This window comes from Petromyzon marinus, chromosome 23, assembly GCF_048934315.1.
Source record: "Petromyzon marinus isolate PM22_M1 ecotype Great Lakes invasive population chromosome 23, UKy_Petmar_22M1.pri1.0, whole genome shotgun sequence".
NCBI classification, from domain to species: domain Eukaryota; kingdom Metazoa; phylum Chordata; class Hyperoartia; order Petromyzontiformes; family Petromyzontidae; genus Petromyzon; species Petromyzon marinus.
This window is the reverse complement of record NC_133689.1, coordinates 30586294-30656438: the sequence shown is the minus strand read 5'-3', so window position 1 is coordinate 30656438 and position 70145 is coordinate 30586294. Positions and strand designations below refer to the sequence as shown.

The window sequence follows — 70145 nt, the reverse complement described above, 5'->3', positions numbered from 1 at the left end:
TCGCATTTACACTGACCTCTGCTGCTGTAACTTCTTCTAATGCGAAACGAATTCTTTTCAAAACTAGCTTAGCTCTTATCTCAGAGAAAATCAGACTTATACGCACCGAACTAGATCAGTTAGACAAGACACTCTACAAATCACACTTATCATTGACGGCAACAATGTCCAGGTGACCGTCCCTCCCGCCTCTACATGGTGTGTGCGTGCATTCGTGCGAGGGGGGCGCCGCGTCGGCGCCGTCACTCCCAAGTGGCGGCGTCACGGCGGTGGGCACGGCCCCGACGGAGAGGCTCCGCTGCGGCAGCACCACAACTGTGTAGAGGCTAAACAGCGGACGTCTGCGAGAGCACCGGCCTCGGGAGAGTGGCGGGAAATCCGAGGCACCGGTGGCGGCGTCACGGCGGTGGGTATGGCCCCGACGGAGTGGCTCAGCTGTGGCAGCACCACACAGCCCCCCGAGGTGTCAGTCCTCGTCCCGGGTTGACTGGAGCACCTCGCCTGGGTTGCCCCTACAAGGTAGCGCCGCGGGGTCCGCGGGACTCGTCCGGCTCTCGTGGCTGGCCTTGGCGGTGGTGGCTCCACCTCTCGGGGTTCCGGCGGCGGTCTCCTCCTCCACTCCAGTGGTTCTCACCGGTCCTGGGTACGTGCGAGCTGGAAGACAAACTCGGTAGCGGTAGGGTGCAGGGGCCATCGTACCCGTCTCTCCTGGCTCGGGTCGGGACCCCCTGGGGCCCGGGGCTCCGTGGGGCCCATACACTGTGCAAGGCCCCCGGGTATGGGGGGGGGGGGGGTGTGGGGACCCCGGGGTATCGGGGTCCTCGAACGGCGGGGTTCTCCCTCGCTGGGGCCGCCCTCCATGGTTTTATTCGCCGGACATTGACCACCATCTCCCGGCCTCTCTCCCCCCCTTGAATCAGTACCGTCCAGGGGGAGATCTGTCGCCCCACGGTCCAGGGTCCCCGCCAGTAGGTGGTTAGCTTCCCCATCTGTCCGGCCCCGACGCGAGGGGTGTGCAGCCACACCTTGGAGCCCGCCGAGTAGAAGGGGGCTCCATCCGGGGTCGGGCGCCCTGCTCCTGCCGCTGGTGTGCGGCCTCGCCTTGCAGGTAGGCCCGGACCCTAGCTCCGCATAGGGTCGAACTCACTACCCTGGTCAGTAATGACTCGTTCGGGGATCCCGTGCTTAAGTACGTAGTGTTCCACGAATGTTCGGGCCACTATGAGGGTTGTCTTATCGGGGATGGCCACCGCTATGGGATAGCGTGTGAAGTACAACACCGCTACAAGAATATATCGGTTGCCCCGGTGGGATCGCGGGAATGGCCCCTGCAGGTCGATCCCAACCAGCTGATTCGTCCGACTGACGCGGAACGGTCTCAGGGGGACCTGGTATCGCGCTGGTTTGGGCCCGCATTACTGACACGCGCGGCAGCCCTGCACCCAGGCGGCCACGTCTTGTGCTAACTTGGGCCAGAGATATTGGCGATGCAGGGTCTCCCCGTCGTGGCCCCCGAGCAGGTGGTCATGCACTAGTCTTAGCAGCTGGGGTCGCACCTGGGCGGGAACACAGATGCACCCAGGCTGGCCGGCTTCGGTGAGCTCCCGTACCACCCCGTTCTGCATGCACAACCGGGCGTACAAACCACGCCAGGGTCCTGGTAGGGTGTCCCTCTTCTCCCGTAGGGCCGCTTCCACCGCCGCCAGATCTGGATCCTCGCAGCTGGGTCCGTCTCAGCTACTCGTCGTCCAGGCCTGGGAAGGCGCAGCCGATGTTCTCCTGGATCCGATTGGGTGGGATTAAGCGACCCGTTGGGCCCCGGGGCGTGGGCTCCGCGTCCGCCGGGTGGTCCCCCGGTTCCCTGGTTCCCCCTGCCGGGGTTTCTGTGGCACATATTGCACTCTCCCCCGCGAGGGGGGGTTTTAGTTTCGGCGCGCCCTCGGTGGTCCGCTGTTTGCTGGCAGCGTCCCCCCGTGAAGCACGGGCAGACTTCCTCCGCCCTTGTCTCGGCGCACACCGCGGGTCGCCTCGACAAGGCGTCCGCGTTTGCATGTGTACGCCCAGCTCTGTACTCGATTTGCAATTTGTACTCATGCAACTCCGCTAACCATCGGGCCATCTGCCCCCGTGGTTCCTTGAACGTAAGGAGGAAATGCAGGGCATGATGGTCGGTGCGCACCCGACATTTCCTGCCATACATATACGGTCGGAACTGTTTACACGCGAAGATCACGGCATACAGTTCTTGACGGGTCACGCAATAATTCAGCTCGGCCCCACTCAGGGTCCGACTGGCATATGCGATGACCCGCTCCGTCCCACCCTGCACCTGCGACAGCACCGCGCTCAGCCCACTGCTGCAGGCATCGGTGTCTAAAATAAAATTAGTGGTGAAATTGGGGAAAGCTAGAGTGGGGGTGTGGGCGAGGTGGTCTTTGAGGGTGGTGAAGGCCGTCTGGCAGGCCTCCGTCCACTGATAGGGGTTCTTAGGGGAGGTGAGTTGGGTGAGGGGGCATGCAATCTCGCTGAATCCCTTTACAGATCGACGATAATAGGTGGCGAGCCCCAAGAATGATCTCCGTCAGGTTCCTTGGCCGTGGCCATTCCACTACGGCGCGTACCTTCTCCGGATCGGTGCACACCCCGCCTCGCTGACTCGGTGTCCGAGGTATGCCACCTCGCACTGCGCAATGTAGGACTTACGCGGCTTGAGCTTGAGATGGGCTGCTCGCAATCGCTGGAACACCTCTCGCAGCCTGGACCAGTGTTCCGACAGATCTACTGAACACTGTCACCTCGTCCAGGTAAATCAGGCACTGTTCCCACTGCAAGCCCCGCATCACCAACTCCATCAATCGCTGGAACGTTGCGGGCGCGTTAGTGAGTCCGAACGGAAGCACTCGAAACTCGAACAGTCCAATTGGGGTGGTGAATGCGGTTTTTGGCCGATCCTCCTCTGCCATCTCCACCTGCCAGTACCCGGACCCCAGATCGAGGGTGGAAAAATACTGTGCTATTGCGAGGCTGTCAGAGGTGTCGTCGATGCACGGTATGGGGAAGGCGTCGCCGAGGGTGACTGCGTTCAACTTTCGGTAATCAACACAGAATCGGGTCGACCCATCCTTTTTCGTCACTAGCACTACCTGGGAAGACCAGGGGCTCGCCGAGGGCTGGATTATGTTATCACGTAGCATATCCGCGACTGCCTCTTTGATCTGGGTCCGATCAGGCGCGCCCACTCGGTATGCGGGGAGTTTGATGGGTCGGGCTGCACCTGTGTTAATTTGGTGCTTAACAAGGTCTGTCCGGCCCATATCTGAATCGTGCTCACTAAACACGTTGGCGTGCTCCTGCAACAATCCGCACAGTTGATCGGCCTCCCCCTTAGGTAAATCTGCCCAAGGCACATGTAACGCATCATGCAAGGGAACGATCTCGGCTCGGGGGGTCGGGCCGACTCGCCAGGCCAGATCCTGGTTGTCCTCGGGGCAGCCAGGGTCTTCCGCCCAGAGTGCAAACACCGAGTCGTTAGAATGGCGCGCGTGCAGGGGGTGTATGGTGGCTACCGTGGTGCGTCGTCGTAGAATTTCCGGGGTACTGTGTGGGTTAAACACCCGCATAAACAGTCGGCCCTCATCTGCGTTTACCAGTGTGGCTGACCCCACAACTCCGTACGGGTCCGCCAGCTCCGGGTGAGGAGTTAGCATTACCTCGCCCGATGGTCGGTGTGTGGGGTCGGCGGAGGGTGTTGCTACGGGCACCAGCATCTCGGCAAGCGGGCCGATGGTGACGGCCGACACCAGGGTGGCGGCCATGGGTGTGAAGTGAGGGCGATTCCGTTCTTGTCCCAGGAGCGGGATCCTCTCCCCGCTGTCCTCCACGGTGGCGCATCGCTGGCCTGGCTAGTCGTTGAGCCCCAGTTTCTCCAGGAGGTCCGTACCCGCAATACACTCATGGCACAACACACTCGAGACATAGAATTCCTGTGTACACACCTGGTGTCCGAGACGGACCTCGAGGGAGATCCTTCCCAGCAACCCCATCCCGGCTCTGCTCGCTGTGTGCCTGCAGGTGGCTCACGTCAACCCCGAGCACGCTGCAGTGTGTGGCGCTCACGAGTGAAGCCACTGCCCCCGTGTCGAGTAGGATCCAGGTGCGCTGCCCGTTCACCTGTCCTACCAGTGATGTGGCCCCCGTGATCGCCGCCACCAGCTCCCATAGCCAGTCACCTGTCCTCACCGCGTCCTTGGGTGTTGTGGTCGGAATCTGTGCGGGGGTCACTCGCTCACCATTATTACTATCGTTGTTTTGTTTTGGGACCTCGTCGATTGCACCCTTAGGTGGTCCACTCTCTAGGGGGCGTTGGCGTTTAACCCTGGCGCCTGTCTAGTGCGGGCGATTTGAGGACAGTCTCTCACGAGGTTCCCGCGGCGGTCGCACAGGTAACACGCTCGGGGAAGGGCGGTGGCCCCGTAGGAGCTTCCCCGCACGCTCCCTCTTTCCCCTCCCGTACGCCGCTGCCCAGACTCTGCCTCTAGTCGGGCCACCCTCCCGGCTAGCCCCCCTACCGTGGAGCGCATTTCCCCCATTTCCGACTGAATGGTCTCCACTGTGGACTGTAGTTTGGTGATATGGCCACCAACTTGGGTCACCTGGCCGACTATATCACCCATGCCGGTCTGTAGCCCTGCTACCCATCCCGGGGTTGTCTCGCGGGCTACCGGGGGCTCCCTTTCCCGACCCCTTACCGTCGTGGCGAGCTCCTGTTCCTCCTCTTCCTACTCTAACGACAGGCTTGCGATGGTGCGCTCTCTTCCCAGCCCCCGGAGCTGCGCGCGTTCGCTGGAAATTCCTTCACATTTGCGCGCGCGCTCGACAAGGGCGTTAAAGGGGAGACGTGTATAGCTCATGTCTGGCTGCCACCACGACGTGCGAGTCAAGTATCGCTGGATCTTCTCAGCGGCAAGCTCCTCAATCATCTCTGTCGTGTATCCCAGGTGTGCGATCTTTGTTAGCTCGCGCACATCCTCGGCATAATCACGCAGGTCCTCGCCGGGTTGGCGGTAGCGTGCCTCTAAGGCTGCTTTTGCCTACTCCTCATCACGCGTACCGAAACGCAGATCAAGTCGGCGCATCAGTTCCTCTAGCTGTGTCTGCGCGCTTGTGGGTAGGGCTTCCACAAAATTGGCTGCCCGCCCATCCAGGTTCATAATAAGTTGGCGTAACGCCTGCGCGTCCGTCCACCCATTAATCTCTTTAGCCCCTATGACGTTGCGGGCGAATGCCTTCCACCAAGGAACCCCCCGGCTGGTAAATATATGCCATATTTTTGCGTGGGGTAACGCGGGGGTTCGTACCGCTTCTGACGCCAAACTGTGGGGGCTGCCGTCCCCCGCCATCACTGAATTGTCGGGGCCGTTGCCCCCTGACTCCCCCATTACATTTGTACTACTACCACCTGGCAGTTCTGTAGGGTTCGGGTTAGCGACCTCCAACTCCTCGCCCCCCGGGGCCCCTGACTTTGTTACCGACCGCGTTGGCATGGCTCAATTAGTGGGCTTGTACGCTTTACTCTTGCGGCGCGCTACGCGGGTTCAGTGGCGGCGTGCTGCGGTGAGCGCGCTCGCGAAGCAAGACTCTGTCCCGTACGTAAAAAAATGGGTACGGCGCACTGATGCGTGACTCACGTATGTAAACAAATGGGTACGGTGCGCCGACGCGTGATTTCAGTACGTAAACAAATGGGTACGGTATGCTGACACATGACTCCCTCACACACACGCTCTACGCGCCTAGGCAATAACAAACCCAACACCGATACCTGCCCAGCCCCATACACCAATCACACGCGAGGGAGTTGGGTTCGGGGGTGAGAGGGCAGGGGTGTCTGCCGTGCGCGCGCCGCTTATTGGAGGGAGTCACTCCGCTCTGATTTAAAAGGGCCGTTTAAACAGCCGCGCGTGTACGCGCACACCAGGCGCTTAGCTCTCTGCTTCGCTAGAAACAACCGCGCATGCACGCGACCGCAAGACACTCCCGTAAATAGTCGCCCAGGTATGCGAACGCTAAGCACTCCCGTAAACAGTCGCACAGGTACGCAAGCGCTAAGCACTCCCGTAAACAATCGCCCAGGTACGTGAACGCTAAGCGCTCCCGTAAACAGCCGCACGGGCACGCGAATGCTAAGCACTCCCGTAAACAGTCGCCCAGGTACGCGAACGATAAGCACTCCCGTAAACAGTCGCCCAGGCACGCGAACGCTAAGCACTCCCGTAAACAGTCGCCCAGGTACGCGAACGCTAAGCACTCCGGTAAACAGTCGCCCAGGTACGCAAACGCTAAGCACTCCCGTAAACAGTCGCCCAGGTACGCAAACGCTAAGCACTCCGGTAAACAGCCGCACGGGCACGCGAACGCTAAGCACTCCCGTAAACAGTCGCCCAGGTACGCAAACGCTAAGCACTCCGGTAAACAGCCGCACGGGCACGCGAATGCTAAGCACTCCGCCTTCCTCTTCACACTCACAAAGACCACACGACACAGTTTATCCCCCTACTAGCTATTTTATTCACCGCGAGTAACCCGCTAAACTACTCGTGATTGTGTGGGTCAGCAGACTTTAGCTTATCCCTCGGGGATCCTGGGCTGAACTTATCCTGCCTGCCTCTCCGCTTTCTTCCCTCTGATCAATTAGCCCGCACTCACCTTAGTCCCAATCTGATGCTGCAGAAGCTGTGGAACGGTGATGTTCCCGCACCCCGTGCCCCCCTGTCCAATCAGAGGTCTGGATTTTCCCGCCCTCGGATCACCGCTCTGGTGACGTCACCGCAGTGGTTTATTGGACGTCCGCTTTCCGTTCTTCCCGCTATCCGCCCACTGACTCGTGTTTGTGTGTGTGTGGTTCCACTCGCGGTGGCTAAACAGCCCCTGCCATGACCATGCCATTACAATCCCAGGTCACAGCACCGCGGTGCTCTTCAGCCTCGGGGGTAGGTCGCCCAATTTCCCGGCTGCAGGAAACCATGAAGCTTGATCTCATTAGGGGCTTCTGGATAAAAACCTGTTGGCCAGGTGACCTTCCCTCCCGGCTCTACGTGGGGTGTGTGTGCATTCGTGTGATGGGCGCGCCACGTCGGCGCCGTCACTCCCCGGTGGCTGCGTCACGGCGGTGGGCACGGCCCCGATGGAGCGGCTCCGCTGCCGCGGCACCACAACCTCTAGGTCACTGAGCCGCTTCCAAACACCCCCCATGTCAAATACATAAGCAGGAACCTGTATCGTGAGCAGCAGCATTATTTGAATACTCTGCCAAAACAATTTGAATTGTGGAGTGGTGGCACAATTCCGCAATAGCTTTATCATATCTCTGGTGATAGGAAGAATTTCTACAAGACCGAGTTCTAGAGAACCCCTTTACGCGATGTTTTGGTCTACTCTTCCACACTGGGCGGATGTTTCAGTAGAGGAAGGAGTACCCACAATTTAACGCACCGCATCCACGGCCCCTCTCCTAAGTGGGCATCCCCAGCCCGAATGCTCGCAGGAAGCCCTCCCAGCCTCCCTGCTCGACGAACCAGGCCCCGCACACGTTCACCAACAAGGCGGCCACCACGTCCGTCACGGCCGACTTCTCCGCGTCGCTCAGACGTACGCAGTCCACCAGCCTCTTCGCGAGGGAGGAGCGAGCAGAGCACCACCAGGACCACCACGCGGCCCCAGCTCGCAGAGCCATCGCGGATGACTTCCCAGGCCACGTCCATGAGCAGCCGGCGGTGCCCTCGGTGCTCCACCCACTCCGTGTGAGGAACAGGTCCCCCAGGCAGTTGACCACCTCCTGCACCAGCTGTGCTGGCTAAACCTTCTGCAGCTGCTGGACCTGCAGCTGCTCCTGCACCTGCAGCTACTCCGTCTGTGTCACCAGGTGAGCCATGTAGCCGACGATCAGATCCGCTGTCAAGACGGTCAGCAGCTGCAGCACCTCCTTTTCCTCCCCCTCATCTTCTTCCTCCTCCTGCCCGTGTCTCATTCCTCCTCCCCGTGTCCCACTCCCTCCCCCTGTCTCCCTCCACCTCCCTGTGTCTCCCTCCTACTGTAATGTTTTGCTTTTGCAAAACACGTACTAATTTGTCAGTTACTCCCGAGATATATGGTATTTTAATTGTTTTAACAATCTTATCGATTTCAGCATTGTTGCTTTGCCATCGTGATTTGGCATTCAATGCTCTGTTAATTTGAGCATTATTGTAGCCATTCTGTCGTAGTGCTTCTTTAACGTGTTTAATCTCTCTCACGAGACTTTCACCATCTGACACTGCTTTAGCCTGATATATCAGCGTCTTGATAAGAGAGGATGTCTGAGCTGGGTGATGATGTGATTCTGCATTCAAATAGCATCAGTGTGTGCGTTCGCTTTCTGTAAACGCTGTGTGCTATTTTACCATTTAGGCCATGTCCAAGCAAAATATCTAGGAACGGGAATGTGTTATTCACCTCCATTTCCATGGTGAACTGGATGGCCGGGTTTTGTGCATTGAGATGATTTAGAAAATCATTAAGTGTATCTTTACCATGTGGCCAGGCAACCAAAGTGTCATCCACATATCTAAACCAAAAACATGGTTTCAATGTGCTCGAGACAAGTGCTCTTGTTTCAGAGTTTTCCATGTGCATATTTGCTATAGCCGGAGATAAAGGAGAGCCCATTGCTGCTCCTTCCTTTTGTTTAAATAAATCACCTCCAAAAGAAGTAAGTGTTATTTAAACAATGATGAGCCAGTTTCAGAATATATTTTGGTAAACCTGTATTCTTTACTAGTGTATCAAGTAATTTAAGTGACTCGTTCACTGGAACCTTAGTGAATAGAGAAATCACATCAAAACTCACCAGAATATCATTAGGGTAAAGTTTAATATCTTTATTCACATTCACAAGATGTTCTGAATTTCTTATGTATGAAGATGTCCTCCCGATGTAGGGATGTAATTGTTTAGTTATATGTTTTGCTAATTTATATGTGGCAGAGCGAATTGTACTGACTATGGGTCGTAATGGGATGCCGATTTCATGAATCTTTGGTAGCCCATACAGTCTAGATGGTTTTGAGGCCCTTGGAATTATTCGGTATTGCTCATTCTTAGGGATTAATGAATTTGCAATTATTGCAGTAGTCTGACGTTCTAAAGTATTAATAGGATCTCGTTTAACTTTAATGTGGGTACTTTTCTCTAGTAAATCTTTAATTTTATTATCATAATTGGCTCGTGGCATCACCACAGTAGTGCGGCCTTCATCAGCTGCCAGGATTTTAAAATCTTTATTTAAATGAATCTCTCTTAAGGCTTTTGCTTCGTTCGAGCTAATATTTATTTTTGGTACTTTGCTATTTTCAATTATTTTTTCAACCTCGTGTCTAGTCATCTCTGCCTCATTATGTGGAAGGAGTCTAACTGCTGATTCTACCTCAGCAATTATCTCATCCACTGGAATTGTGTGTGGGGTAACGGCAAAGTTAAGGCCTTTAGAAAGGACAGAGATCATGTCACTGGTTAAAACAGTGTTAGTCAAGTTCATTACGGGTTTGTTTTTAAATTGTTCGTTTTTAGCGGGTATTTGTTTATTATGAAGTCTAGATAATTTATTCATTTGGCTAGTTTTGGTTAGATTAAACACATTATCAGCCGATTGTTGTGTTATGGTCTCGATTATATTCCAATAATGCATTGATCTACTTGCTTATATCTAAGTGCAACTGCCTTAGAGATTCTGAAATGTAAGATAATTCACTCCTGTTGTGCTGTATTCTCTCTATTAATAATCATTTGCTAGCTTTGTGTAGTATTTGGTTAGCTTTAGCAGACTTTGTGATGTGTTATTTTAACTGCGTTTGGTATTAACTTCGAATCTCTGCACCTTTTGAGGAACGTCAGTGAAGATATCAATTCCATCCGCTTGATGCGGAGCTTCTCCAACTTTCTGGTTTTAAGAAAAGTATCCTCCCCATAGAGGTTAGTCAGTTTAACACGTAGGCTTTCGCGACCAATATTATTCATAATAAACGTGTTTGGGTTAGATCGCGTTATTAATAAATGTGTCGTAACCCTCCACCACCCGACACGGCCAATCAGTAAAAAAGTGTCATGTTGACAAAAGACAAAATAGTTCACTACTTTAGCCCACTGGTGTGTTGAAGAGTGAATCCACAACATTTACAATTTTTTAGTATGACGTTTCGCTGGTAATTACATCCAGCATCATCGGGCAATTCGCCAGAATGGTGAAGCCCTCACTCACTCGCGGTCTTAAATAGAGCAGCAGGGTGACATCATTTAACTCATTCAGGTGCAGTGATTTGAGGCGGAGTGGGGGGTATTTTAATTATATAATAGATTAGTAATCAGTCAAATGTTATGATCAGTAATAAGTTGTAGATTAGTAATTAGGTGTAATGTGTATTATTGTAATTATATACTACGTTAGTAATCAGTTAATTAGTATGTTTCCCCACAACGAGGGTATACAGCTGCTCTGACATGGGACGACCCTGTCGTACACCTCTTCTGAAGCTGACAGGGGCAGTGAGCGTACCGTTGACTTTGATTAGACACTGGACTTCAGTGTAGAGCAGGCGGTTCAGTCCCAGGAAGCTGGTCCCAAAACCAAACGCCCTCGGTGGTCCCATTAGGTACCCGTGGTCAAACGCCTTCTCTTGGTCGAGGGAGAGAAGCGCGAGTGGGAGCCCCCTTTCTCTCGAAGAGGGTGCTGAGGTCTCTGACGAGGAAGACGCCATCATGAATTGTTCTCACTGGGACCGTGTGGGCCTGGTCACTGCCCACCACCTGAGCCAATACAGTCTTCATCTTGGAGAATAGCGCTTTGGCCAGAATTCTTCTCTCCTTATAAACGTCTATGCCTCCCCAAGATGAAATCTGGAGAGACCTACCGCGCAGTCAGGGCCGCAGTCGCGACAGCAGCTCCCTGCGTCCCGGGAGCCGGTGCGGGTTGCCGGACCGCGTCACCGGCGCCGTTCGGAGCGCCGCGGGCGCTGTGTCGGGCGGAGTGGCGCAGCGCGTGCCCGTGGTGCCGTCGCCGGGCATTGCGCGCAAGCAGCATCACGTGTCGTGCAGTCAGGGCGGCATGGGTCGGTGGGTGGGTGTGTGGGTCGGTTTGGGTGGGTGGGTCGGTTTGGGTGGGTGGGTCGGTTTGGGTCAGTGGGTGGATGGGTGGGTCGGTGTGGGTGGGTGGGTTGGTTTGGGTCGGTGGGTGGGTTGGTCGGTCGGTGTGTGGGTCGGTGGGTGGGTGGGTCGGTCGATGGGTGGGTGGCCACTCACATTGATTGACAAACATAGAAGCTGCAACCAATATCGGTGACTCTCATGTGGCCGGCCTGAGAGAGCATCACGTTGTCCTGGACGCACACGGGGAGGCAAGGGGAGGTCACGCTCAGAGGCTGCCCTGTGAGCGGTCAGCCAGCAGTGGATCGACCCACGAACAACGACAATTACAAAGGTCCCCTCGTGTAGCCGCTAGCAGGCTGTAGGGCCAAGTGCTGTTAGAAGTAGCTAGTAGCAGCACTGCCTATGCAAGCTGACAACGTGGCACACACAGAGGGAGTGGGTGGCCAGTACCACGGCCGGCCGCCTTTGTCTCCCCCATTGGGCGATGTTTACTACACACCACCGCTACAACAGGAGCGAGCGCGAGTGCGTCGTGGGGAGCGTGCGCGCCCCCAGAGTGCCCTCCGCTATCACCGGCTTTGATGACCGCGTGGACGATGCCGCGGGACTTGGTCTGGGCCAGGAAGCGGACGATTCCACTGGTGTATGACCTCAACGCGGCGTCGTTGATGCGCCAGATCACCGCTCGCTTGCTCAAGTCGTAGAGGCAATCCCGGCGGCGGCAGCAGCAGCAACGACGACGATAGCGATGATGACGGTAATGAAGATGATGATGACGATGATGATAATGACGATAATGATGACAATGACGATGGTGATAATCACGATGACGATGGTGATGATGACTATAGTGATAATGACGATAATGATGACGATAATAACAATGGTGATGATGCGTACTTCAACAGCTGCAGCACGAGGCAGTTGTGTCCGCGGAAGTGGAACGAGTGCAGGACGCGGATGACGCCGTGCAGCTCAGCACTGCCCTCCCCTGCAGCTCCGTGATCACCTTCAGCTCCATCCTCTGCATCTCCATCTTGGTAGGGCTGCGTGCACACAGCAAGTCTGTGGGTCTCTGGGTCTCTGTGGGTCTCTGTGGGTTTCTACGTGTGTCTATGGATCTCTATGGGTGTTTGGGGGTCATAGTAGTTTTACGGAGGTTATTATTATTATTTTTTACTATTTTACTCATTATTTTGTAACCATGTATTTACTTCCATTATCTATTATTTTCTTCATTTATAATTATTACGACTGCGGCCGCTTTGTTAAGACCACCACCACCCACACCATTTCCAACCACACCAAAACACCACCACCCACCCACACCACCATCCCCATCACCCCCGCAACAACCCACTTGATGGGCAGTGCCAGCATCTTCACAGCCACCAGGAATCCCATCTTGTGGTCCACACACCGCAGCACTACTCCCTGCCCTTCCTCGCCAAATTATTCTCTCGCACCTCGAAGTGGTATTGGAGCTGCTCCTGGGGAATATAAAATGGAGCAGATGAGGCAGCAGCGCCGCCACAAGCCAGTCAGTCACAATCACGATGTGAATGTTTAACGCTTAGTGGTAGGAGCAGCAGTGGTAGTAGTGGTTAGTAGTAGCAGTAGTGTGTGTGTGTCTGTATGTGCGAGTCTCACAGGGATATAGTTGTGGGTCTCTGTGGGTGTCTCTGTGTCTGTGCGTCTCACTGGGATGTAGCTGTGGGTCTCTATTGGTGCCTCTTTGAGTCTCAATGGGTATCTGTAGATCTCTATGGGTGTCTGTGAGTCTCACAGGGATGTAGTTGTGGGTCGTTATGGGTGTATCTATGGGTGTCTCAATGGGTGTCTCAATGAGTGTGTCTATGAGTGTCTGTCTTTGTGAGCCTCACAGGGATATATTTGTGTTCTTGGTTGTCGTAGCCATCGTTGTTGATGCAACCGCGGGATTTGCCCTCGTCCATAGAGACAAAACAAACTTGACAGACGTCGGCCAGCTCCTCCTGTCGCTCGGTCAGGCGAGGCAGGAAGAGTGCCAGGATCACTGCACACCTGACAACAACTATGGTTTTTTTTTCTTTACCGACAGAACCAGAGTGTTTCTTACACACCAATAAGCCCAGTAAATTGGCACAGTAGGGGGCACAGGTGGTGCATCAGCCACTCGTCTCAGTCGGTCGACCCGTGGCACCTGTTGGGTCTGCCCCGTGACCTCCTGCCAGCGGGAGTTCGACACTTCACTTGGCTTAAAAGTGCACATAGCCTGGCACAAGCGTCGTTATGATGTCACCGCCACTTAGTGGCGAATGGCGGTTGTTGTGTGTGTGTGTATATTCAATCAGGCCAAGAATGTGTGCACCACAGAGTGAATCTCACTGCGGTACAGTGGACAGGCCATGCCGCGCCGCTGCAACTCGAAGATGCAGCGGCGGCACGTGGCAAGGTGGCCGCCGTCGCCGTGAACCAACGTGCAGCTACGCGGCTCACACTGGCACACCACGCACCCACCCACAACACCACCACTACCCACACCACAACCACCACCCACAACACCACCACCACCCACAACACCACGCACCCACCCACAAGACCACCACCATCAGCCACACCAACACCACCCACACCACCAACACCACCAACCACACTTCCAGCACCACCACCCATGCCACCACCACCTATACCAACACCCGCACCAAAACCACCCACACCACCAGCACCACCCACAACAACACCACCACCCACAACACCACCACCACCCACACCACCACCCACACCAACGCCACCCGCACCACCAACACCACCAACCACACTACCAGCAGCACTACCCAGGCCACAACCACCCATGCCACCACTACTTACATCACCACCACCCACACCACCACCACCAACCACACCACCACCACCACCCACACCACGCACCCACCCACAACACCACCACCCACACCATCACCACCACCCACACCACCACCGCTACCGGCTGGAGTGTAAGAAGGAGAGGCAGTGGTGGAGGTGGTGTTGACGCTGGCACCTGCTCGCCTGTTGTCGGCTGTCACTACGGAGAATATCTTCATGAGCAGCGCTAATACTGAGTGTCTGAGATCTCTGAGTGAGAATCCCTCCACACCAAACACCTCTCCCAGGGGGTCCCCCGCCACACCTCACCAGGTACTGCCTCTCTTCATCGTAAAGTCGCCTCCGCTTGATGTACTGTTCCACGTAGTGGAACACCTGCTCCACAGTGAATGTGTCGCCCTCGGCACCGACCGACTGCAGCAGTGGAAGCATCCGAGGCACCGGCTTCAGGAGTGTTCCTCCGAGCTTGTCAGAGACATGGACAATTCCATGCACTGTATGTGTTCTGTATTTGTACGTGGATAGTAACGACAGTGGATGTACATTCACTCCGAGTCTTTACTGGGTCGTTAAACAGCATGGGGTACACAATGACGTGAAACTTCACATCTACCCTACCTCCGTGCTCCATGCCGAAAAGCCACTGCAGTGGTAATAAAACTGCAACGTATTTTATTCATCAACCTGCATTTTCTTATTTTTCCCAAATTTTAACCCGGGTTGGGCTGTCGCCATCCTGCCCTGGAACCAATTATTCATTCGTGTCTCTAGCAGACCATTGCAAGCCTTGTGTTAGAGAATGGCTCACTGAAGCTGATATCACAGAGCTACTTCTGAGTACCCTTCAAGTGCCCTCTGGTCCACAGTAAAGAGCAGCACCCTCCCACCTGTCCTTTAAGTAGGAGTAACGTTGGTCATAACAATGTTCTTTTCGTTGAAATTTATCCAAATTAAGTGCAGAACCACATTGCAGCAATGTGATGGTTTATTTTGTGCTGTCAATGACGACAAGGCTGAGATCATTTACTCGCTAGACTTGAGAACCCGTTTTAATCACTTGCGGGTGCCTGTATTCAAACCCAAGTACTCCGTGGTGCCAGTTCCGTGCTATGACCTCTTGGCCACTGGGCCGCCTCTAAACACCCCCCATGTCAAATACATAAGCAGCAACCTGTACCGTGAGCAGCAGCATTCTTTGAATACTCTGCCAAAATAATTTTTATCGTGGAGTGCTGACACAATTCCTCTCCTCAGTGGGCGTCCCCAGCCGAAATGCTCGCAGGAAGCGCCCCCAGCCTCCCTGCTCGACGAGCCAGTTCCCGCACGCGTTCACCAGCAGGGCGGCCACCGCGTCCGTCACGGCCGACGTCTCCTCCGCGTTGCTCAGACGTACGCATTCCACCAGCCTCTTCGCGAGGGAGGAGCGAGCAGACCACCACCAGGACCACCACGCGGCCCCAGCTCGCGGAGCCATCGCGGAGGACCTCCCAGGCCACGTCCACGAGCAGCCGGCGGGGCCCTCGGTGCTCCACCCGCTCCTCCGTGTAGCTCACCAAGTCCAGAACGGAGTCTCTGAACCGCGCGAGGGACAGGTCTCCCAGGCAGTTGACCACCTCCTGCACCAGCTGCGTTGGCTGAACCTCCTGCAGCTGCTGAACCTTCTGCACCTTCTGCAGCTGCTCCTGCACCTGCAGCCACTCCGTCTGTGTCGCTAGGTGAGCCATGAAGCCGGCGACCAGATTCGCTGGCAAGACGGTCAGCAGCTGCAGCGCCTCCTTCTCTTCCTCCCCCTCGTCTTCCTCCTCCACCTCATCATCTTCCTCCTCCCCCTCCTTAGACTCCTTCTCCTCTGTCTCCCTCTAACTCCCTGTGTGACCCTCCTCCCCCGGTCTCCTTCCTCGTCCCCGTGCGTCCCTCCTCCTTCCCCCGTCTCCCTCTTCCCTGTGTCTCCCTCTTTTTTCTTTTTGCTGATGAAGTTTTTTTTTTTATTTCCACAAGGTGTAAACGCCGTATCCCTTATTTTGTAATTGTAATTCTGGGCCAAAGAGGTCCCACAAACGTAAACGTTTTGTATTTAAAATATAACACAACAACAATGAATGGCTTAGTGGGTAAAGTAAGACGCACGCCAAAACGGGTGAGTTAAATAAATCCAATCTCTCCTAACGGATTATAGGACGCAAACCAAACTTTGTTGTAACAAGAACATAAAAAAACTGATTCTCTTAATCAGGTGAATACGGTAAAGGGGCTGAGTCTGTGGTTGCCGGTGTGGTGAGTCTGTGGGTCTCTGTGTGGTGACGATGTCTATGGGTCTCTGTGGTGATGGCAATGTCGGGTGGTGGCGGGTTTAACCACACAACATTTATATATTCACGCGATCTAACCCAAACAAAACCTGTACTACGGAGTCAACAACAACGACGTGAGGGCTCTCCGACGCGCGTCTCGGTTGGGGTGAGGGTGCTTTCTGTTGTACATGTAGGTTATGAAAATTTGATGTAAATAATAAAAATTAAATGAAATTTGCATAATAATCCGACATTATGCTAATTGATGTAAGTGCATAGACTATGCTAATTCGAGAGATAATCGTATTAATTTATGCTAGTGTATGTGTGATTATGCTACTGCGAGCCGTTATGATAATTAGGCCCCGCCTCGTTGACGAGGGTCGTTTATCAATCTGGATAATGCAATTAATCGTATGCAGTTATGCAGGTACTGTGAGCATGTCACATTAAACTCGGCTGTGTTGTTTAACTTCGTATTATCGATGGGTATAATACAATTATTCTCGCTTTAACATTTACTGAGTATGTGTTAGTGTGTTCAGCCAGGTCTCCAAGTTCAGATCTCAGCACAGAATACAGTTCTTATGCATAAATTTCAGGAAAGAACACACAACACTTCCGTGTTAATCAATTTTAATGACGATAGTGATAATGACGATAATGATGACGATGGTGATAATGATGACGATGGTGATAATGATGACGATAATAACAATGGTGATGATGCGTACTTCAACAGCTCCAGCACGAGACAGTTGTGTCCGCGGAAGTGGAACGAGTACAGGACGCGGATGACGCCGTGCAGCTCAGCACTGCCCTCCCCCTGCAGCTCCGTGATCACCTTCAGCTCCATCCTCTGCATCTCCATCTTGGTAGGGCTGCGTGCACACAGCAATTCTTTGGGTCAGTTTAACACGTAGGCTTTCGCGACCAATATCATTCATAATAAAGGTTTTTGGGTTAGATCGCGTTTATTTATAAATGTGTCGCAACCCTCCACCACCCGACACGGCCAATCAGCAAAAAAGTGTCACGTTGACAAAAGACAAACAATTCACTACTTCAGCCCACCGGTGTGTTGAAGAGTCAATCCACATTTACAGTTTGAGTACGACGTTTCGCTGGTAAATACATCCAGCATCATCAATTGCTTGATGATGGTAAATACATCCAGCATCATCAATTGCTTGATGATGCTGGATGTATTTACCAGCGAAACGTCGTACTCAAACTGTAAATGTGGATTGACTCTTCAACACACCGGTGGGCTGAAGTAGTGAATTGTTTGTCTTTTGTCAACGTGACACTTTTTTGCTGATTGGCCGTGTCGGGTGGTGGAGGGTTGCGACACATTTATAAATAAACGCGATCTAACCCAAACACCTTTATTATGAATTATTTGGGTCTCTGTGGGTCTCTATGAGTGTCTAAGGGTGTCTATGGATCTCTATGGTTGTCTCTAGTTTATAGTAGTCTTAAGAGGGTTATTATTTTAGTGAGATAGTTTCAGTTTATATTTAGAGAGTTTTACGGAGGTTATTATCATTGCTGTTTACTATTATACTAATTATTTTGTAACCATGTTGTATTTACTACCATTTATGATCTATTATTATTTTATTCATGTATAATTATTACGACTGCTCCCACTGTGTTAAGACCACCACCACCCACACCATTTCCAACCACGCCACATCACCACTACCCACCCACCCCCCCACCAACCCCATCACCCCTGCCCCAACCCACTTTCCGTGCAGTACCAGCATCTTGACAGCCACCAGGAATCCCATCTTGTGGTCCACGCACTGCAGCACCACACCCTGCCCTCTCTAGCCAATCTTCTCTTGCACCTCGAAGCCCTATTGGTGCTGATCCTGGGGTATCTAAAAAGCAGCCGAAGCAGCAGCAGCGCCGCCACAGCCAGTCAGAGTCACAATCACGATGGGAATATTTAACGCTTAGTGGTAGGAGCAGCAGTGGTCGTAGTGGTTAGTAGTTAGTAGTAGCAGTAGTGCCTGTGTGTCTGTGTGCCTTTGTGTGTGTGCCTGTGTTTGTGTGTCTGTCTGTGCGAGTCTCACAGGGATATAGTTGTGGGTCTCTGTGGGTATCTCTGTGTCTGTGCATCTCACTGATATATAGCTGTGGGTCTCGATTGGTGCCTCTGTGAGTCTCTATGAGTGTCTCTGAGGATCTCTATGGGTGTCTGAATGGGCTCTGTGGGTGTCTCTGTGAGCCTCACAGGGATGTAGTTGTGGGTCGTTATGGGTGTTATCTATGGGTCTCTATAGGTGTCTCAATGGGTGTATCTATGGATGTCTGGGTCTCTGTGAGCCTCACAGGGATGTATTTGTTTTCTTGGTCGTCGTAGCCATCGTTGTAGATGCCACCGCGGGATTTGCCCTCGTCCATAGAGAAAAACCAAACTTGACAGACGTCGGCCAGCTCCTCCTCCTGGCGCTCGGTCAGGCGAGGCTCGAAGAGAGCCAGGATCGCTGCAGACGTGACAACAACAACTTAAATCATTAACTATGTTTTTTTTTATTTACCGAAACAACCAAAGAGTGTTTTTACACACACCAAAAAGCCCAGCAAGTTGGCGGTTGTTGTGTGTCTGTGTGTGTGTCTGTGTGTGTGTTCTGTAGCGGTTAGCGCGCTGCGCTATGAACCTGGCGACCCGGGTTTGATTCCCGCTCACGGCCAACACCAGTGACGATTTTCTGAACCGGTCCCGGGCTTCCCCTAGGTCGACTCAGCCTCAAATGAGTACCTGGTGCGGTGTGTAAACATTGCCACTGGGGAGACAAAGGCGGTCGGGCGTGGTGCTGGCCACCCACCCCCTCGTGTACCGTTCCGGCCTTCATAGGTGCTCGCTAACAGCACTTGCCCCTACAGTCTGTTAAGGCTATATGGGGGATCTTTATCTCTGTGTTCTGTCAGACCAGGAATGTGTGCACCACAGAGTGAATCTCCCTGCGGCACAGGGGACAGGCCATGCCGCGCCGCTGCAACTCGAAGACGCAGTGGCGGCATGTGGCAAGGTTTTCGCTGTCGCCGTGAACCAACGTGCAGCTACGTGGCTCACACCGGCACACCACGCACCCACCCACAACATCACCACCACCCACAACACCACCCACAACACCACCAGCACCACCACCCATGCCACCACTACCTACACCACCACCAACCACACCACCCACACCATCACCATCCACCACCGCTACCGGCTGGAGTGTAAGAAGGAGAGGCAGTGGTGGAGGTGGTGTTGACGCTGGCACCGGCTCGCCTGTTGTCGGCCGTCACTACGGAGAATAACTTAATGAGCAGCGCTGCCACCGAGTGTCTGAGATCTCTGAGTGAGAATCCCTCCAGACAAAACACCTCCTCCAGGGGGTCCCTGCCACACCTCACCAGGTACTGCCTCTCTTCATCGTAAAGTCGCCTCCGCTTGATGTACTGTTCCACGTAGTGGAACACCTGTACCACCGTGAATGTGTCGCCCTAGGCACCGACCGAATGCAGCAGAGGAATCATCCGAGGCACCGGCTTCAGGAGAATGTTCCTGCGAGCTTGTCAGAGACATGGACAATTCCATGCACTGTATGTGTTCTGTATTTGTACGTGGATAGTAACGAGAGTGGATGTGCATTCACTCCGAGTCTTTACTGTGTCGTTAAACAGCATGGGTTACACAATGACGTGAAACTTTACATCTACCCTACCTCTGTGCTCCATGCCGAAAAGCCACTGCAGTGGTAATAAAACTGCAACGCATTTTATTCATCAACCTGCATTTTCTTATTTTTCCCAAATTTTAACCTGGGTTGGGCTGTCGCCATCCTGCCCTGGAACCAATTATTAATTCGTGTCTCTAGCAGACCATTGCAGGCCTTGTGTTAGAGAATGGCTCACTGAAGCTGATATCACAGAGCTACTTCTAATTACCCTTCAAACGCCCTCTGGTCCACAGTAAAGAGCAGCACCCTCCCACCTGTCCTTTAAGTAGGAGTAACGTTGGTCATAACAACGTTCTTTTCGATGAAATTTATCCAAATTAAGTGCAGAACCACATTGCAGCCATGTAATGGTTTATTTTGTGCTGTCAATGACGACTGGGCTGAGATCATTAGCTCGCTAGAATTGAGAACCTGCTTTGATCACAGGCGGTGTGGATTCAAACCCAAGTACTCCGTGGTGCCTGGTCAGTGCTATGACCTCTGGGTCACTTAGCCGCCTCCAAACACCCCCCATGTCAAATACATAAGCAGCAACCTGTATCGTGGGCAGCAGCATTCTTTGAATACTCTGTCAAAAAATGTTTATTGTGGAGTGGTGGCACAATTCCGCAATTGCTTTCTCATACCTCTGGTGACAGGAAGAATTTCTACAAGACGGAGTTCTAGAGAACCCCTTTACTCGATGTTTTGGTCTACTCTTCCACACTGGGCAGATGAAGAGGAAGTAGTACCTACACTTTAACACACCGCATCCGCAGCCCCTCTCCTAAGTGGGCGTCCCCAGCCCGAATGCTCGCAGGAAGCCCTCCTAGCCTCCCTGCTCGACGAGCCAGGCCCCGCACGCGTTCACCAGCAGGGCGTCCACCGCGTCCATCACGGCCGCCGTCTTCTCCACGTCGCGCAGACGTATGCAGTCGACCAGCCTCTTTGCGAGGGAGGAGCGAGCAGAGCACCACCAGGACCACCACGCGGCTCCGGCTCGCAGAGCCGTCGTGGAGGACTTCCCAGGCCACGTCCACGAGCAGCCGGCGGGGCCCTCGGTGCTCCACCCGCTCCTCCGCGTGGCTCACCAGAACGGAGTTTCTGAACCGCGCGAGGAACAGGTCTCCCAGGCAGTTGACCACCTCCTGCGCCAGCTGTGCTGGCTGAACCTTCTGCAGCTGCTGGAGCTGCAGCTGCTCCTGCACCTGCAGCTACTCCTGCACCTACATCTACTCCGTCTGTGTCGCCATGTGAGCCATGTAGCCGGCGATCAGATTCGCTATCAAGACGCTCAACAGCTGCAGCGCCTCCTTCTTTTCCTCACCTTCCTCCTCCCCCTCGTTTTCCTCCTCCCCCTCCTCCTCCTCCTCCCCCTCCTCCTCCACTTTCAAAACAAAGAGTGAGGACATAATATCAATAACCCGGGAATTTTATAGTGACCTCTTCTTTCCTGATAAAACGTCTATGCCTGCCCAGAATTTCCTAAAGAGCTCGGTGAAAGTACTGTCCTCCAGCAGGGCGTTGTTGAAGTGCCAGTAGGCCTCACCACTTGGTGTTCCACGCAGCCTGAGGTCCAGCAGGATCAGGCTGTGGTCTGTTAGTGATGCAGCCCCTGATGTCAGCAGTCAGAATGCTCGAGACAAGACTTCTGGAGATGTAGAAACGGTCGATCCTGGACTGTGTAGCTGGTTCATTGCCCCGTGTCCGCGTGAAGGTGAAGCTTCGCCGCCTAGGGTGGTGCAGCCGCCACACGTCCACCAGATCGGAGGCGTCCAGAAGGGCTTGGAGCTCTCCCCGGAGATTGGCGTTGCAGTGCCCCTTCCCTGTGTGGTCGAGAGCATCCAGCGTGCAGTTGTAGTCACCTCCCGTGACCACAAACTCGTCCCCTGGAATGCCACCGAGGTGGTTCCGCAGAAGTTGCAGGAACCCGGGTCTCTCACTGTCAGTGGTGGGAGCGTACACGTTGACGAGGTGGATGGCGGTGACGCCGACCTGCACCGTGAGGTCCAGGATCCTCCCCTTGATCACCTCCACCTGGCTGACGGTGTCGGGGGAAAAGTTTGGTGACAGCACGGTTGCTACTCCTGAGGAGGTGTTGCTGAAGTGGCTGATGAAGGGCTTCGCTCTCCACTCCGTCCTCCAGGCAACGTCATTGTCCATGGCGAGATGGGTCTCCTGCACGAACAGCACGGAGACCTTATGCTGCTTTGCAAGGTATCCTACGTAGTATATTCTCAGCGCCCCTCTGCACCCATTCATGTTCAGGGAGGCGTTGCGCAACGTCATTGTGAGTGAGTCGCCCGCCTGTTCCAATGAGTCACCTTGCTGAGGAGGCTCCTTACCCTGGACGTCTCCAGGTCTCTCGATTGTTTTCCTTCCTGCTGGAGCTCTGTGAGGATGCGTCAGAGGGAGACCTCTATGGCGTCTGGCTCGCCATCTTGTCAAGGCCTCCATCACCTTGTTTGGTTTCCTGGGGGTCTCTTTGAAGAATCTCCACAGGTCTTCCTGGCAGAAGATGGGTGCCCGCGAAGATGACCTCTTTGAGACCTGGTTGGTTTCGCTACCCACACGGAGGTCATCATCCGAGTCCCCCTTCTTGCTTCCATGCCCTGCATGTGGGGGCCAAGAGTCGGGGGCCCATGGTTGGCTCCATGTGGCCTCCCCCAGGGGCCGTGGCAGGTGGAATGCTACCGCACGCCTCTTCCACATTAGCAGGGCACTCTGCGAGGCTTGCAGGGTGTCCTTATTCTGTCTTTTTAATTCTGGGCCAAAGAGGTCCCATAAACGTAAACGTGTTGTATTTAAAATATAACACAAACAACAGCAATGAATGGCTTAGTGGGTAAAGTAAGACGCACCCCAAAACCGGTGAGTTAAATAAATCTGATCTTTCCTATTACCGGATTATAGGACGCAAACCAAACTTTGTTGTAACAAGAACATAGAAAAAACTGAGTCTCTTAATCAGGTGAATACGGTAAAGGGGCTGAGTCTGTGGGTGTCAGTGTGGTGAGTCTGTGGGTCTCTGTGTGGTGAGTCTGTGGGTCTCTGTGTGGTGATGGCCATGTCGGGTGGTGGCGGGTTTAACGACACAAAATTAATATATTCACGCGATCTAACCCAAACAAAGCCTGTACTACGGATTCAACAACAATGACATGAGGGTTCTCCGACGCGCGTCTCGGTTGGGGTGAGGGTGCGGTCGCGCCGTCTCCTCTGTACGGATTGTTTCTTCCTTTCCCAACTGCGATGTTCTCGCTCTCTCCTCTCTTTTTGTCTCCACCGTCGCCAACCGTCGGAGCTCGGCATCCGCGGCCCCTCTCCTAGGTGGGCGTCCCCAGCCCGAATTCTCGCAGGAAGCCCTCCCAGCCTCCCTGCTCGACGAACCAGGCCCAGCACGCGTTCACCAGCAGGGCGGCCACCACGTCCGTCACTGCCGCCGTCTTCTCCGCGTCACTCAGACGTACGCAGTCCACCAGCCTCTTCGCGAGGGAGGAGCGAGCAGAGCACCACCAGGACCACCACGCGGCCCCAGCTCGCGAAGACGTCACGGAGGACCTCCCAGGCCACGTCCACGAGCAGCCGGCGGGGCCCTCGGTGCTCCACGCGCTCCTCCGCGTGGCTCACCAGAACAGAGTCTCTGAACCGCGCGAGGAACAGGTCCCCAGGCAGTTGACCACCTCCTGCACCAGCTGTGCTGGCTGAACCTTCTGCAGCTGCTGGACCTGCAGCTGCTCCTGCACCTGCAGCTACTCTGTCTGTTTCGCTAGGTGAGCCATGAAGCCCGCGATCAGATTCGCTGTCAAGACAGTCAACAGCTGCAGCGCCTCCTTTTTCTTCCTCCCCCTCACCTTCTTCTTCCTCCTCCTCCACTCATAAAACAAAGAGTGAGGACATAATATCAATAACCTGGGAATTTTATAGTGACCTCTTCTCTCCTGATAAAACGTCTATGCCTGCCCAGAATTTCCTAAAGAGGTCGGTGAACGTACTGTCCTCCAGCAGGGCGTTGTTGAAGTGTCAGTAGGCCGCAGCACTTGGTGTTCCACGCAGCCTAAGGTCCAGCAGGATCAGGCTGTGGTCTGTTAGTGGTGCAGCCCTGATGTCAGCAGGCAGAATGCTCGAGACAAGACTTCTGGAGATATAGAAGCGGTCGATCCTGGACTGGGTAGCTGGTTCATTGCCCCTTGTCCTCGTGTAGGTGAAGCTTCGCCGCCTCGGGTGGTGAAGCTGCCACACGTCCACCAGATCGGAGGGGTCCAGAAGGGCTTGGAGCTCTCCCCAGAGCTTGGCGTTGCAGTGACCCTTCCCTGTACGGTCGAGAGCATCCAGCGTGCAGTTGTAGTCACCTCCCATGACCACAAACTCGTCCTCTGGAATGCCACCGAGGTGGTTCCGCAGAAGTTGCAGGAACCCGGGCCTCTCACTGTCAGTGGTGGGAGCGTACACGTTGACGAGGTGGATGGCGGTGTTGCCGACCTGCGCCCGGACGTCCAGGACCCTCCCCTTGATCACCTCCACCTGGCTGACGGTGTCAGGAGTGAAGTTTGGTGACAGCACGGTTGCTACTCCTGAGGAGGTGTTGCTGAAGTGGCTGAAAAAAGGCTCCCATTTTCCACTCCGTCCTCCAGGCAACCTCATCGTCCATGTCGAGATGGGTCTCCTGCACGAACAGCACAGAGACATTATGCTGCTTTGCAAGGGACGCTGCGTAGTATCTTCTCAGCGCCTCTCGGCACCCATTCATGTTCAGGGAGGCGATGCGCAGTGTCATTGTGAGCGAGTGGCCCGCCTGTTCCAATCAGTCACCTTGCTGAGACGGCTCCTTACCCTGGACCTCTCCAGGTCTCTCGATTGTTGTCCTTCCTGCTGGAGCTCCCCTAGGATGCGTCTGAGGGAGACTTCTATGGCGTCTGGCTCGCCATCCTGACAAGGCCTCCATCACTTTGTTTGGTTTCCTGTGGGTCTCTTCGAAGAATCTCCACAGGTCTTCCTGGCAGAAGATGGTGCCCGCGAAGATGACCTCTTTGAGACCTGGCTGGTTTCGCTACCCACACGGAGGTCATAATCCGAGTCCCCCTTCTTGCTTCCATGCCCTGCATGTGGGGGCCAAGAGTCGGGTGCCCATGGTTGGCTCCATGTGGCCTCTGTTGTATATGTGGGTGTGTGAAAATTGATGAAAAATAATTAAAATTAAATGAAATTCGAAATTTGCATAATTAATCCGAAATTATGCTAATTTGTGTACTTATGCGTGTAACTATGCTAATTAGAGAGGTAATCGTATTAATTTATACGAGTGGGTGTGGCTGTGTTAATGATAGCTTTATGATAATCAGGCCCCGCCTCGTTGACGAGGTTGGGTTATCAATCAGGATAACGCAATCAATCGTGTGCTGTTACGCTAGTGTCAATTCGGCCTCGTTGTCTAACTTCGTATTATTGATCAGCATAATACAATGATTCTCGCTTTAACACTCCCCGAGTGTTCATATTTTAGGTCCCATGTTCACATCGTTCGTTTTAGTTTAATGAGTGTGGATTGGTGTGTTTATAGTTTAGGTTCCCGAGTTCATATCTCGTCGCAGGATACAGATCTTATGCAAAAACTTCAGGAAAGAATCACACGACCACTTCTGTATTAATCAATTTATTTTCTAATTAAACCTTAACTATAATATGTATGTGACTCTCAATCTCGGAACTTCAAAACGGTATCCACAAGGTATCAAGACAGTATCATCAACGACTGTACGATTTCACTTTGATAACACATGGACCCCGCATAAAGCGATTGCTGTTAGTGAGAGAGAGAGTCAGAACATGCAAATGCTATGTTACACAAAAGCTTATACATTATAATATGAACGATCATTATGCTTGAAATGGTCAGCACATTATCACAGGCGACTGATTAACATGCAACGGTATTCATATAAAAAGACAATCAAACAGTTATTATTTCCAAAGGCATAAATGTAACAACAGATCCACCGGACAGACTATAAGATTACCGAAATGGCTTAGTGTGAGGGTATGCGGCGGAACGTGTTATCTCACGGGAGATTAATTAATTAATTAATTCGTGAATAAGAATGTATGATCAGAAAATCGGTTTAGCACGATTCCTCCCCGGGACCGTAGCTCCGTGGCGAAGGTGCCAAGGGTTAATTCGTATTGATAGATCGGTTGGTAACTTATGCGATTAGAAGTACAGTCCAAAACAAAATATTAAAGAGGGAAATTATGAATATACTTATAAATGACGGACTGTTATCACACGATCGATGCTTCCACAGCCAGATGGTTCACGGACTTGAGTGTTCGCTTCTGGTTAAGGACCTGTGTATGTTTGAGTGATATGAATTGTTTTGAATAGTCAGTGTTTGGAATTAATTATTTGCGTTGCCATATGCTGAAGTTGGCATCGCTTGTAGGAGAAGTAGCCTCGCTCCCTTTAGAGCGGTGAGGTGTGTGGGAGTGCATCATACGAATCGCCGCCCTCCTCCACGCAGCAGCCAGCCTCTGTCCACGGGGGAGAGTTGCTTGATCGCTCTCAGTTCTGCTCAGTGGACACCTCTCTCCACTGCTGGATGAGCTGCGCGATCACGCTCGTGCTGGTTCGCTGACAGCAGTTTCTCTCCGCTGTTGGATGAGCTGCATCGGCACGCTCCCTCTCTCTGGGTGGTGAACTCGAACGTGCTCGTTGCTGGTTTGCTGAAAGCAGGTTTTTCTCCACTGCTGGATGACTCAAGTCGCACGTGCTCTTGCTCTGGTTTGCAGAAGCTCTTGCTTGGTGCGTCGGTCGCTCTGCAGCTGGACTCAATGTAGAATAATCTTTCAGCAATACTCTGTCTTTCAGCTCTTGGAAATCACACTAGGTGACGCCTCACTACCTTGCGAGTCTTGCCAACGTCAGTGGGTAGCGACGGGGCCACTTTGGCTTCTGCTCGCCGCCCCCTGCTCTGCAGCTCGCCGGCTGGCGACCTGTTGCTCTCGTTCCCGATTGGAACTGCTCCTGAGCCGGCCCACTGGTCGAACTCCCCGCGTTCCGACCTCCTCCGATTCGAACTCCCCGAGTTCCGACCCCCCTGGTAGAACTCCCCGAGTTCCGACCCCTCCGAGTCGAACTGTCTCCCGAGAGTCGACCCCCCCCGGTCGAACTCTGGTGAGCCGACCCCCCCCGGGTCGAACTCTTCCGAGTTGCTCCTCCGAGTCGAACTGTCTCCCGAGAGTCGACCCCCCGGTCGAACTCTGGTGAGCCGACCCCCCCCCCCCAAGTCGAACTGAGGTTTCAATGCTCAGGATCCTCTTTTTATGCCCAAAAATCCCTTCACTCGGATCCTGCCCACAAGGCGAGGTTTCTTTCGATTTTTGCTGTGTAAGGATTTGTCCGTATGTATCTGCGTCCGTGTGTGTGTGTCCGTACATGTGTCAGTGTGTGTCCTTGTGTAGATCACCCACGGTATATTCCGTTGTCATACTCCTACCATAAAACCCACAAGTAAAACAATCAAATGTTATAAATTGTCTCGAAGGCGCCTCTCTGTCTGGGTGCACAACCTGGAGGGAGGGGTGATATTCCCTCCGACTTTCACCGACGCACAAAGAAATGGTTAAAAAGTTTTAAGTTAACATTTCATTTCATCAGAGTTCCATAGTTATGATTCTGTATTAATCCAAGGTCTGAGTCAGCTTCTCGTTGTGGTGTTTGACTCGTGTTTCCCCAAGCGTATACACACTCCTACCCCGCGCTGCAGGGATACAAAGACGGCCGGGATTTCCCTTTCTCTCCGACCCTGGGTTTAACATCGCCCTTTGCTTACGTTGCAGTTTTGCTGTGCGCTTGCATTTCTTTTCCTCTCTACTCTTACTTTAACCCTGCTTATTATTTGCGTATGGGTGGAGGCTAGAGCATTTATGTTGACTTAGGAAAACCTGATTGTTATAGGCTTCGGGTCAAGTCGTATAGACATTATTAAAATATGGAAATACATTTCATATTAAATTAATAGACGGGTGATGGTTACATTGACGTAGCTTGTGGCAGGGTTCAATTGAAGTGGGTGTGAAGATCAATAACTTTAGCCTACCCTGTCGTTAAATTCCGACTTTAAGTTGCTTTAATAGTAATGCAGCACCAATTAGCTTTTTTGACTTAACTAGATCTAGGCTAACGCAACCTCCCAGTGACCCTGGCTTTGTGTTTACGTCAGCCCCTTGCAATCCGCTGCGCTCGGCTCTCTATCTGCTCCCTCTGACCCTGGGAGGGCTCTGAACGTCAAAATCGTGTTAGTGGGTCAAGGTAAATATGACCTCCACATGCCATGCTGAGGCCTGGTTTGGTGTTTTTATTCATTATTAAAATTAAAAGAAACAATAGAAATATGTATCTATATGTATTGAAAAATTACTTGTTAATATTAAGATGGAAAGGGGGGCATATACAACAGGTGTGGCGGGGGGTGGAGGGTGGTGTGGTGGGGTGGAGGGTGGTGAGGCGGGGTGGGGTGGAGGGTGGTGTGGCAGGGTCGGGTGGAGGGTGGTGTGGCGAAGTGGGGTGGAGGGTGGTGTGGCGGGGTGGAGGGTGGTGTGGTGGAGGGTGGTGGGGTGGAGGGTGGAGGGGTGGAGGGTGGTGGGGTGGAGGGGTGGAGGGTGGTGGGGTGGAGGGTGGTGTGGTGGTGGGTGGTGGGGTGGTGGGTGGTGGGGTGGAGGGTGGTGGGGTGGAGGGTGGTGGGGTGGTGGGGTGGTGGGGTGGAGGGTGGTGGGGAGTGGGGCACATCGTAATGGTGTGGGGTGAGGAGGATCGTGTTGGTTGAGGATGAGGAGTATAGTGATGGTGGAGAGTTATGCGGATAGTGATGGTGTTTCAAGTTTCAAGTTTCATTTATTTAGGTATAGCCCTGTGAGCCATGCGGCTCTTAAGTCGGGTGCAACCGCAACCAACAAAATATGAATACAGAACATCCCAAAGCGACGACGCGCAACAGAAACATCCTGGAATAAACCAGGACATATTCCACACACAAAAAAAACGTATTAAAACGCTGTGTGCAAAAATCACAATGTGGTGCAAGCCAACAACAACAACTATAAGACAAATTTTGATTTTGATTGTTTATATATATTTTATTATTTTGTTGTTTCCCTTCAACGTGACTTTACCGAAAGAGCTAAGAATATGAACTATAAGACAATTTAGATTAACCATATGTTTTTAAATCACCAAAAAAAGCTATAAAAAACAATGTAACAACAGTAATCTTAGGAACTGTAATTTTAAATTTAACAATAAACGATATACATAACACTGACGACAAAAACCTGCAGCCATAACTGGCAGCACGACACTCCCAGTGTATGATGTGTGAGTGAGTCAGCAGCAGCGTGAGTGAGTGTATGATGTGCGAGTCACTGTATGATGGTTGAGTCCGTATTAGGTTGAGTGAGTGTATGATGTGTGAGTCAGCGTACGATGTGTTAGTCAGCACATGATGAGTGAGTCAGTGTATGATGTGCGAGTCAGTGTATGATGTGTGAGTGAGTCAGCAGCAGCGTGAGTGTATGATGTGTGAGTCAGCGCACAATGTGTTAGTCAGCGCATGATGAGTGAGTCAGTGTATGATGTGTGAGTGAGTCAGTGGCAGTGTGAGTGAGTGAATAATGTGCTAGTGAGCCAGCACACGATGAGTGAACCTGTGTATGATGAGTGAATGGGTCAGTGGTTGTGCGAGTGTATGATGTGTGAGTGAGTAAGCGCATGATGAGCGAGTCAGTGCATGATGTGTGAGGGAGTCAGTGTATGATGTATGAGAAAGTCAGTGTCGGCTCCCTCTGCTCGCGCGTTGCCCCCCCCCTCCGGCTCCGTCGCCCCCCTCCCCCAGCTCCATCGGCCCTCCCTTGGCTCCGTCGCCCCCCCCTGGCTCCGTCGCCCCCCCCCGGCTCCGTCGCCCCCCCCGGCTCCGTCGCCCCCCCCCCCCCGGCTCCTTCGCCCCCCCCCCGGCTCCGTCGCCCCCCCCCGGCTCCGTCGCCCCCCCCGGCTCCGTCGCCCCCCCCCCGGCTCCGTCGCCCCCCCCCCGGCTCCGTCGCCCCCCCCCCGGCTCCGTCGCCCCCCCCCGGCTCCGTCGCCCCCCCCCCGCCCCCGTCGCCCCCCCCCCCGGCCCCCTCGGCTCCATCGGATCCTTCTGTCGGCTCCCTCGGCCCCTCACAAACGGCCCCACCAGCCCCTGCTCGGAGTGCGGCCCGGGAACGCCCCGGGAGCGCACGCGCGCCTCAGGCGGCCATCTTGGATTCGTCTTCTTGGTCTTTGTCGAGGATGGGTTGGATAGTGATGGTAAGGGGTGGGGCGAAAAGCGATTGTTGTGGGTGGGGAAGATAGTGATGGTGGGGGGGATGGGCATATAGTAATATTTGGGCGTGTGGCGGATCGTGATGGTGCAGGTTCAGGTGGATAGTGATGGTGAGGGGTGGGTGGATTGTGATGGGGGAGATTGAGGAGGGTAGTGATGGTGAAGGGTGAGGCGGATAGGAATGGTAAGGGGTGGGGTTAATAGTGATTGTGGTGGGTGGGGCAGATCGTGATGGCGGTGGGATGGGCGTATAGTAATGACGGTGGGTGGGGCAGATTGTGATGTTGGGGGGTTGGGTGGATCGTGATGTTGCGGCGTTTGTTGGATAGTGATTGTGGGGTTTGGGGCGGATTGTGATGGTAGTGGCTGGGTTGGATAGTGATGGTGAGGGGTGGGTGGATTGTGATGGGGGAGATTGAGGAGGGTAGTGATGGTGAAGGGTGAGGCGGATAGGAATGGTAAGGGGTGGGGTTAATAGTGATTGTGGTGGGTGGGGCAGATCGTGATGGCGGTGGGATGGGCGTATAGTAATGACGGTGGGTGGGGCAGATTGTGATGTTGGGGGGTTGGGTGGATCGTGATGTTGCGGCGTTTGTTGGATAGTGATTGTGGGGTTTGGGGCGGATTGTGATGGTAGTGGCTGGGTTGGATAGTGATGGTGAGGGGTGGTGAATAGTGATGTTAGGGGGGGGGGGGCGGATAGTGATGGTGAGGAGTGAGGCGGATCGTGATGGGGAAGGGTGAGGCGGATTGTATTGGTAAGGGGTGGGGCTAATAGTGATTGTAGTTGGTCGGGCAGATCGTGATGGTGGGGGGATGGGTGTATAGTAATGGTGGTGGGGGGGGATAGTGGGGATGAGGCGTTCGTTGATGGTGGTGGATGGGGCAGATTGTGATGGTGGGGGATGGGTGGATAGTGATGTTGCGGGGCTGGTTGGATGGTGATTGTGGGGTTTGGGGCGGATAGTGATGGTGGAGGGCACACCGAATAGTGATGATGGGGGTTGGGGCTTACTGTGAAGGTGGGGGGTGAGTGGATGGTGATGGTGGAGGGTGGTTTGGAGAGTGATGGTGGGGGGTGAGATGGTCGGGCAGGATGGAGGGGAGGCGGGGAGAAGATTTTCAGACGAAAATCTTCTCCCCGTGGCAGCGCCTCTTCTTGCTGAGTGAAGGCCTCCCGCAAAAGTCATTATAATATGAGAGGTTGACTCTCAGGTGGCCTCCCACTTCGTAGCCCTGCTCCTCGGCCACGAAGGAGGGGCAAGTCCTCTGGGCCCGCGTCATCACCCCCACCGGAGCTCGGGGACGCTTTGTGGGACGAGCCAAGCAGCTGCTGCTGTTGGGTCCAGCTGCTTTTTTCTGCCGGCGTCGTTGAGGTGACTTCTTGGCTGCTTCCATCTCGAGCCAGATGTCCTTAACAGCCGCCGCCTCCCAGAACCCGACTGTAGGAACTGGCGCAGGGTCGACCTGAGATAACTGAGGCCCGCACAGGCCCAGGCAGCAACAGCAGCTGCACAGCTGTTCATATCCCAGCAGGGGATTCTCGGCTGTCAGGAGGCAGGCGTCGTGGAGGAGGTGGTGGTACTCTGTTGACTCCGCTCCTTCACAGGATTCTGGGGGATGAGTGAGACCTAGGGCACAGTAGGGGGATGTCATCAGCACTGGGCAGTACCTGGACCGTACCCTTAATTATCATCATGCAAGTACTCACATTCGTCATTCAGTCATCCACGTCAACATTCTATGATCATTGTACTTAAACGTCGGCTGCACCCTTAGAATTGCATGGAAAGCTTGTGGGAGGAGCACACGGACCTTGGAATATGTACGTCCCAAATACATTATTGCGAGGGTGACCTTGGCTAGGCAACGCATCTAGACGGCCATGTCATCAATGTTTTTATTGTAATTATATACTAATTATATTTTATATCAAAGTAATTGTAGTGTAAATTTTGATTTAAAGCTTTCGTGACTGCAGTAATTCATATTCTTAGCACTTTCGGTAAAGTCACATTGAAGGGAACATAACACAAACGGTCGAAACGTCGTGAGAATTTTTATTGTTTTATATATATTTTATTATTTTATTGTTTCCCTTCAACGTGACTTTACCGAAAGAGCTAAGATTATAATTGTAGTGTTCTACGATGGGGGCGGAGCCTGCAGAAGACGGGGGCGGGGCCACATAGGCCGTGGCAGTGACGTCACCAGAGGGCGGGGCTCGAGGCCTGGACCGTTGGCGACAGTTGGAGCGGGGAGGCCGTTGCCATGGCTACCCGGGTTTGTTGTTGCCCACCGACATCGCTATAATAAAGACTTTACTTGTTTACTTAGCGCTCGTTTATCATTGATTTACTTATTTATCGTTACCGAGACTATCCTTATGACTTAATTACTTGTTAAATAGATAGCAACTCGTCACGTTCTTTAGAAGGAAAACCAAAGAGGCAAATTTACACATAAGTGCTTCTGGCAGATGTGGCCACAGGCCAAAGAGACACGCACATTGATGTACTCATCGTCGGTATTAAATTATTGTTTACTATCGATCAAGGACGGGCACGTTAAAGCTATTTGAGGAAAGTGAGTGGTGGTGCTGATTGGTACTTGCTATGAGCACCTGCCCCTAGTCAGAATCAGAATCTCAATCTATATTCATACTGGAGGAATACGATGAACTATACAGCTCGTTTTCAAAGATGTTCAGTACCTTGGTTCGCCTCGTAGTCTGCGACCACTTCGGCCCAAGCGGCTGTGGAGGGGGACTTCGCAGGCTTCTCAGAATCCGGAGTCGAAAGGGAGGGAACGGGGGGGAGGCGGAGGAAGAAAATCGTGAAGCGTGCCGCTAAGCATGCTCCTCATATACAGCTACAGAGACGAAGATCCCCCTGGCAGCCTTGGACCAGTGCTGTGCTGAAGAGCAGCACGGCACACCACGCCTGGCCACCTTTGTCTCCCCTATGCTGATGTTTTCAACGGGGGCTCTTTACATAGGTGATGTTTTAACACGTTGAATCAGATACTGTAATCGTTTTGAGTCTGAGTAGACAAAGAGGAGGCCCATGACTTTTTCACTAAATACCAACCACCGTGGAATATAAATTCGCGCTACTCCTCTAGCGACACAACAGCCCTGCCTACTCCCCACACAGGAATCTACACACACACACAGCAACACTCGCTCCACTCACCATGTCAATATCTTTTCGTGCAATATTCTCGTATGAGGTCATCATTTGGAAATCTTGAGCAACGCAAGAACGCAGCTCTCTGCTCAACGCCTCTGCTCAATATGGCAGTTAGGACCACGTGACATCGGTTAGGGCCTCGTGACGGCGCGTCGGACAACTCGTTGCGAGGCAACTGGCGATTTGGGTGACGCCACGGCGAGTCACGTGCTCCTTGGTACACGAATCAGAGAGGAACCCAGCACACGAACCACTCACACGCGCCTCGCGCACCCTTCTGAACAGACTGTTGGTAGAAGGTGCACACACACACCCCAACAAATACACTTCGTATAACAACGCGTGAATACGAATGTAAATAGATGTTCCATTGTCCGAATATTTATTTAAGATACCTACGTACAAATTAATTAGAATATGTATTTATACTGGAGAAATCCAATCAATAACTCACAAACCACCCACCCACCCTCTCAAGTTCTCAAGCATACAATAACCCATTCGCCAAGCCGTGCTGGCCTTCACAGGTGCTTGCTCACAGCACCTGCCCTAATAATCTGTTAGGGCTGTTGGGGGGTAGGTGCTGCGGGATCTGTGTCTTTGTGTGAGCTGGTGAATGTGGGGAGCGGTAGTGTTGTGATTAACGCACTTCGCCACGAAGCCGGCCAATCAGTTCGATTCCCGCTCACGGCAAAGACAAGTGACGATTGTCTGAATCGGTTATTGGCCTCGCTAATTCAGCCTGAAATCAACACGTTGTGTAAACATCACGACTAGGGAGACAAATGCGGCCGGGGATGGTGTTGGTCACTTATGCCCTCGTGTACCGTGCCGTTCTTCATAGGTAGTCGCTAACAGTACCTGCCCCAACATTCTGTTAAGGCTACACGGGGGATCTTTGTCTTTGTTTGTGAAAGTGTGGGGAGCGGTGGTGCAACGGTTAGCGCGCTGCGAACCTGGAGATCAGAGATCTCTGGCGCAGAGCGCGCTCTCATTGGTCCGTGGAGTCGTGACGTGATGCTAAGGGAGCGTGTTGATTGGGGTCGTCAGCTTGCAAAGGACTCGATGGGGAAGCCGTTTTCATAACAAACTCGACGCTCGTGGTTTGTATCATTGTAGAATGCCGCATCAAAGTCAAGTGGCTATGAGCTGCTTTGGTGTCCTTAAGCGCTGCTCCTTTCTCAAGAAAATACCCTTCCAAAAAAAGATACTCGATTAAAACCACGAGAGACCGTGCAGTGGTTGTTTAGGCACCATTCAGTATACATCATCTAAATAAGATGTTAATCTTTGAAACTGCACATTTTTTAAGATGTAATAACGAGGTCATAACAAGTGTCAGATGTAAAACCTCTTTCCATTGTTTGGATTTCACTTCCCCATAATTCGGGTGAAAATTATCGCAACATTCAAATATCGTGTATAGAATATGCTCTTTGTTGAGACCACCACGAATGAAATAGATTTTACTGCATGGTTGTTCAAAACCATGACTCTGAAATCGTTTTGGTACACAACTATGCACTGCGAAAACCTACCGACAGAAAACATGTTTTTGTAACCAAACGCTCAATGCTGAGAGCGTTTGGTTATGAAAATATTCGTGCGAGTGTGCTGCACGGGACTTTGCCTTGGCTCGAGATTAACCACCGGTCTTGCCACGTCCAGACATGGTGAGGACGACGAGGACACATTGAAAAGGAGACTCGGGCTGGTGTACTTCAACTTATTTATTTCGTTGTCACCGCTCGTACATTACAGCAACACTCATCATCAAACCAACCCAGTTCCACGTTTTTCAGTCACTTTTAAACCTCTTCTCCACCAATTACCTTTCTCCCACTTCTCGCTCTTTCCCGATCCGCTCTCCGCACCAATCCGATCCGAGTGTCAACCACTCACTCATCGGATTGCGTTTCGTGCACGTCGTGCTCACACCCCGATCTCTCTTCCCCGCCCGAGCGTGCCGCGTGCGTGACGTGGTGATCCCTGACCTCCGACCCTTGATGCGTTAGGCATGCGTGATGTCGAGTGCGGAAGGTATGCGTGCTGTTTGTGTTGTGCGAGTGTGTGAGGATGGGTGACACATCCTCTATATCACCGCTTTCTCGGTTGAGACAGAGCCCTCCTCGGCTACTTCAGCTGCTGCAGTAGCAGCAGACAGCGCCTCACGCAACCGCGCGTCGCTCGCGACTCCCGAGCAGAGCGCGTGGCTGCGATTCTACGAGAATAAGAGCCCGGTCCACTCTCACGAGGAACTGGCGCGCAACATCAAAACACGTTTCGGGCAATTACCCTTCCCAAAGCACTCTATAATCAGATCGGCACAGCCGCAGAGAACGCAGGAGGGACGCGATATTGTGAGGGACGTGGGCCCCTGGCTCCCCCTCCGGGGGAGGGTTGATCTCGGGAGAGCTGCAGGTTCCGGACTCCTCGCTCATGTGAGAGCCACCGCTATCCAACTGCTCACTCGTGGGGAGATGGCTACTGCTCCCCAGCTCCTCTCCTCGCGCCGGAGCCCCTCGGGTCCGCAGGTTCTGTTTGGGGGGCATAGCTCGGGGCTGGCGCATGGCTGCCTGGAATCAATCTGTCGCTTCTCAGCCACTCAAACGCGACGTATCCGTTCACACAACCCCACGCACCACTCTCACGCGCTGAACCGGGGGTCAGAGGGCAATGACGTCCTTCGCACACGCGTTGCCACCGAGGGCGGGCAATGGAGATTGTTTAAAGGGCTGTAGGGATAATCCCACGTGTACCCAGGCGAGTCCACCGTCGCTCACCGCGGGCACAGGCTAAACAAAGGCAGTATGGATAATTTTGCGTGTACGCCGCCTGTCTACCTGACGCACACGTTAAACACAAGGGCGGATGAGTAACCTCACGTGCCCCTGTACGAGTCCGCCGCCGCTCGCCACACACACACGCTAATCACGAGCTACGCGCAGGGGCGAGCGCAAACACGTGGGTAAATACACACTCGCGCACAAACACAGGGTACGACGCAGGAACCCCGGTCGGGCCCGCACACAATGGCCGCCTCAACAGAGTTACCCACGTGCAAATCCCCGTACCACGACGAGCGGACTCACACCACCATGTGCCCGTTCCACACTCGCAGAAACCACACAAGGTTTGTTGATCACTGACGATTTATTCCTGGCGTGTCTGTGGGCTACTATTACCCAAGTCAGTCCGGGTCAGCAGGGCAGGTTTAACCTATCTCTCGATGGTCTAAACCTGATCTACCTCGTCCCCTTGGAGTGAAACTCCCCACTCTCGCTTTCGTACTCACATTTCGCCTCCGATGCGTGGGCCGTCGCGGAGAGACGAGGCTGCACGAGGTTCTTGCGGGGAGCGGGGCCTGGCTTCGCTGATACTCGTCCCACGGACGACCCAGTGGCCGGCAAGCTGACTGCTCCGATCGCTCATTTGAGGAGAACGCGAACCCCCATCGTCGCTCTCCTCTCCCATTTTATCCCTCTCTACATCAAAGGTCTGCCCGGCTAACCCGCGATACCCCACCGCCATTGGTGCGCCCACCTCGGTGCCTTCACAGACGTCCGCTTCCCTCTCTACCCATCAACAGGGGCCGCCGTTGGGCCGTTGCCATTGGCCACGGCGTGCAAGCGTACTTTGCCGGCCAATCGGATGCTTCCCCTGGTGCTCGTGTGGACCTAACCGCGGTGACTGAGTAGCCTTGTCGTGAGCATGCAATTGCACGTCAATTCACGGCTCTGTGGTGTAATTCAACCTGGGGGAAGTCGGACAATTCCCTGGCCCCAGGAAACCGTGAGGGATGTCCCTACGAAGAAGGCCCCTGGGTGAAAACCTGGAGGCCAGGTGACTTCCCCACGAGGTCCTACGTGGGGGGTGTGTGTGTTGTGTGTGCTCATTTTGGGGATGGTGAGGGAGAAGCAGCTTCGGCCTGCACGCTCTCCCGTGGTGGCGTTGCAGGCATGGCTCCGACGGAGTGGCTTCGCTGCTATGGCACCACATAGCCCGCCGAGGTGCCAGTCTCCGTCCCGGGTTGACTGGAGCATCTCGCCTGGGTTGCCCCCACGAGGTAGCGCCGCGGGGTCCGCGGGACTCGCCCGGCCCTCGTGGCTGGCCTCGGGGGTGGTGGCTCCGTCTTTTGGGCTTTTAGCGGCGGTCTCTTCCTCCATTCCAATGGCTCCTCTCGTCCCTCGGCACCTGTGGGCTGGGGAACAAACTCAGAGGCAGCAGGGTTTAGGTGCCATCGTCCCCGCCCCCCCCGGCCTGGGCCGTGACCCCTCGGGGCCGAGCATGGAGGGTGTTGGGACCCCGGGATTTCGGGGTACCCAAACTGCGGGGTTCTCCCTTGCTGGGGCTGCCTTCCATGGTTTTAATTGGCGGACGTTGACCACCATCTCTCGGCCCCTGTCTCCGCCCTGAATCAGCACCGTCCAGGGGGAGATCTGCCGCCCCACGGTCCAGGGTCCGCGCCAGTAGGTGGTCAGTTTCCCCAGCTGTCCAGCCCCGACACGAGGGGTGTATAGCCACACGTTAGAGCCCGCCGAGTAGAAGGGGGGCTCCATAAGGGGCCGGGCGCCCTGCTCTTGGTGCCGATGCGCGGCCTCTCCTTGTGGGTAGGCCCGGCCCCGGGCCCCTCGCAGAGTCTCCATCAGGTGCTCCACGGGGCGGCTCCCCTCATCCCGTTGCAGTGGGGGAACGCCGAACAGCAGATCTGCAGGTAGACGAGACTCACGGCCACACATCATTAGGAACAGGGTCTGTCCCGTAGACGTGTGTACTGTGGTGGCGTAGGAGAACAGGGCATAGGGGAGGTGTTCGTCCCAGTCCTGCTGAGTTGCGGCCACCATGCATTTGAGCTTCCCAGCTAAGGTCTGGTTCATACGCTCCACCATACCGTTCACCTGGGGGTGGTACGCCGTGGTTCGGTCCTTCTGGATTCCGAACTCGCGGCACAGCACCTGAAACAGCTCTGCCTCGAACTCACTACCTTGCTCGGTAATGACCCATTCGGAGATCCCGTGCTTAAGTACGTAGTGCTCCACGAATGCCCAGGCCACCACAAGGGCCGTCTTATCGGGGATGGCCACCGCCACGGGATAGCGTGCGAAATACTCCACCGGTGGGATCGCGGAAATGGCCCCTGTAGGTCGATCCCAACCAGCTGGTTTGTCCGACTGACGCGGAACGGCCTCAGGGGTACCTGATATTGCGCCGCTTTCGGCCCACATTGCTGACACGCGCGGCAGCCCTGTACCCAGGCGGCCACGTCTTGCGCCAATTTGGGCCAGAGATATTGGCGACGCAGGGTCTCCCTAGTGCGCCGTTCCCCATCATGGCCCCCGAGCAGGTGGTCGTGCACCAGCCATAGCAGCTGGGGTCGCACCTGGGCGGGAACACAGATGCACCCTCTTACCACCCCGTTCTGCACACACAACCGGGCATACAAACCACTCCAGGGTCCTGGTAGGGTGCTCTTCTTTTCCCGCAGGGCCGCTTCCACTGCCGCCAGATCCGGGTCCCGTTGCTGGGTCTGTCTCAACTGCTCGTCGTCCAGGCCCAGGAAGGCGCAGCTGACGTCCTCTTGGATCCGCCCGGTCAGGGTGGGGCAGTCCGTCGGCTCCTTCTGTAGGGGTCTCCGCGGCGCATACTGCACTCTCTCTCGTGAGAGGGGGGTCTCAGTGCGCTCCCGGGGGGGCGTTGCCTGTTGGCAGCGTCCCCCATGAAGCATGGGCAGGCCTCCTCCGCCCTCGTCTCGGCGCACACCATGGGCTGCCTCGACAAGGTGTCCACATTTTCGTGCATCCGCCCAGCCCGGTACTCGATCTGCAGGTTGTATTCCTGCAGCTGCGCCAGCCATCGGGTCATCTGCCCCCGCGGTTTCTTGAATGTGAGATGGAGCTGCAGAGCATAATGGTCACTCCGCACCCGACATTTTCTGCCATACAAATACGGCCAGAACTGTTTACATGTGAAGATCACGGCATACAGTTCCTGACGGGTCACGCAATAGTTCAGCTCGGCCCTGCTCAGGGTCCAGCTGGCGTATGCGATGGCCCGCTCCATCCCATCCTGCACCTGTGACAACACCGCGCCCAGCTCATAGCTGCAGGCGTCGGTGTCCAAAATCAAATCGGTGGAAAAATCCAGGAAAGCCAGGGTGGGGGTATGGGTGAGGTGGTCTTTGAGGGTGGTGAAGGCCGTCAGGCGGCCTCCGTCCACTGATAAGGGTTCTTAGGGGAAGTGAGTTGGGTGAGGGGGCGTGCAATCTCGCTGAATCCCTTTACAAATCGATGATAATAGGTGGCGAGCCCCAAGAATGACCTGATCTCCGTCAGGTTCCTTGGCCATGGCCATTCCACTATGGCGCGTACCTTCTCCGGATCGGTGCGCAACCCTGCCTCGCTGATTCGGTGTCCAAGGTACCCCACCTTGTGCTGCGCAACATAACACTTACGTGGCTTGAGTTTGAGATGGGCGGCTCGCAGTCGCTGGAACACCTCTCATAACCTGGACCAGTCCTCAGACAGAGATATACTGAACACTATCACGTCATCCAGGTAAATTAGGCACTGTTCCCACTGCAAGCCCCGCATCACCAGCTCCATCAACCACTGGAACGTCGCAGGCACATTAGTGAGTCCGAACGGGAGTATCCGAAACTCAAACAGTCCCATCGGTTTGGTAAATGCAGTCATTGGCCGATCCTCCTCCGCCATATCCACCTGCCAGTACCCGGATGCTAGATCGAGGGTGGAAAAATACCGCGCCACCGTGAGGCTGTCAAAGGTGTCATCGATGCGGGGGATGGGGAAGGCATCGCCGAGGGTGACTGCGTTCAACTTTCGGTAATCAACACAAAACCGGGTCGACCCATCCTTTTTCATCACCAGTACCACCGGGGCAGACCAGGGGCTAGCTGAGGGCTGGATTATGTTATCTCGGAGCATTTCCACGATGGCATCTTTAATCTGGGCCCGTTCAGGCGCGCCCACTCGGTATGTGGGGAGTTTAATTGGTTGGGCGGCACCGGTGCCAATTTGGTGCTTAAGAAGGTCAGTCCGGCCCACATCCGAATCGTGCTCACTGAACACGTCGGCGTCATCGCTCATGAAAACGTTTATTCTGAGCTCCTGGTTTAGCCCCGAATGAGTAGCATCAAACAGTATTTTACAATAAAATATTGATCCCAATGCAGTACACCATATCGACGTGAAATTGGCAGGTGCACTCACTGGATGAGTCGAAGTGTAAAAAGCGACCCATCCAGATACAACAATGCAAAAGCCTACAACACCTGGTATTCCCAGGCAGTCTCCCATCCAAGTACTAACCAGGCTCGACTCTGCTTAGCTTCCGAGATTAGACGAGATCGGGCGCATTCAGGGTGATATGGTCATAGGCCATGCTTGGAAAGACCTGTCGCACATTCAGATGTATAAAACAATCAACATTCAACTATACTTCTGGAGGTCATCGCTCATAAAACCTTTATTCTGAGCTCCTGGTTGAGCCCCGAAAGAGTGGCATCAAACATTATTTTACGATAAAATATTGATCCCAATGCAGTACACCATATCGACGTGAAATTGGCACGTGCACTCACTGGATGAGTCGAAGTGTAAAAAGCGACCCATCCAGATCCAAAAATACAAAATCCTACAACACCTGGTGTTCCTAGGCAGTCTGCCATCCAAGTACTCACCATGCTCGACCCTGCTTAGCTTCCGAGATCAGACAAGATTGGGCGCATTCAGGGTGATATGGTCGTAGGCCATGCTTGCACACACCTGTCGCACATTCAGATGTATGAAACAATTAAAGTTCAACTATATTTCTGGAAATCATCGTTCATGAATACTTATATTCTGAGCTCCTGGTTGAGCCCCGAAAGAGTGGCATCAAACAGTCTGGATGAGTCGAAGTGTAAAAAGCGACCCATCCAGATATAACAATGCAAAAGCCTACAACACCAGGTATTCCCAGGCAGTCTCGCATCCAAGTACTAACCAGGCTCGACCCTGCTTAGCTTCCGAGATCAGACGAGTTCGGGCGCATTCAGGGTGATATGGACGTAGGCCGTGCTTGCAGAGACCTGTCGAACACTCATATGTATAAAACAATCAACATTCAACTATACTACTGGAGGTTATCGCTCATGAAAACGTTTATTCTGAGCTCCTGGTTTAGCCTCGAAAGAGTGGTATCAAACAGTATTTTACGAGAAAATATTGATCCCAATGCAGTACACCATATCGATGTGAAATTGGCAGGTGCACTCACTGGATGAGTGGAAGTGTAAAAAGCGACCCATCCAGATCCAAATATACAAAAGCCTACAACACCTGGTATTCCCAGGCAGTCTCCCATCCAAGTACTAACCAGACTCGACCGTGCTTAGCTTCCGAGATCAGACGAGATCGGGCGCATTCAGGGTGATATGGTCGTAGGCCATGCTTGGAAAGACCTGTCGCACATTCAGATGTATAAAACAATCAACATTCAACTTTACTTCTGGAGGTCATCGCTCAAAAAACCTTTATACTGGTAGGAACGAAGTTGTAAACTGAGTGTACCAGCCTGCAATAGATTAATGTGTCCGTACGTCCGTCCGTCCCCTTTCAATACTTTAACGAAGTGAAATCTCGTGCTGTTGGGTGTATAAAATCAGTAATAGACAGCGCAGAGACTTGTCCTACCAGCCCACCCTGCAGGGACCTGTTTCTGAGCTCCTGGTTGAGCCCCAAAAGAGTGGCATCAAACATTATTTTACAAGAAAATATTGATCCCAATGCAGTACACCATATCGACGTGAAATTGGCAGGTGCACTCACTGGATGAGTCGAAGTGTAAAAAGCGAGCCATCCAGATCCAAGTAAACAAAAGCATACAACACCTGCTATTCCCAGGCAGTCTCCCATCCAAGTACTAACCAGACTCGACCCTGCTTAGTTTCCGAGATCAGACGAGATCGGGCGCATTCAGGGTGATATGGTCGTAGGCCATGCTTGGAAAGACCTGTCGCACATTCAGATGTATAAAACAATCAACATTCAACTATACTTTTGGAGGTCATCGCTCATAAAACCTTTATTCTGTGCTCCTGGTTGATCCCCAAAAGAGTGGCATCAAACAGTCTGGATGACTTGATTCGAAGCTTTCGTGACTGCAAGAATTACTCTTTGTTTTTTTCGGTAAAGTCACGTATAAATAAAAAATAATAAAATAACAATAGCGTACGACGTTTCGGTTGCAACACAAGCAGTCATCATCAGGTACAGAAGAGCTAAATTTACGAGAGAGAGGAAACACATAACCCCAGATGTATATACAGACACCCAAGAAGGGGGCGTGGATGGAGTGGGGTGTGAGAGTGGATGGTGTCGCGGTGAGAGTGGATGGTGTCGGGGTGAGTATGGATGTTGGAGAGGTGAGAGTGGCTGGTGTAGGAGTGAGCGTGGATGGTGTAGGGGTGAGCGTGGCTGGTGTAGGGGTGAGCGTGGATATTGTAGGGGCGAGAGTGGATGTTGCAGGAGTGAGCGAAGATGGTGTAGGGGGTGAGCGTGTAGGTTGTAAAGGCGAGCGTGGAGGTTGTAAAGGTGAGCGTGGATGGTGTAGGAGTGAGCGTGGATGGTGTCGCGGTGAGAGTGGATGGTGTCGGGGTGAGTATGGATGTTGGAGAGGTGAGCATGGATGGTGTAGGAGTGAGCGTGGATGTTGCAGGAGTGAGCGTGGATGTTGTAGGGGTGAGCGTGGATGGTGTAGGGTTGAGAGTGGATGTTGTAAAGGTGAGCGTGGATGGTGTAGGGGTGAGAGTGGATGTTGTATGAGTGAGCATGGACAGTGTAGATGTGAGTGTGGATGGTATAGGGGAAAGCGTGGATGGCGTAGTGGTGAGCGTGGATGGTGTAGGGGTGAGCGTGGATGTTGTAGAGGTGAGCGTGGATGGTGTAAGGGTGAGCGTGGCTATTGTAGGGGTGAGCGTGGATGTTGTAGGGGTGAGTGTGGATGGTGTAGGGGTGAGCGTGGATGTTGCCGGAGTGAGCGTGGGTGTTGTAGGAGTAAACGTGGATGGTGTAGGAGTGAGCGTGGATGGTGTAGGGATGAGCGTGGATGGTGTAGGGATGAGCGTGGATGGTGTAGGGGTGAGCGTGGATGTTGTAGGGATGAGAATGGATGGGGTTGGGTGTGGCGTGGATGGTGTTGGGGTGAGAGTGGATGGTGTCGGGGTGAGAGTGGATGATGTCGGGGTGAGAGTGGATGGTGTCGGGGTGAGTATGGATGTTGGAGAAGTGATCGTGGATGGTGTAGGGGTGAGCGTGGATGTTGCAGGAGTGAGCTTGGATGTTGTAGGGGTGAGCGTGGATGGTGTAGGGGTGAGAGTGGAAGTTGTCAAGGTGAGCGTGGATGGTGTAGGGGTGAGAGTGGATGTTGTGGGGTGAGGGTGGATGGTGTAGGGGTGAGCGTGGATGTTGTAGAAGTGAGAGTAGATGGTGTAGGAGTGAGGTTGGATGTTGTAGCGGTGAGCGTGGATGGTGTTGGGGTGATGGTGGATGTGGTAGGGGTGAGCGTGGATGTTGTAGGGGTGAGAGTTGATGGGGTTGGGGTGGGCGTGGATGGTGTTGGGGTGAGAATGGATGGTGTCGGGGTGAGAATGGATGTTGGAGAGGTGAGCGTGGATGTTGCAGGAGTGAGCGTGGATGTTGTAGGGGTGAGAGTGGATGGTGTAGGGGTGAGAGTGGATGTTGTAAAGGTGAGCGTGGATGGTGTAGGGGTGAGAGTGGATGTTGTATGAGTGAGCATGGACGGTGTAGATGTGTGGATGGTATAGAGGAAAGCGTGGATGGTGTAGAGGTGAGCGTGAATGGTGTAGGGGTGAGCGTGGCTATTGTAGGGGTGAGCGTGGATGGTGTTGGGGTGAGCGTGGAAGTTGCAGGAGTGAGCGTGGATTTTGTATGAGAGAGCGTGGATGTTGAAGGGGTGAGGTAGGATGGTGTAGGGGTGAGCGTGGATGTTGCAGGAGTGAGCGTGGGTGTTGTAGGAGAAAACGTGGATGGTGTAGGGGTGAGCGTGGATGGTGTAGGGGTGAGCATGGACGTTGTAAAAGTGAGCATGGATGATGTAGGAGTGAGTGTAGATGGTGTAGGGGGTGAGCGTGGAGGTTGTAAAGGTGAGCATGGATGGTGTAGGAGTGAGCGTGGATGTTGTAGGGGTGAGAGTGAATGGGGTTGGGGTGGGCGTGGATGGTGTTAGGGTGAGTGTGGATGTTGGCGAGGTGAGCGTTGATGTTGCAGGGGTGAGCGTGAATGTTGCAGGAGTGAGCGTGAATGTTGTAGGGGTGAGCGTGGATGGTGTAGGGGTGAGAGTGGATGTTGTAAAGGTGAGCGTGGATGGTGTAGTGGTGAGAGTGGATGTTGTATGAGTGAGCATGCACGGTGTAGAGGTGAGTGTGCATGGTATAGGGGAAAGCATGGATGGTGTAGTGGTGAGCGTGGATGGTGTAGGGGTGAGAGTGGATGTGGTGGGGGTGAGCGTGGATGTGGTAGGGGTGAGCGTGGATGGTGTAGGGGTGAGCGTGGATGGTGTAGGAGTGAGCGTGGATGGTGTAGGGGTGAGCGTGGATGGTGTAGGGATGAGCGTGGATGGTGTAGGGATGAGCGTGGATGGTGTAGGGGTGAGCGTGGATGTTGTAGGGATGAGAATGGATGGGGTTGGGTGTGGCGTGGATGTTGTTGGGGTGAGAGTGGATGGTGTCGGGGTGAGAGTGGATGATGTCGGGGTGAGAGTGGATGGTGTCGGGGTGAGTATGGATGTTGGAGAAGTGATCGTGGATGGTGTAGGGGTGAGCGTGGATGTTGCAGGAGTGAGCTTGGATGTTGTAGGGGTGAGCGTGGATGGTGTAGGGGTGAGAGTGGAAGTTGTCAAGGTGAGCGTGGATGGTGTAGGGGTGAGAGTGGATGTTGTGGGGTGAGGGTGGATGGTGTAGGGGTGAGCGTGGATGTTGTAGAAGTGAGAGTAGATGGTGTAGGAGTGAGGTTGGATGTTGTAGCGGTGAGCGTGGATGGTGTTGGGGTGATGGTGGATGGTGTTGGGGTGATGGTGGATGTGGTAGGGGTGAGCGTGGATGTTGTAGGGGTGAGAGTTGATGGGGTTGGGGTGGGCGTGGATGGTGTTGGGGTGAGAATGGATGTTGGAGAGGTGAGCGTGGATGTTGCAGGAGTGAGCGTGGATGGTGTAGGGGTGAGAGTGGATGTTGTAAAGGTGAGCGTGGATGGTGTAGGGGTGAGAGTGGATGTTGTATGAGTGAGCATGGACGGTGTAGATGTGTGGATGGTATAGAGGAAAGCGTGGATGGTGTAGAGGTGAGCGTGAATGGTGTAGGGGTGAGCGTGGCTATTGTAGGGGTGAGCGTGGATGGTGTTGGGGTGAGCGTGGAAGTTGCAGGAGTGAGCGTGGATTTTGTATGAGAGAGCGTGGATGTTGAAGGGGTGAGGTAGGATGGTGTAGGGGTGAGCGTGGATGTTGCAGGAGTGAGCGTGGGTGTTGTAGGAGAAAACGTGGATGGTGTAGGGGTGAGCGTGGATGGTGTAGGGGTGAGCATGGACGTTGTAAAAGTGAGCATGGATGATGTAGGAGTGAGTGTAGATGGTGTAGGGGGTGAGCGTGGAGGTTGTAAAGGTGAGCATGGATGGTGTAGGAGTGAGCGTGGATGTTGTAGGGGTGAGAGTGAATGGGGTTGGGGTGGGCGTGGATGGTGTTAGGGTGAGTGTGGATGTTGGCGAGGTGAGCGTTGATGTTGCAGGGGTGAGCGTGAATGTTGCAGGAGTGAGCGTGAATGTTGTAGGGGTGAGCGTGGATGGTGTAGGGGTGAGAGTGGATGTTGTAAAGGTGAGCGTGGATGGTGTAGTGGTGAGAGTGGATGTTGTATGAGTGAGCATGCACGGTGTAGAGGTGAGTGTGCATGGTATAGGGGAAAGCATGGATGGTGTAGTGGTGAGCGTGGATGGTGTAGGGGTGAGAGTGGATGTGGTGGGGGTGAGCGTGGATGTGGTAGGGGTGAGCGTGGATGGTGTAGGGGTGAGCGTGGATGGTGTAGGAGTGAGCGTGGATGGTGTAGGGGTGAGCGTGGATGGTGTAGGGATGAGCGTGGATGGTGTAGGGATGAGCGTGGATGGTGTAGGGGTGAGCGTGGATGTTGTAGGGATGAGAATGGATGGGGTTGGGTGTGGCGTGGATGGTGTTGGGGTGAGAGTGGATGGTGTCGGGGTGAGAGTGGATGATGTCGGGGTGAGAGTGGATGGTGTCGGGGTGAGTATGGATGTTGGAGAAGTGATCGTGGATGGTGTAGGGGTGAGCGTGGATGTTGCAGGAGTGAGCTTGGATGTTGTAGGGGTGAGCGTGGATGGTGTAGGGGTGAGAGTGGAAGTTGTCAAGGTGAGCGTGGATGGTGTAGGGGTGAGAGTGGATGTTGTGGGGTGAGGGTGGATGGTGTAGGGGTGAGCGTGGATGTTGTAGAAGTGAGAGTAGATGGTGTAGGAGTGAGGTTGGATGTTGTAGCGGTGAGCGTGGATGGTGTTGGGGTGATGGTGGATGGTGTTGGGGTGATGGTGGATGTGGTAGGGGTGAGCGTGGATGTTGTAGGGGTGAGAGTTGATGGGGTTGGGGTGGGCGTGGATGGTGTTGGGGTGAGAATGGATGTTGGAGAGGTGAGCGTGGATGTTGCAGGAGTGAGCGTGGATGGTGTAGGGGTGAGAGTGGATGTTGTAAAGGTGAGCGTGGATGGTGTAGGGGTGAGAGTGGATGTTGTATGAGTGAGCATGGACGGTGTAGATGTGTGGATGGTATAGAGGAAAGCGTGGATGGTGTAGAGGTGAGCGTGAATGGTGTAGGGGTGAGCGTGGCTATTGTAGGGGTGAGCGTGGATGGTGTTGGGGTGAGCGTGGAAGTTGCAGGAGTGAGCGTGGATTTTGTATGAGAGAGCGTGGATGTTGAAGGGGTGAGGTAGGATGGTGTAGGGGTGAGCGTGGATGTTGCAGGAGTGAGCGTGGGTGTTGTAGGAGAAAACGTGGATGGTGTAGGGGTGAGCGTGGATGGTGTAGGGGTGAGCATGGACGTTGTAAAAGTGAGCATGGATGATGTAGGAGTGAGTGTAGATGGTGTAGGGGGTGAGCGTGGAGGTTGTAAAGGTGAGCATGGATGGTGTAGGAGTGAGCGTGGATGTTGTAGGGGTGAGAGTGAATGGGGTTGGGGTGGGCGTGGATGGTGTTAGGGTGAGTGTGGATGTTGGCGAGGTGAGCGTTGATGTTGCAGGGGTGAGCGTGAATGTTGCAGGAGTGAGCGTGAATGTTGTAGGGGTGAGCGTGGATGGTGTAGGGGTGAGAGTGGATGTTGTAAAGGTGAGCGTGGATGGTGTAGTGGTGAGAGTGGATGTTGTATGAGTGAGCATGCACGGTGTAGAGGTGAGTGTGCATGGTATAGGGGAAAGCATGGATGGTGTAGTGGTGAGCGTGGATGGTGTAGGGGTGAGAGTGGATGTGGTGGGGGTGAGCGTGGATGTGGTAGGGGTGAGCGTGGATGGTGTAGGAGTGAGCGTGGATGTTGTAGAAGTGAGAGTAGATGGTGTAGGAGTGAGGTTGGATGTTGTAGCGGTGAGCGTGGATGGTGTTGGGGTGATGGTGGATGTGGTAGGGGTGAGCGTGGATGTTGTAGGGGTGAGAGTTGATGGGGTTGGGGTGGGCGTGGATGGTGTTGGGGTGAGAATGGATGGTGTCGGGGTGAGAATGGATGTTGGAGAGGTGAGCGTGGATGTTGCAGGAGTGAGCGTGGATGTTGTAGGGGTGAGAGTGGATGGTGTAGGGGTGAGAGTGGATGTTGTAAAGGTGAGCGTGGATGGTGTAGGGGTGAGAGTGGATGTTGTATGAGTGAGCATGGACGGTGTAGATGTGTGGATGGTATAGGGGAAAGCGTGGATGGTGTAGAGGTGAGCGTGAATGGTGTAGGGGTGAGCGTGGCTATTGTAGGGGTGAGCGTGGATGGTGTTGGGGTGAGCGTGGAAGTTGCAGGAGTGAGCGTGGATTTTGTATGAGAGAGCGTGGATGTTGAAGGGGTGAGGGTGGATGGTGTAGGGGTGAGCGTGGATGTTGCAGGAGTGAGCGTGGGTGTTGTAGGAGAAAACGTGGATGGTGTAGGGGTGAGCGTGGATGGTGTAGGGGTGAGCATGGACGTTGTAAAAGTGAGCATGGATGATGTAGGAGTGAGTGTAGATGGTGTAGGGGGTGAGCGTGGAGGTTGTAAAGGTGAGCATGGATGGTGTAGGAGTGAGCGTGGATGTTGTAGGGGTGAGAGTGAATGGGGTTGGGGTGGGCGTGGATGGTGTTAGGGTGAGTGTGGATGTTGGCGAGGTGAGCGTTGATGTTGCAGGGGTGAGCGTGAATGTTGCAGGAGTGAGCGTGAATGTTGTAGGGGTGAGCGTGGATGGTGTAGGGGTGAGAGTGGATGTTGTAAAGGTGAGCGTGGATGGTGTAGTGGTGAGAGTGGATGTTGTATGAGTGAGCATGCACGGTGTAGAGGTGAGTGTGCATGGTATAGGGGAAAGCATGGATGGTGTAGTGGTGAGCGTGGATGGTGTAGGGGTGAGAGTGGATGTGGTGGGGGTGAGCGTGGATGTGGTAGGGGTGAGCGTGAATGGTGTAGGGGTGAGCGTGGATGGTGTAGGAGTGAGCGTGGATGGTGTAGGGGTGAGCGTGGATGGTGTAGGCGTGAGCTTGGATGGTATAGGAGTGAGAGTGGACATTGTAAAGGTGAGCGTGGATGGTGTTGGGGTGAGCGTGGATGTTGCAGGAGTGAGCGTGGATGTTGTAGGGGTGAGCGTGGATGGTGTAGGGGTGAGAGTGGATGTTATAAAGGTGAGCGTGGATGGTGTAGGGGTGAGAGTGGATGTTGTGGGGTGAGGGTGGATGGTGTAGGGGTGAGCGTGGATGTTGTAGAAGTGAGAGTAGATGGTGTAGGAGTGAGGTTGGATGTTGTAGCGGTGAGCGTGGATGGTGTTGGGGTGATGGTGGATGTGGTAGGGGTGAGCGTGGATGTTGTAGGGGTGAGAGTGGATGGGGTTGGGGTGGGCGTGGATGGTGTTGGGTTGAGAGTGGATGGTGTCGGGGTGAGAATGGATGTTGGAGAGGTGAGCGTGGATGTTGCAGGAGTGAGCGTGGATGTTGTAGGGGTGAGAGTGGATGGTGTAGGGGTGAGAGTGGATGTTGTAAAGGTGAGCGTGGATGGTGTAGGGGTGAGAGTGGATGTGGTATGAGTGAGCATGGACGGTGTAGATGTGTGGATGGTATAGGGGAAAGCGTGGATGGTGTAGTGGTGAGCGTGGATTGTGTAGGGGTGAGCGTGGATGTTGTAGAGGTGAGCGTGAATGGTGTAGGGGTGAGCGTGGCTATTGTAGGGGTGAGCGTGGATGGTGTAGGGGTGAGCGTGGCTATTGTAGGGGTGAGCGTGGATGGTGTAGGGGTGAGCTTGGATGGTGTAGGAGTGAGCGTGGATGGTGTAGGGGTGAGCGTGGATGGTGTAGGGGTGAGCGTAAATGGTGTAGGGGGTGAGCGTGGAGGTTGTAAAGGTGAGCGTGGATGTTGTAGGGGTGAGAGTGGATGGGGTTGGGGTGGTCGTGGATGGTGTGGGGGGTGAGAGTGGATGGTGTCGGGGTGAGAGTGGATGGTGCCGGGGTGAGTATGGATGTTGGAGAGGTGAGCGTGGATGGTGTAGGGGTGAGCGTGGATGGTGTAGGGGTGAGCGTGGATGTTGCAGGAGTGAGCGTGGATGTTGTAGGGGTGAGCGTGGATGGTGTAGGGGTGAGAGTGGCTATTGTAGGGGTGAGCGTGGATGGTGTAGTGGTGAGAGTGGATGTTGTATGAGTGAGCATGCACGGTGTAGAGGTGAGTGTGCATGGTATAGGGGAAAGCATGGATGGTGTAGTGGTGAGCGTGGATGGTGTAGGGGTGAGAGTGGATGTGGTGGGGGTGAGCGTGGATGTGGTAGGGGTGAGCGTGAATGGTGTAGGGGTGAGCGTGGATGGTGTAGGAGTGAGCGTGGATGGTGTAGGGGTGAGCGTGGATGGTGTAGGCGTGAGCTTGGATGGTATAGGAGTGAGAGTGGACATTGTAAAGGTGAGCGTGGATGGTGTTGGGGTGAGCGTGGATGTTGCAGGAGTGAGCGTGGATGTTGTAGGGGTGAGCGTGGATGGTGTAGGGGTGAGAGTGGATGTTATAAAGGTGAGCGTGGATGGTGTAGGGGTGAGAGTGGATGTTGTGGGGTGAGGGTGGATGGTGTAGGGGTGAGCGTGGATGTTGTAGAAGTGAGAGTAGATGGTGTAGGAGTGAGGTTGGATGTTGTAGCGGTGAGCGTGGATGGTGTTGGGGTGATGGTGGATGTGGTAGGGGTGAGCGTGGATGTTGTAGGGGTGAGAGTGGATGGGGTTGGGGTGGGCGTGGATGGTGTTGGGTTGAGAGTGGATGGTGTCGGGGTGAGAATGGATGTTGGAGAGGTGAGCGTGGATGTTGCAGGAGTGAGCGTGGATGTTGTAGGGGTGAGAGTGGATGGTGTAGGGGTGAGAGTGGATGTTGTAAAGGTGAGCGTGGATGGTGTAGGGGTGAGAGTGGATGTTGTATGAGTGAGCATGGACGGTGTAGATGTGTGGATGGTATAGGGGAAAGCGTGGATGGTGTAGTGGTGAGCGTGGATTGTGTAGGGGTGAGCGTGGATGTTGTAGAGGTGAGCGTGAATGGTGTAGGGGTGAGCGTGGCTATTGTAGGGGTGAGCGTGGATGGTGTAGGGGTGAGCGTGGCTATTGTAGGGGTGAGCGTGGATGGTGTAGGGGTGAGCTTGGATGGTGTAGGAGTGAGCGTGGATGGTGTAGGGGTGAGCGTGGATGGTGTAGGGGTGAGCGTAAATGGTGTAGGGGGTGAGCGTGGAGGTTGTAAAGGTGAGCGTGGATGTTGTAGGGGTGAGAGTGGATGGGGTTGGGGTGGTCGTGGATGGTGTGGGGGGTGAGAGTGGATGGTGTCGGGGTGAGAGTGGATGGTGCCGGGGTGAGTATGGATGTTGGAGAGGTGAGCGTGGATGGTGTAGGGGTGAGCGTGGATGGTGTAGGGGTGAGCGTGGATGTTGCAGGAGTGAGCGTGGATGTTGTAGGGGTGAGCGTGGATGGTGTAGGGGTGAGAGTGGCTATTGTAGGGGTGAGCGTGGATGGTGTAGGGGTGAGTGTGGATGTTGCAGGAGTGAGCGTGTATTTTGTATGAGAGAGCGTGGATGTTGCAGGAGTGAGCGTGGGTGTTGTAGGAGTAAACGTGGATGGTGTAGGGGTGAGTGTGGATGGTGTAGGGGTGAGCGTGGACATTGTAAAGGTGAGCATGGATGATGTAGGAGTGAGCGTAGATGGTTAGGGGGTGAGCGTGGATGTTGCAGGGGTGAGCGTGGATATTGCAGGAGTGAGCGTGAATGTTGTAGGGGTGAGCGTGGATGGTGTAGGGGTGAGCGTGGCTATTGTAGGGGTGAGCGTGGATGGTGTAGGGGTGAGCTTGGATGGTGTAGGAGTGAGCGTGGACGTTGTAAAGGTGAGCATGGATGATGTAGGAGTGAGCATAGATGGTGTAGGGCGTGAGAGTGGGGGTTGTAAAGGTGAGCATGGATGGTGGAGTGAGCGTGGATGTTGTAGGGGTGAGAGTGAATGGGGTTGGGGTGAGTGTGGATGGTGTTGGGGTGAGTGTGGATGTTGGCGAGGTGAGCGTGGATGTTGTAGGAGTGAGCGTGGGTGTTGTAGGAGTAAACGTGGATGGTGTAGGGGTGAGCGTGGATGGTGTAGGGGTGAGCGTGGATGGTGTAGGCGTGAGCGTGGATGGTATAGGAGTGAGCGTGGACATTGTAAAGGTGAGCGTGGATGGTGTTGGGGTGAGCGTGGATGTTGCAGGAGTGAGCGTGGATGTTGTAGGGGTGAGCGTGGATGGTGTAGGGGTGAGAGTGGATGTTATAAAGGTGAGCGTGGAAGGTGTAGGGGTGAGAGTGGATGTTGTGGGGTGAGGGTGGATGGTGTAGGGGTGAGCGTGGATGTTGTAGAAGTGAGAGTAGATGGTGTAGGAGTGAGGTTGGATGTTGTAGCGGTGAGCGTGGATGGTGTTGGGGTGATGGTGGATGTGGTAGGGGTGAGCGTGGATGTTGTAGGGGTGAGAGTGGATGGGGTTGGGGTGGGCGTGGATGGTGTTGGGTTGAGAGTGGATGGTGTCGGGGTGAGAATGGATGTTGGAGAGGTGAGCGTGGATGTTGAAGGAGTGAGCGTGGATGTTGTAGGGGTGAGAGTGGATGGTGTAGGGGTGAGAGTGGATGTTGTAAAGGTGAGCGTGGATGGTGTAGGGGTGAGAGTGGATGTTGTATGAGTGAGCATGGACGGTGTAGATGTGTGGATGGTATAGGGGAAAGCGTGGATGGTGTAGTGGTGAGCGTGGATTGTGTAGGGGTGAGCGTGGATGTTGTAGAGGTGAGCGTGAATGGTGTAGGGGTGAGCGTGGCTATTGTAGGGGTGAGCGTGGATGGTGTAGGGGTGAGCGTGGCTATTGTAGGGGTGAGCGTGGATGGTGTAGGGGTGAGCTTGGATGGTGTAGGAGTGAGCGTGGATGGTGTAGGGGTGAGCGTGGATGGTGTAGAGGTGAGCGTAGATGGTGTAGGGGGTGAGCGTGGAGGTTGTAAAGGTGAGCGTGGATGTTGTAGGGGTGAGAGTGGATGGGGTTGGGGTGGTCGTGGATGGTGTGGGGGGTGAGAGTGGATGGTGTCGGGGTGAGAGTGGATGGTGTCGGGGTGAGTATGGATGTTGGAGAGGTGAGCGTGGATGGTGTAGGGGTGAGCGTGGATGGTGTAGGGGTGAGCGTGGATGTTGCAGGAGTGAGCGTGGATGTTGTAGGGGTGAGCGTGGATGGTGTAGGGGTGAGAGTGGATGTTGTAAAGGTGAGAGTGGAAGGTGTAGGGGTGAGAGTGGATGTTGTATGAGTGAGCATGGACGGTGTAGATGTGAGTGTGCATGGTATAGGGGAAAGCGTGGATGGTGTAGTGGTGAGCGTGGATGGTGTAGGGGTGAGCGTGGATGTTGTAGAGGCGAGCGTGGATGGTGTAAAGGTGAGCGTGGCTATTGTAGGGGTGAGCGTGGATGGTGTAGGGGTGAGTGTGGATGTTGCAGGAGTGAGCGTGTATTTTGTATGAGAGAGCGTGGATGTTGAAGGAGTGAGCGTGGGTGTTGTAGGAGTAAACGTGGATGGTGTAGGGGTGAGTGTGGATGGTGTAGGGGTGAGCGTGGACATTGTAAAGGTGAGCATGGATGATGTAGGAGTGAGCGTAGATGGTTAGGGGGTGAGCGTGGATGTTGCAGGGGTGAGCGTGGATATTGCAGGAGTGAGCGTGAATGTTGTAGGGGTGAGCGTGGATGGTGTAGGGGTGAGCGCGGCTATTGTAGGGGTGAGCGTGGATGGTGTAGGGGTGAGCTTGGATGGTGTAGGAGTGAGCGTGGACGTTGTAAAGGTGAGCATGGATGATGTAGGAGTGAGCATAGATGGTGTAGGGCGTTAGAGTGGGGGTTGTAAAGGTGAGCATGGATGGTGGAGTGAGCGTGGATGTTGTAGGGGTGAGAGTGAATGGGGTTGGGGTGAGCGTGGATGGTGTAGGGGTGAGCGTGGACGTTGTAAAGGTGAGCATGGATGATGTAGGAGTGAGCATAGATGGTGTAGGGCGTTAGAGTGGGGGTTGTAAAGGTGAGCATGGATGGTGGAGTGAGCGTGGATGTTGTAGGGGTGAGAGTGAATGGGGTTGGGGTGAGCGTGGATGGTGTTGGGGTGAGTGTGGATGTTGGCGAGGTGAGCGTGGATGTTGCAGGAGTGAGCGTGGGTGTTGTAGGAGTAAACGTGGATGGTGTAGGGGTGAGCGTGGATGGTGTAGGGGTGAGCATAGACTTTGTAAAGGTGAGCATGGATGGTGTAGGAGTGAGCGTGGATGTTGTAGGGGTTAGAGTGGATGGGGTTGGGGTGGGCGTGGATGGTGTTGGGGTGAGAGTGGATGGTGTCGGGGTGAGTATGGATGTTGGAGAGGTGAGCGTGGATTGTGTAGGGGTGAGCGTGGATGTTGTAGGAGTGAGCGTGGATGTTGTAGGGGTGGGCGTGGATGGTGTAGGGGTGAGAGTGGATGTTGTAAAGGTGAGGGTGGATGGTGTAGGGGTGAGCGTGGATGTTGTAGAAGTGAGCGTAGATGGTGTAGGAGTGAGGGTGGATGTTGTAGCGGTGAGCGTGGATGGTGTTGGGGTGTGGGTGGATGTTGTAGGGGTGAGCGTGGATGTTGTCGGGGTGAGGGTGGATGGTGTAGAGGTGAGTGTGGATGTTGTAGAGGTGAGCGTGGATGGTGTAGGGGTGAGCGTGGCTATTGTAGGGGTGAGCGTGGATGGTGTAGGGGTGAGCGTGGATGTTGCAGGAGTGAACGTGGGTGTTGTAGGAGTAAACGTGGATGGTGTAGGGGTGAGCGTGGATGGTGTAGGGGTGAGCGTGGACGTTGTAAAGGTGAGCATTGATGATGTAGGAGTGAGCGTAGATGGTGTAGGGGGTGAGCGTGGATGTTGCAGGGGTGAGTGTGGATATTGCAGGAGTGAGCGTGAATGTTGTAGGCGTGAGCGTGGATGGTGTAGGGGTGAGCGTGGCTATTGTAGGGGGTGAGCGTGGATGGTGTAGGGGTGAGCTTGGATGGTGTAGGATTGAGCGTGGATGGTGTAGGGGTGAGCGTGGATGGTGTAGGGGTGAGCGTAGATGGTGTAGGGGGTGAGCGTGGAGGTTGTAAAGGTGAGCGTGGAGGTTGTAAAGGTGAGCGTGGATGGTGTACGAGTGAGCGTGGATGTTGTAGGGGTGAGAGTGGATGGGGTAGGGGTGGGCGTGGATGGTGTGGGGGGTGAGAGTGGATGGTGTCGGGGTGAGAGTGGATGGTGTCGGGGTGAGTATGGATGTTGGAGAGGTGAGCGTGGATGGTGTAGGGGTGAGCGTGGATGGTGTAGGGGTGAGCGTGGATGTTGCAGGAGTGAGCGTGGATGTTGTAGGGGTGAGCGTGGATGGTGTAGGGGTGAGAGTGGATGTTGTAAAGGTGAGCGTGGATGGTGTAGGGGTGAGAGTGGATGTTGTATGAGTGAGCATGGACGGTGTAGATGTGAGTGTGGATGGTATAGGGGAAAGCGTGGACGGTGTAGGGGAAAGCGTGGATGGTGTAGGGGTGAGCGTGGATGTTGTAGAAGTGAGAGCAGATGGTGTAGGAGTGAGGTTGGATGTTGTAGCGGTGAGCGTGGATGGTGTTGGGGTGATGGTGGATGTGGTAGGGGTGAGCGTGGATGTTGTAGAGGTGAGAGTGGATGGGGTTGGGGTGGGCATGGATGGTGTTGGGGTGAGAGTGGATGGTGTCGGGGTGAGAATGGATGTTGGAGAGGTGAGCGTGGATGTTGCAGGAGTGAGTGTGAATGTTGTATGGGTGAGCGTGGATGGTATAGGGGTGAGAGTGGATGTTGTAAAGGTGAACGTGCATGGTGTAGCGGTGAGAGTGGATGTTGTATGAGTGAGGATGCACGGTGTAGAGGTGAGTGTGGATGGTATAGGGGAAAGCGTGGATGGTGTAGTGGTGAGCGTGGATGGTGTAGGGGTGAGCGTGGATGTTGTAGAGGCGAGCGTGGATGGTGTAAGGGTGAGCGTGGCTATTGTAGGGGTGAGCGTGGATGGTGTAGGGGTGAGCGTGGATGTTGCAGGAGTGAGCGTGGATTTTGTATGAGAGAGCGTGGACGTTGCAGGAGTGAGCGTGGGTGTTGTAGGAGTAAACGTGGATGGTGTAGGGGTGAGTGTGGATGGTGTAGGGGTGAGCGTGGCTATTGTAGGGGTGAGCGTGGATGGTGTAGGGGTGAGCTTGGATGGTGTAGGAGTGAGCGTGGACGTTGTAAAGGTGAGCATGGATGATGTAGGAGTGAGCATAGATGGTGTAGGGCGTGAGAGTGGGGGTTGTAAAGGTGAGCATGGATGGTGGAGTGAGCGTGGATGTTGTAGGGGTGAGAGTGAATGGGGTTGGGGTGAGCGTGGATGGTGTTGGGGTGAGTGTGGATGTTGGCGAGGTGAGCGTGGATGTTGCAGGAGTGAGCGTGGGTGTTGTAGGAGTAAACGTGGATGGTGTAGGGGTGAGCGTGGATGGTGTAGGGGTGAGCATGGACTTTGTAAAGGTGAGCATGGATGGTGTAGGAGTGAGCGTGGATGTTGTAGGGGTTAGAGTGGATGGGGTTGGGGTGATGGTGGATGTGGTAGGGGTGAGCGTGGATGTTGTAGAGGTGAGAGTGGATGGGGTTGGGGTGGGCATGGATGGTGTTGGGGTGAGAGTGGATGGTGTCGGGGTGAGAATGGATGTTGGAGAGGTGAGCGTGGATGTTGCAGGAGTGAGTGTGAATGTTGTATGGGTGAGCGTGGATGGTATAGGGGTGAGAGTGGATGTTGTAAAGGTGAGCGTGGATGGTGTAGCGGTGAGAGTGGATGTTGTATGAGTGAGGATGCACGGTGTAGAGGTGAGTGTGGATGGTATAGGGGAAAGCGTGGATGGTGTAGTGGTGAGCGTGGATGGTGTAGGGGTGAGCGTGGATGTTGTAGAGGCGAGCGTGGATGGTGTAAGGGTGAGCGTGGCTATTGTAGGGGTGAGCGTGGATGGTGTAGGGGTGAGCGTGGATGTTGCAGGAGTGAGCGTGGATTTTGTATGAGAGAGCGTGGACGTTGCAGGAGTGAGCGTGGGTGTTGTAGGAGTAAACGTGGATGGTGTAGGGGTGAGTGTGGATGGTGTAGGGGTGAGCGTGGCTATTGTAGGGGTGAGCGTGGATGGTGTAGGGGTGAGCTTGGATGGTGTAGGAGTGAGCGTGGACGTTGTAAAGGTGAGCATGGATGATGTAGGAGTGAGCATAGATGGTGTAGGGCGTGAGAGTGGGGGTTGTAAAGGTGAGCATGGATGGTGGAGTGAGCGTGGATGTTGTAGGGGTGAGAGTGAATGGGGTTGGGGTGAGCGTGGATGGTGTTGGGGTGAGTGTGGATGTTGGCGAGGTGAGCGTGGATGTTGCAGGAGTGAGCGTGGGTGTTGTAGGAGTAAACGTGGATGGTGTAGGGGTGAGCGTGGATGGTGTAGGGGTGAGCATGGACTTTGTAAAGGTGAGCATGGATGGTGTAGGAGTGAGCGTGGATGTTGTAGGGGTTAGAGTGGATGGGGTTGGGGTGGGCGTGGATGGTGTTGGGGTGAGAGTGGATGGTGTCGGGGTGAGTATGGATGTTGGAGAGGTGAGCGTGGATTGTGTAGGGGTGAGCGTGGATGTTGTAGGAGTGAGCGTGGATGTTGTAGGGGTGGGCGTGGATGGTGTAGGGGTGAGAGTGGATGTTGTAAAGGTGAGGGTGGATGGTGTAGGGGTGAGCGTGGATGTTGTAGAAGTGAGCGTAGATGGTGTAGGAGTGAGGGTGGATGTTGTAGCGGTGAGCGTGGATGGTGTTGGGGTGTGGGTGGATGTTGTAGGGGTGAGCGTGGATGTTGTCGGGGTGAGGGTGGATGGTGTAGAGGTGAGTGTGGATGTTGTAGAGGTGAGCGTGGATGGTGTAGGGGTGAGCGTGGCTATTGTAGGGGTGAGCATGGATGGTGTAGGGGTGAGCGTGGATGTTGCAGGAGTGAACGTGGGTGTTGTAGGAGTAAACGTGGATGGTGTAGGGGTGAGCGTGGATGGTGTAGGGGTGAGCGTGGACGTTGTAAAGGTGAGCATTGATGATGTAGGAGTGAGCGTAGATGGTGTAGGGGGTGAGCGTGGATGTTGCAGGGGTGAGTGTGGATATTGCAGGAGTGAGCGTGAATGTTGTAGGCGTGAGCGTGGATGGTGTAGGGGTGAGCGTGGCTATTGTAGGGGGTGAGCGTGGATGGTGTAGGGGTGAGCTTGGATGGTGTAGGATTGAGCGTGGATGGTGTAGGGGTGAGCGTGGATGGTGTAGGGGTGAGCGTAGATGGTGTAGGGGGTGAGCGTGGAGGTTGTAAAGGTGAGCGTGGAGGTTGTAAAGGTGAGCGTGGATGGTGTACGAGTGAGCGTGGATGTTGTAGGGGTGAGAGTGGATGGGGTTGGGGTGGGCGTGGATGGTGTGGGGGGTGAGAGTGGATGGTGTCGGGGTGAGAGTGGATGGTGTCGGGGTGAGTATGGATGTTGGAGAGGTGAGCGTGGATGGTGTAGGGGTGAGCGTGGATGGTGTAGGGGTGAGCGTGGATGTTGCAGGAGTGGGCGTGGATGTTGTAGGGGTGAGCGTGGATGGTGTAGGGGTGAGAGTGGATGTTGTAAAGGTGAGCGTGGATGGTGTAGGGGTGAGAGTGGATGTTGTATGAGTGAGCATGGACGGTGTAGATGTGAGTGTGGATGGTATAGGGGAAAGCGTGGACGGTGTAGGGGAAAGCGTGGATGGTGTAGGGGTGAGCGTGGATGTTGTAGAAGTGAGAGCAGATGGTGTAGGAGTGAGGTTGGATGTTGTAGCGGTGAGCGTGGATGGTGTTGGGGTGATGGTGGATGTGGTAGGGGTGAGCGTGGATGTTGTAGAGGTGAGAGTGGATGGGGTTGGGGTGGGCATGGATGGTGTTGGGGTGAGAGTGGATGGTGTCGGGGTGAGAATGGATGTTGGAGAGGTGAGCGTGGATGTTGCAGGAGTGAGTGTGAATGTTGTATGGGTGAGCGTGGATGGTATAGGGGTGAGAGTGGATGTTGTAAAGGTGAGCGTGGATGGTGTAGCGGTGAGAGTGGATGTTGTATGAGTGAGGATGCACGGTGTAGAGGTGAGTGTGGATGGTATAGGGGAAAGCGTGGATGGTGTAGTGGTGAGCGTGGATGGTGTAGGGGTGAGCGTGGATGTTGTAGAGGCGAGCGTGGATGGTGTAAGGGTGAGCGTGGCTATTGTAGGGGTGAGCGTGGATGGTGTAGGGGTGAGCGTGGATGTTGCAGGAGTGAGCGTGGATTTTGTATGAGAGAGCGTGGACGTTGCAGGAGTGAGCGTGGGTGTTGTAGGAGTAAACGTGGATGGTGTAGGGGTGAGTGTGGATGGTGTAGGGGTGAGCGTGGACGTTGTAAAGGTGAGCATGGATGATGTAGGAGTGAGCGTAGATGGTTAGGGGGTGAGCGTGGATGTTGCAGGGGTGAGCGTGGATATTGCAGGAGTGAGCGTGAATGTTGTAGGGGTGAGCGTGGATGGTGTAGGGGTGAGCGTGGCTATTGTAGGGGTGAGCGTGGATGGTCTAGGGGTGAGCTTGGATGGTGTAGGAGTGAGCGTGGACGTTGTAAAGGTGAGCATGAATGATGTAGGAGTGAGCGTAGATGGTGTAGGGGGTGAGCGTGGGGGTTGTAAAGGTGGGCATGGATGGTGTAGGAGTGAGCGTGGATGTTGTAGGGGTGAGAGTGAATGGGGTTGGGGTGAGCGTGGATGGTGTTGGGGTGAGTGTGGATGTTGGCGAGGTGAGCGTGGATGTTGCAGGAGTGAGCGTGGGTGTTGTAGGAGTAAACGTGGATGGTGTAGGGGTGAGCGTGGATGGTGTAGGGGTGAGCATGGACTTTGTAAAGGTGAGCATGGATGGTGTAGGAGTGAGCGTGGATGTTGTAGGGGTTAGAGTGGATGGGGTTGGGGTGGGCGTGGATGGTGTTGGGGTGAGAGTGGATGGTGTCGGGGTGAGTATGGATGTTGGAGAGGTGAGCATGGATGGTGTAGGGGTGAGCGTGGATGTTGTAGGAGTGAGCGTGGATGTTGTAGGGGTGGGCGTGGATGGTGTAGGGGTGAGAGTGGATGTTGTAAAGGTGAGGGTGGATGGTGTAGGGGTGAGCGTGGATGTTGTAGAAGTGAGCGTAGATGGTGTAGGAGTGAGGGTGGATGTTGTAGCGGTGAGCGTGGATGGTGTTGGGGTGTGGGTGGATGTTGTAGGGGTGAGCGTGGATGTTGTCGGGGTGAGGGTGGATGGTGTAGAGGTGAGTGTGGATGTTGTAGAGGTGAGCGTGGATGGTGTAGGGGTGAGCGTGGCTATTGTAGGGGTGAGCGTGGATGGTGTAGGGGTGAGCGTGGATGTTGCAGGAGTGAACGTGGGTGTTGTAGGAGTAAACGTGGATGGTGTAGGGGTGAGCGTGGACGTTGTAAAGGTGAGCATTGATGATGTAGGAGTGAGCGTAGATGGTGTAGGGGGTGAGCGTGGATGTTGCAGGGGTGAGTGTGGATATTGCAGGAGTGAGCGTGAATGTTGTAGGCGTGAGCGTGGATGGTGTAGGGGTGAGCGTGGCTATTGTAGGGGGTGAGCGTGGATGGTGTAGGGGTGAGCTTGGATGGTGTAGGATTGAGCGTGGATGGTGTAGGGGTGAGCGTGGATGGTGTAGGGGTGAGAGTAGATGGTGTAGGGGGTGAGCGTGGAGGTTGTAAAGGTGAGCGTGGAGGTTGTAAAGGTGAGCGTGGATGGTGTACGAGTGAGCGTGGATGTTGTAGGGGTGAGAGTGGATGGGGTTGGGGTGGGCGTGGATGGTGTGGGGGGTGAGAGTGGATGGTGTCGGGGTGAGAGTGGATGGTGTCGGGGTGAGTATGGAAGTTGGAGAGGTGAGCGTGGATGGTGTAGGGGTGAGCGTGGATGGTGTAGGGGTGAGCGTGGATGTTGCAGGAGTGAGCGTGGATGTTGTAGGGGTGAGCGTGGATGGTGTAGGGGTGAGAGTGGATGTTGTAAAGGTGAGCGTGGATGGTGTAGGGGTGAGAGTGGATGTTGTATGAGTGAGCATGGACGGTGTAGATGTGAGTGTGGATGGTATACGGGAAAGCGTGGATGGTGTAGGGGTGAGCGTGGATGTTGTAGAAGTGAGCGTGGATGGTGTAGGGGTGAGAGTGGATGTTGTATGAGTGAGCATGGACGGTGTAGATGTGAGTGTGGATGGTATAGGGGAAAGCGTGGATGGTGTAGTGGTGAGCGTGGATGGTGTAGGGGTGAGCGTGGATGTTGTAGAGGCGAGCGTGGATGGTGTAAGGGTGAGCGTGGCTATTGTAGGGGTGAGCGTGGATGGTGTAGGGGTGAGCGTGGATGTTGCAGGAGTGAGCGTGGATTTTGTATGAGAGAGCGTGGATGTTGCAGGAGTGAGCGTGGGTGTTGTAGGAGTAAACGTGGATGGTGTAGGGGTGAGTGTGGATGGTGTAGGGGTGAGCGTGGACGTTGTAAAGGTGAGCATGGATGATGTAGGAGTGAGCGTAGATGGTTAGGGGGTGAGCATGGATGTTGCAGGGGTGAGCGTGGATATTGCAGGAGTGAGCGTGAATGTTGTAGGGGTGAGCGTGGATGGTGTAGGGGTGAGCGTGGCTATTGTAGGGGTGAGCGTGGATGGTGTAGGGGTGAGCTTGGATGGTGTAGGAGTGAGCGTGGATGTTGTAAAGGTGAGCATGGATGATGTAGGAGTGAGCGTAGATGGTGTAGGGGGTGAGCGTGGGGGTTGTAAAGGTGAGCATGGATGGTGTAGGAGTGAGCGTGGATGTTGTATAGGTGAGCATGGATGGTGTAGGAGTGAGCGTGGATGTTGTAGGGGTGAGAGTGAATGGGGTTGGGGTGAGCTTGGATGGTGTTGGGGTGAGTGTGGATGTTGGCGAGGTGAGCGTGGATGTTGCAGGGGTGAGCGTGGATGTTGCAGGAGTGAGCGTGAATGTTGTAAGGGTGAGGGTGGGTGTTTGTAGGCGTAAACGTGGATGGTGTAGGGGTGAGCGTGGATGGTGTAGGGGTGAGAGTGGATGTTGTAAAGGTGAGCATGGATGGTGTAGGGGTGAGAGTGGATGTTGTATGAGTGAGCATGGACGGTGTAGATATGAGTGTGGATGGCATAGGGGAAAGCGTGGATGGTCTAGTGGTGAGCGTGGATGGTCTAGTGGTGAGAGTGGATGCTGTAGGGGTGAGCGTGGATGTTGTAGAGGTGAGCGTGGATGGTGTAGGGGTGAGTGTGGATGTTGTATGAGTGAGCATGGACGTTGTAGATGTGAGTGTAGATGGTATAGGGGAAAGCGTGGATGGTGTAGTGGTGAGTGTGGATGGTGTAGGGGTGAGCGTGGATGTTGCAGGAGTGAGCGTGGGTGTTGTAGGAGAAAACGTGGATGGTGTAGGGGTGAGCGTGGATGGTGTAGGGGTGAGCGTGGATGTTGCAGGAGTGAACGTGGGTGTTGTAGGAGTAAACGTGGATGGTGTAGGGGTGAGCGTGGATGGTGTAGGGGTGAGCGTGGATGGTGTAGGGGTGAGTGTGGACGTTGTAAAGGTGAGCATTGATGATGTAGGAGTGAGCGTAGATGGTGTAGGGGGTGAGCGTGGATGTTGCAGGGATGAGCGTAGATATTGCAGGAGTGAGCGTGAATGTTGTAGGCGTGAGCGTGGATGGTGTAGGGGTGAGCGTGGCTATTGTAGGGGTGAGCGTGGATGGTGTAGGGGTGAGCTTGGATGGTGTAGGAGTGAGCGTGGATGGTGTAGGGGTGAGCGTGGATGGTGTAGGGGTGAGCGTAGATGGTGTAGGGGGTGAGCGTGGAGGTTGTAAAGGTGATGGTGGATGTTGTAGGGGTGAGAGTGGATGGGGTTGGGGTGGGCGTGGATGGTGTGGGGGGTGAGAGTGGATGGTGTCGGGGTGAGAGTGGATGGTGTCGGGGAGACTATGGATGTTAGAGAGGTGAGCGTGGATGGTGTAGGGGTGAGCGTGGATGGTATAGGGGTGAGCGTGGATGTTGCAGGAGTGAGCGTGGATGTTGTAGGGGTGAGCGTGGATGGTGTAGGGGTGAAAGTGGATGTTGTAAAGGTGAGCGTGGATGGTGTAGGGGTGAGCGTGGCTATTGTAGGGGTGAGCGTGGATGGCGTAGGTGTGAGCGTGGATGTTGCAGGAGTGAGCGTGGATTTTGTATGAGAGAGCGTGGATGTTTAAGGAGCGAGTGTGGATGGTGTAGGGGTGAGCGTGGATGGTGTAGGGGTGAGCGTGGATGTTGCAGGAGTGAACATGGGTGTTGTAGGAGTAAACGTGGATGGTGTAGGGGTGAGCGTGGATGGTGTAGGGGTGAGTGTGGACATTGTAAAGGTGAGCATTGATGATGTAGGAGTGAGCGTAGATGGTGTAGGGGGTGAGCGTGGATGTTGCAGGGGTGAGCGTGGATATTGCAGGAGTGAGCGTGAATGTTGTAGGCGTGAGCGTGGATGGTGTAGGGGTGAGCGTGGCTATTGTAGGGGTGAGCGTGGAAGGTGTAGGGGTGAGCTTGGATGGTGTAGGAGTGAGCGTGGATGGTGTAGGGGTGAGCGTGGATGGTGTAGGGGTGAGCGTAGATGGTGTAGGGGGTGAGCGTGGAGGTTGTAAAGGTGAGCGTGGATGTTGTAGGGGTGAGAGTGGATGGGGTTGGGGTGGGCGTGGATGGTGGGGGGTGAGAGTGGATGGTGTCGGGGTGAGAGTGGATGGTGTCGGGGTGAGTATGGATGTTGGAGAGGTGAGCGTGGATGGTGTAGGGGTGAGCGTGGATGGTATAGGGGTGAGCATGGATGTTGCAGGAGTGAGCGTGGATGTTGTAGGGGTGAGCGTGGATGGTGTAGGGGTGAGAGGGGATGTTGTAAAGGTGAGCGTGGATGGTGTAGGGGTGAGCGTGGATGTTGTAAAGGTGAGCATGGATGATGTAGGAGTGAGCGTAGATGGTGTAGGGGGTGAGCGTGGGGGTTGTAAAGGTGAGCATGGATGGTGTAGGAGTGAGCGTGGATGTTGTATAGGTGAGCATGGATGGTGTAGGAGTGAGCGTGGATGTTGTAGGGGTGAGAGTGAATGGGGTTGGGGTGAGCTTGGATGGTGTTGGGGTGAGTGTGGATGTTGGCGAGGTGAGCGTGGATGTTGCAGGGGTGAGCGTGGATGTTGCAGGAGTGAGCGTGAATGTTGTAAGGGTGAGGGTGGGTGTTTGTAGGCGTAAACGTGGATGGTGTAGGGGTGAGCGTGGATGGTGTAGGGGTGAGAGTGGATGTTGTAAAGGTGAGCATGGATGGTGTAGGGGTGAGAGTGGATGTTGTATGAGTGAGCATGGACGGTGTAGATATGAGTGTGGATGGCATAGGGGAAAGCGTGGATGGTCTAGTGGTGAGCGTGGATGGTCTAGTGGTGAGAGTGGATGCTGTAGGGGTGAGCGTGGATGTTGTAGAGGTGAGCGTGGATGGTGTAGGGGTGAGTGTGGATGTTGTATGAGTGAGCATGGACGTTGTAGATGTGAGTGTAGATGGTATAGGGGAAAGCGTGGATGGTGTAGTGGTGAGTGTGGATGGTGTAGGGGTGAGCGTGGATGTTGCAGGAGTGAGCGTGGGTGTTGTAGGAGAAAACGTGGATGGTGTAGGGGTGAGCGTGGATGGTGTAGGGGTGAGCGTGGATGTTGCAGGAGTGAACGTGGGTGTTGTAGGAGTAAACGTGGATGGTGTAGGGGTGAGCGTGGATGGTGTAGGGGTGAGCGTGGATGGTGTAGGGGTGAGTGTGGACGTTGTAAAGGTGAGCATTGATGATGTAGGAGTGAGCGTAGATGGTGTAGGGGGTGAGCGTGGATGTTGCAGGGATGAGCGTAGATATTGCAGGAGTGAGCGTGAATGTTGTAGGCGTGAGCGTGGATGGTGTAGGGGTGAGCGTGGCTATTGTAGGGGTGAGCGTGGATGGTGTAGGGGTGAGCTTGGATGGTGTAGGAGTGAGCGTGGATGGTGTAGGGGTGAGCGTGGATGGTGTAGGGGTGAGCGTAGATGGTGTAGGGGGTGAGCGTGGAGGTTGTAAAGGTGATGGTGGATGTTGTAGGGGTGAGAGTGGATGGGGTTGGGGTGGGCGTGGATGGTGTGGGGGGTGAGAGTGGATGGTGTCGGGGTGAGAGTGGATGGTGTCGGGGAGACTATGGATGTTAGAGAGGTGAGCGTGGATGGTGTAGGGGTGAGCGTGGATGGTATAGGGGTGAGCGTGGATGTTGCAGGAGTGAGCGTGGATGTTGTAGGGGTGAGCGTGGATGGTGTAGGGGTGAAAGTGGATGTTGTAAAGGTGAGCGTGGATGGTGTAGGGGTGAGCGTGGCTATTGTAGGGGTGAGCGTGGATGGCGTAGGTGTGAGCGTGGATGTTGCAGGAGTGAGCGTGGATTTTGTATGAGAGAGCGTGGATGTTTAAGGAGCGAGTGTGGATGGTGTAGGGGTGAGCGTGGATGGTGTAGGGGTGAGCGTGGATGTTGCAGGAGTGAACATGGGTGTTGTAGGAGTAAACGTGGATGGTGTAGGGGTGAGCGTGGATGGTGTAGGGGTGAGTGTGGACATTGTAAAGGTGAGCATTGATGATGTAGGAGTGAGCGTAGATGGTGTAGGGGGTGAGCGTGGATGTTGCAGGGGTGAGCGTGGATATTGCAGGAGTGAGCGTGAATGTTGTAGGCGTGAGCGTGGATGGTGTAGGGGTGAGCGTGGCTATTGTAGGGGTGAGCGTGGAAGGTGTAGGGGTGAGCTTGGATGGTGTAGGAGTGAGCGTGGATGGTGTAGGGGTGAGCGTGGATGGTGTAGGGGTGAGCGTAGATGGTGTAGGGGGTGAGCGTGGAGGTTGTAAAGGTGAGCGTGGATGTTGTAGGGGTGAGAGTGGATGGGGTTGGGGTGGGCGTGGATGGTGGGGGGTGAGAGTGGATGGTGTCGGGGTGAGAGTGGATGGTGTCGGGGTGAGTATGGATGTTGGAGAGGTGAGCGTGGATGGTGTAGGGGTGAGCGTGGATGGTATAGGGGTGAGCATGGATGTTGCAGGAGTGAGCGTGGATGTTGTAGGGGTGAGCGTGGATGGTGTAGGGGTGAGAGGGGATGTTGTAAAGGTGAGCGTGGATGGTGTAGGGGTGAGAGTGGATGTTGTATGAGTGAGCATGGACGGTGTAGATGTGAGTGTGGATGGTATAGGGGAAAGCGTGGATGGTGTAGTGGTGAGCGTGGATGGTGTAGGGGTGAGCGTGGATGTTGTAGAGGCGAGCATGGATGGTGTAAGGGTGAGCGTGGCTATTGTAGGGGTGAGCGTGGATGGTGTAGGGGTGAGCGTGGATGGTGTAGGGGTGAGAGTGGATGTTGTAAAGGTGAGCGTGGATGGTGTAGGGGTGAGAGTGGATGTTGTATGAGTGAGCATGGACGGTGTAGATGTGAGTGTGGATGGTATAGGGGAAAGCGTGGATGGTGTAGTGGTGAGCGTGGATGGTGTAGGGGTGAGCGTGGATGTTGTAGAGGCGAGCGTGGATGGTGTAAGGGTGAGCGTGGCTATTGTAGGGGTGAGCGTGGATGGTGTAGGGGTGAGCGTGGATGGTGTAGGGGTGAGAGTGGATGTTGTAAAGGTGAGCGTGGATGGTGTAGGGGTGAGAGTGGATGTTGTATGAGTGAGCATGGACGGTGTAGATGTGAGTGTGGATGGTATAGGGGAAAGCGTGGATGGTGTAGTGGTGAGCGTGGATGGTGTAGGGGTGAGCGTGGATGTTGTAGAGGCGAGCGTGGATGGTGTAAGGGTGAGCGTGGCTATTGTAGGGGTGAGCGTGGATGGTGTAGGGGTGAGCGTGGATGTTGCAGGAGTGAGCGTGGATTTTGTATGAGAGAGCGTGGATGTTGCAGGAGTGAGCGTGGGTGTTGTAGGAGTAAACGTGGATGGTGTAGGGGTGAGTGTGGATGGTGTAGGGGTGAGCGTGGACGTTGTAAAGGTGAGCATGGATGATGTAGGAGTGAGCGTAGATGGTTAGGGGGTGAGCGTGGATGTTGCAGGGGTGAGCGTGGATATTGCAGGAGTGAGCGTGAATGTTGTAGGGGTGAGCGTGGATGGTGTAGGGGTGAGCGTGGCTATTGTAGGGGTGAGCGTGGATGGTGTAGGGGTGAGCTTGGATGGTGTAGGAGTGAGCGTGGATGTTGTAAAGGTGAGCATGGATGATGTAGGAGTGAGCGTAGATGGTGTAGGGGGTGAGCGTGGGGGTTGTAAAGGTGAGCATGGATGGTGTAGGAGTGAGCGTGGATGTTGTATAGGTGAGCATGGATGGTGTAGGAGTGAGCGTGGATGTTGTAGGGGTGAGAGTGAATGGGGTTGGGGTGAGCGTGGATGGTGTTGGGGTGAGTGTGGATGTTGGCGAGGTGAGCGTGGATGTTGCAGGGGTGAGCGTGGATGTTGCAGGAGTGAGCGTGAATGTTGTAAGGGTGAGCGTGGCTATTGTAGGGGTGAGCGTGGATGGTGTAGGGGTGAGCGTGGATGTTGCAGGAGTGAGCGTGGATTTTGTATGAGAGAGCGTGGATGTTGCAGGAGTGAGCGTGGGTGTTGTAGGAGTAAACGTGGATGGTGTAGGGGTGAGTGTGGATGGTGTAGGGGTGAGCGTGGACGTTGTAAAGGTGAGCATGGATGATGTAGGAGTGAGCGTAGATGGTTAGGGGGTGAGCATGGATGTTGCAGGGGTGAGCGTGGATATTGCAGGAGTGAGCGTGAATGTTGTAGGGGTGAGCGTGGATGGTGTAGGGGTGAGCGTGGCTATTGTAGGGGTGAGCGTGGATGGTGTAGGGGTGAGCTTGGATGGTGTAGGAGTGAGCGTGGATGTTGTAAAGGTGAGCATGGATGATGTAGGAGTGAGCGTAGATGGTGTAGGGGGTGAGCGTGGGGGTTGTAAAGGTGAGCATGGATGGTGTAGGAGTGAGCGTGGATGTTGTATAGGTGAGCATGGATGGTGTAGGAGTGAGCGTGGATGTTGTAGGGGTGAGAGTGAATGGGGTTGGGGTGAGCTTGGATGGTGTTGGGGTGAGTGTGGATGTTGGCGAGGTGAGCGTGGATGTTGCAGGGGTGAGCGTGGATGTTGCAGGAGTGAGCGTGAATGTTGTAAGGGTGAGGGTGGGTGTTTGTAGGCGTAAACGTGGATGGTGTAGGGGTGAGCGTGGATGGTGTAGGGGTGAGAGTGGATGTTGTAAAGGTGAGCATGGATGGTGTAGGGGTGAGAGTGGATGTTGTATGAGTGAGCATGGACGGTGTAGATATGAGTGTGGATGGCATAGGGGAAAGCGTGGATGGTCTAGTGGTGAGCGTGGATGGTCTAGTGGTGAGAGTGGATGCTGTAGGGGTGAGCGTGGATGTTGTAGAGGTGAGCGTGGATGGTGTAGGGGTGAGTGTGGATGTTGTATGAGTGAGCATGGACGTTGTAGATGTGAGTGTAGATGGTATAGGGGAAAGCGTGGATGGTGTAGTGGTGAGTGTGGATGGTGTAGGGGTGAGCGTGGATGTTGCAGGAGTGAGCGTGGGTGTTGTAGGAGAAAACGTGGATGGTGTAGGGGTGAGCGTGGATGGTGTAGGGGTGAGCGTGGATGTTGCAGGAGTGAACGTGGGTGTTGTAGGAGTAAACGTGGATGGTGTAGGGGTGAGCGTGGATGGTGTAGGGGTGAGCGTGGATGGTGTAGGGGTGAGTGTGGACGTTGTAAAGGTGAGCATTGATGATGTAGGAGTGAGCGTAGATGGTGTAGGGGGTGAGCGTGGATGTTGCAGGGATGAGCGTAGATATTGCAGGAGTGAGCGTGAATGTTGTAGGCGTGAGCGTGGATGGTGTAGGGGTGAGCGTGGCTATTGTAGGGGTGAGCGTGGATGGTGTAGGGGTGAGCTTGGATGGTGTAGGAGTGAGCGTGGATGGTGTAGGGGTGAGCGTGGATGGTGTAGGGGTGAGCGTAGATGGTGTAGGGGGTGAGCGTGGAGGTTGTAAAGGTGATGGTGGATGTTGTAGGGGTGAGAGTGGATGGGGTTGGGGTGGGCGTGGATGGTGTGGGGGGTGAGAGTGGATGGTGTCGGGGTGAGAGTGGATGGTGTCGGGGAGAGTATGGATGTTAGAGAGGTGAGCGTGGATGGTGTAGGGGTGAGCGTGGATGGTATAGGGGTGAGCGTGGATGTTGCAGGAGTGAGCGTGGATGTTGTAGGGGTGAGCGTGGATGGTGTAGGGGTGAAAGTGGATGTTGTAAAGGTGAGCGTGGATGGTGTAGGGGTGAGCGTGGCTATTGTAGGGGTGAGCGTGGATGGCGTAGGTGTGAGCGTGGATGTTGCAGGAGTGAGCGTGGATTTTGTATGAGAGAGCGTGGATGTTTAAGGAGCGAGTGTGGATGGTGTAGGGGTGAGCGTGGATGGTGTAGGGGTGAGCGTGGATGTTGCAGGAGTGAACATGGGTGTTGTAGGAGTAAACGTGGATGGTGTAGGGGTGAGCGTGGATGGTGTAGGGGTGAGTGTGGACGTTGTAAAGGTGAGCATTGATGATGTAGGAGTGAGCGTAGATGGTGTAGGGGGTGAGCGTGGATGTTGCAGGGGTGAGCGTGGATATTGCAGGAGTGAGCGTGAATGTTGTAGGCGTGAGCGTGGATGGTGTAGGGGTGAGCGTGGCTATTGTAGGGGTGAGCGTGGAAGGTGTAGGGGTGAGCTTGGATGGTGTAGGAGTGAGCGTGGATGGTGTAGGGGTGAGCGTGGATGGTGTAGGGGTGAGCGTAGATGGTGTAGGGGGTGAGCGTGGAGGT

The 70145-nt window shown here is 54.3% G+C and overlaps 4 non-coding genes and 1 pseudogene across 4 annotated transcripts; all 5 read right to left on the bottom strand.

The window, feature by feature from the left end:
- Positions 1-40854: 40854 nt before the first annotated feature.
- On the bottom strand, positions 40855-40973 carry LOC142927042 (5S ribosomal RNA). The gene has a single exon (XR_012943966.1). It is a non-coding gene; the product is annotated as a 5S ribosomal RNA (ribosomal RNA).
- A 252-nt stretch (positions 40974-41225) lies between these two features.
- On the bottom strand, positions 41226-41344 carry LOC142928584 (5S ribosomal RNA; annotated as a pseudogene).
- A 186-nt stretch (positions 41345-41530) lies between these two features.
- LOC142927399 (5S ribosomal RNA) lies at positions 41531-41649 on the bottom strand. The gene has a single exon (XR_012944324.1). It is a non-coding gene; the product is annotated as a 5S ribosomal RNA (ribosomal RNA).
- A 253-nt stretch (positions 41650-41902) lies between these two features.
- Positions 41903-42021, bottom strand: LOC142926085 (5S ribosomal RNA). Its single transcript, XR_012943010.1, has one exon. It is a non-coding gene; the product is annotated as a 5S ribosomal RNA (ribosomal RNA).
- A 432-nt stretch (positions 42022-42453) lies between these two features.
- On the bottom strand, positions 42454-42572 carry LOC142927785 (5S ribosomal RNA). Its single transcript, XR_012944709.1, has one exon. It is a non-coding gene; the product is annotated as a 5S ribosomal RNA (ribosomal RNA).
- Positions 42573-70145: the final 27573 nt, after the last annotated feature.